This window comes from Anoplopoma fimbria, chromosome 8, assembly GCF_027596085.1.
Source record: "Anoplopoma fimbria isolate UVic2021 breed Golden Eagle Sablefish chromosome 8, Afim_UVic_2022, whole genome shotgun sequence".
Taxonomy (NCBI): Eukaryota; Metazoa; Chordata; class Actinopteri; order Perciformes; family Anoplopomatidae; genus Anoplopoma; species Anoplopoma fimbria.
Genome location: NC_072456.1, coordinates 8455995 through 8527485, shown reverse-complemented (window position 1 = coordinate 8527485; position 71491 = coordinate 8455995). Strand labels below are relative to the sequence as shown.

Here is a 71491-nt window from a genome sequence, read left to right as displayed (position 1 = left end):
CAACTGAGGACTTGATGCATAACTAACTTCACTTCTGTTAACTGTCCAAGCATTTGGCGTCTGTGTGGACTTTAGCCCTTTAGGCTAAATCTTGAAGTGATAATTATATGGGAAGCTGTCACACAAACAGACACATGCACACCATCTAATATGCGCCTGTCATTCATGTAGTAGTGCCGTTCAAAGGTTTTCATTGAGGAGTCATGTGAAGTCCCAATAAAGCAGCAGCATCAGCAGGTGATGTTACTGATTAGCTCCTTCTGTGGTTGAAGGTGTGCTAATCATTGAAATCACCTGTTGAAGTGTAACTATGTTAATCTCCCTCCATCTAAACACAGCCTACAAATGTTAGCAGCATATTTTTACACATAGTACTTATGTTTGATATTCTACTTTTTTCAAAAAAAAAGTTTATTTCAGATAAGAAAGTGTTATGTAACCAAAAGTTAAATGAATAATACAGAACTAAAAAAAACAATGTTTTAAGTTAATTAAATCCTTCCTTTGGCATAAATAAATTGCAGAGGGATATAAAGATGATAAGCAAAATGTTGACAAATATTTATTGGAAAAACCTCTTGATTTGTATTTTCTTTTGCTTATTTTCTGGAATTGAAGTTATATTTTGTGTTGCATTTGGACAGAAAATTCCCTCTAGACAAGGCTTACTAAGTCGGACAGCACCATTATTGACAATATTTGCTACAGCTGTGCAGCGAGAAAGGTCTGTTCTCATCTGAGTGAGTCTTAACGACAGTGAGGAGAAACTCTCAGGAGATAATCAAGCTTGATTATGCTCAGGCTAGGGCAGATTGAGGTCATACACACACACACACACACACACACACACACACACACACACACACACACACACACACACACACACACACACACACACACAAATAAAAACTTTTAAAAATGTCTGAGGATTGCAGCGTGTAAATTAATGTGAAACCTGACTAGGCCATTAGACCACCGTGTATTGAGTAAATAAACACATATTTGAACATGCTATTAGATAAGTCAATGTCATGGGACCTGTTGGAGAAGAGGAAGTGGTACTTGTGGACTCAAAAGGTTTAAATACGTGGAAAAACAGTTATTGTAAGAGCTTAATGGAAAACCACCTGAAAACAAGTCGATAAATGTTAAAAAACAATAAACAAATCACTTCTAAGCATTGTTACTTTTGTGAAAGGCAGATCTGTTTGGTTACCACCAACTCTGGGCTAAAATTGAGTCTACATTATTATGATGCTAAACAGGATACATTTCATAATTTTGTTGTATTACTGCTGTATTTGCCCTTTCTGAATTTCCGCATGGATGCCTTTCCCTCTTGTCACAGAGCTTTCTTTCCTAAACATCCTTCAAATTTATACATGAAAAATGCAACATGAGTGACAGTACTGTACATGTTGCCTGGGGCCAAACTGTGGTTACCATTGCTTCGCTGTGCTGCTGAATCAAAAAACTTGACTCTGGCTTGTAAACCTCAGTTTGTCCCCTGATAAGTACGTCAAGGAAGCTAAACTGATCTGAACTGATAACTGTAAAAGGTGCAGAACCTTAGGGATCAGTCGCCCTCCTGTGAAACATCTACACTACAATGTAAGACACAGGGCTTGCTTGATACAGAGAGATGGTGATCATAAATGATAAAAATGAGCACTGACAATTCTATTCTGCAAAATAGTGTTGTAGTAAACTGGAAAAGTTAAATACCTCCAGACCAAAGGGCAGTTGGTTTATGTGTTAGGACTCTTAAAATGGTCAATGTAAAAAAATATAGACATCACTGAGATAAATGACGGACATTATTAGTTCTTCCCTGGCTCGGTTTTCCGTTGAAGCATAAACAGACGTCTGTTTTTAAATGGGCAAACAATGACCACGATAACATCAGTGGTCAAATCAATGAAAACACAGTAAAAGATGGATCATAAAAAAAGACATTGTTATACGTGACACATTGTCCTCTGACTATCTGTTGATTGTTACACTCTCAAGGGACTTTGTCAAGAACTCATTGTAGCTGGGCCAGCAGGAAGCCTTCCTGCTTGTGTTTTCCATGGAAACTATAATGCCAGTGCACTTTTAACAGCCTCATTCACGCTGATTCACTGACTCAGACACATGAAGACTTGCTGCAAAAGTGAGAACAGTATTCGAGCGTTCATTATGTGAGCAAAAAGAGCAATCTTTTCTGTGTATTGTCGCATTTGCCGATCAGCTGTCCAGTTCGACAACTGTCACATATTTCGCACTATACATTGCATGCTTCTAATAAAGCAGATTGCACAACGGAAAACAAATGACATGAACAAAACATTGCAAAACATGGACTAGAATCATAGACTGTATAAGAAGTGGACATAGTCACCAAAACGTCACCAATTGGTTGATGCCGTTTTGAAGTCCAGCGTTTTGGACATTTTGTCTTTTCCGCAACCAGAAGTCACACGAGAGAGTAGAGCTTAGTACAACCGATTGCCTTTTTGAATGTGACCAAAAAGGTTACAATTACCTTTCATGAACTGAAAACACAAGGGTTCAAGGTCTAAAACGTGGAGAACTCCCAGACCAGACAAGGCTGTGGGAGCGTACCGTCAATCTCAAGGTAGACTGGCTAAAGTTTACCTTCCCTTATTGTCTATTTAACTCTAAATAGGCCCATCAATTACAAAATGGATATCGTGCTGTATTGAAGAAGACTTGAAACTTGCAATCAAGAATATAAACTCATGTTCACAATGTTTACTGAGGGAGTAATTCAAGTTAAAAGTAGGGTAATTGTCACATAGACTTCTATACAATCTAACTTCTTTTTGCAACCAGAGGAGTTGCCATCTGATTGCCATTGGAAAGAAGGCAAGTTTAAGGCACTTCCACATTGGCTGAAGTGAAACTGTAACTTCCAGGTTCTGTGCAAGAAGTAGGAAAATGTAATTCAAGGTTTTGAGTTTCTGGCTGTGTTTAAAATGGCTACTGTAAGTCCTCATGTTATGTCCCAGTAGAATCCTCCTGTACTGTGTAAGTCCTTCCTCCACTCTTTCTGCCATTTCCCTGCGGCTGCTTATATCAAATTTCAAAAGCCTGATGCTAATGGAAGTGTAACCTTGTATTGTCCAGGTTCCAGCCAAGCCTTACACACCAGCACTCTTCCCTCTGTCATAACTGGCAGCTCTACCTTTCCCACTGTGGCCTGGACATCACTCCACCCAGGCTCCAAACCTGTTCTACCTTGCCCATGGTTGATGACTTTCCTTCTGCAAGCAAGACTGCAAAGTCACTCCCTGTTTTCCATAATATGAACAAAGGGACGCTGCATTTAAGAAAACCGCTCTATGTTGACTAATCTAATTAAGACAAGGTACATAAGCCTGATCTGAGCACTGTCATGGCAGGAAAATACCTCCTTTGTCAGTAAATTATATAAGTAAATTCATTCAAATTCATCAAAGGTGATGACGGACTGCTGCATGCAAAGTATGTGGAACACACAACATTGGATCATTCCGTAACCGTGTTAATGCTATCCTTTATCATCAAGCATCACAGACTATCACCTCACATAATTTCTGGGTAATGAGGATGAAAATTTCTTAACAGCTTCTTCTTTCTACAGCTATTTTGCAATGCAAATTGCCCCGGTTAATCTATTGAGTGCTGGCGGAATGAATCCTAAAATGTGCAAATGAGTTAACATTTTTTAACTTTGGGTTCCCTCGTTTCAAAGTCAATGGGTTTCCTTGAATAGGTTTTTGTTACAATGCCTGAATTGAGGTCTGTAGTTAACACAAGCTTGGGAGATTTGAACGTTTTGTTGTACAATATAAAATATGTCAGTAAACATCCTCTCGTGACTTTGAAAGCATTTACACGCCTTAAAAAGGGCAGTAGCTAAGGAGTGGCTAAATGAGATTACCAAACATCATCATGCCAAACACTAGTCCTCCTTTAGTGGTGTGAAGTTAAGTCATGCCATTGTGGTGTACCTGGTTTATCGCCAAACATATTTTTTTTACCTTAGGCAATTGCATTCAAAAGTCATTAAAGTGGTGTTCATTTGTGAAGATTATCTTACTGAATAAAATGTGTAAGAGTCATAAACTTATGTCTGCCACAGAGGTTATTTTCTGCAATATAATTTTTTTGGGGGGGGGAAATCCCATTCGTTTTTTGTCGGGAGAATCAGTACAATGCTAACTTCCGGGGATGTCCTGCAAAAAATACGTCATCCCTGTAGTACTCTATGAGCTACAGCTATGGTGATGAAGAGTGATGGTGGGCTATCCTAATCAATATAGAACGGGGGTTATAGCAGTTCAAAAGATGACAAGTCTTTGTTAGATGTGTGATCCTGAAAAGAAAAATATTACCAAGACCTTTTTCTTTACTTTCTTAAGGGACACTACGCCCTTTTTTCAAAATAAATACATGTTATTCCTATGGTCTTAGACAGTTCAAAAATATCAGTAAACATCCAACCGACCCTTTTCCACATCCAAAAGAATGCCAAGACACACATTTATGAAGTGAAGCCTGGAGCTGCCACATAGACAATGAATTGGGATGTTCTAGATGACACTGATAACAGTGAAAGCACCCAGGGGAGTATATGGGTACATGTTCTGTCTCAGAACTGAGAACACAACAATAGGATTAACGCTTGTTTGGAAAAACATTCTGTGGGTCCACAAAATTTTGCATTCTTTATTTATGTGCAGCTCCAGATTTTATACTTTTCCAGGCCATGGGAAATTCTTAATTTAGGTTCTATTCCCCTTCAACTCTGTCCTCTCAATTTTCTCCTGTCATCAGAAACTAATTGGAGAAAACAAGCTGACCAATCACAGTTCTAGCAGTTTGGACTTGGTGTATCCATAGCAATATTTAATGCATTATAGCTATGGCGGCTATGTGCATGGGATCTAAATCCCCCCTATAACTTTAAATCCTCCTTCACATGGAGTCGAGGCAATTGACTGCTGATGGTTTGATGTTGTAGCTTTAGGACAGTGATGAAATATTGAAATCATTTATCAAGCAACAATACCCAACCATGCTCTGGTTAAGGCTACAGAAATGTGTTATTTTCTTTGTTTTATGTTTTCAATTGTAAATAAAATATCCTTCAATGTTTGGAGTTGGGACATTTTGGCATTTGAAGACCTTGAGACAAACATTTCTTTTACATTTTATAGACTAATGGTCAATAAGTTATCACAAAATGGGAGCTAACTGTGCATCTATCTGTTTGAACCCTACAAAACTTTTCTTAAAAGTCTTATGTAGCACTCCCTATTATTGAAAAATTGTGAAGAAAAGCAATATAAAAAAAATCCATTTATACCTTTAACTGTTCTCCTGCAGAGAATGCCATTAAGCTATTAATTTGCTCATTTAGATAAACATTGTTTGTTGTGAAGGCAATGTCTTTTGTCTACTACTGTGGGTAATGGAGCTGCATCATAATTATAGGCTAACCTTCACTACGCACACTACGCACAAGAGAAAGATATTAATGCATGTATCAGTTATTAGATTTGCTCAATGCATTGAGTGAAAAAGAGTCTGATGGTAGAGAGGTTTCAAGACCGAGTGATGTATCCTGGGTTGATTGTGACTGTTGTTGTAAGTAGAATAAAGGGACTATAGCATGTCATACAACCCTGTGTGGTAGAATGATGTCTTGTACCTTAAAATCAATGCATTCTAGCTGGTATATTTTACCCATTGGCGGTTTTAGGTATACAGAATTCCTTATAATCTAGTTCTACAGCTTTGATTAACTTGTCACATATTATGTTCCCATACGTCAAGAAGAAACTTCCTGAGTCAAAGAATTTAACCTTTTTTAACTGTCTAAACTACACTATACACTGCACAGCACTACCTCTTATAATATCAACTTGGTGTCCATTGAAGCTCTGGATACATTTTAATCTATATCCGCAACCTTTTGAGTCCTGTTATCTTGGCACCAGTGGAGAGAGCTGCAGTGCTTAAACACACAATCACTTATACCTTGGATTTTCTAATGAGGTCGAAAAGCATTAGGAAAAATGCTTTTCGATTTCGTTTTGTCCATTTGAGCTGTTTTCTAATATGAATTTAAGTGCAGTATTTGTCACCCTTGGAGACATGTTGAAAAGCTTTGCCATATTAAGATTTGTAGGAATAAAATATTTCTAGTGTTTGGGTAAACAGACTCAACGCTTTGTGTTCATCGGCTGAGCGTTTTGAAAGATTTTGATGTGAAGCAGAACAGCCTGTTAAACCTCCAAAGACTCTTTATTCAGTACATACTTCACTGGCTGTCCATCCACGGTAACATTTTATGAAGTGCAACTGCAGCTGCTGCTGCTACACCAAAGGCACAACTTTCAGAAGCAATGCAGGAATTCAAGCTTGGCTGATTCCTGGTCTCGGCGATATTACCTCTGGAGGAAGGGGGCATCAATCCTGCTTGTCTGGAGGAACAAAAGCCTGTGTCTGCAGCCGGGGAGTTATTTGGGGGTTTTCTTTTATTTATTTATTTCATCCCACTTTTCCTTTCTTTCCCCAAACCTTCTCCTCTGACTTTCTTTATGAACTCAGTGGGGTTCTGCCAGGTTCCAGATTGCATAAAAAACATCAAACGCAAAACGGAACAATATCTCCTTTTGTGTTTTGACATGTTAGTTGTATTTTTTATATATTTTGGGAGGAGGTTGTGGGACTTTCATTCCTCCCATTTCAGCTCTCTGTTGGACACAAATTCTTAAAAAATGCAGCAGATGATGAATAAATTATCCCTGAGCCACAGGCATCAAGAAGAGAATTAATGTGATTTTAATCTCTGATGTATCTACCAGCAAGATGCTCCACTCAGTTCATTTTTCTCAAATTAAGTTAATTGCCCCAAAGATTTTGAAACATTTTGCAGAGTCATGCTTCGGATTTTGCCATTTAATTTCACTCACAGCTTCCAACTTTGTTTTAAGTCACATCACTTCCTGGTGTTACTTTGTATTTGGCTGCTATTTCTTGGACTGTTCTTCTTCCTCCTCTGACATCCTTCTGACCGCTCGATGACCACCTTCCTCCGGCGCTCCCTGCAATTACAAAACATGATTAATTTACTTGGAACCCTGGCTAGCGTGGTACATCCTGGGGCCTGATGAATATGATGCAGTCAGTCTCTGCCAGCCCCCTTTCCCTCTCACCGTACACTTATTCTCATTACCATGCACAGCAACCTTTCCTTCACAAGGTTAAGTTTTGCATGTCATGTACAACAGTAGCTACAGTTCACCATTCCCACTCTGGAGAGATAATAAAGTCAACTGTTTGCGAAATGGGGCGCCATCATTCTTGGTTTATTCTAATTATCCAGTCTGTCTTCCTATAAATACGCCGGATCAGTAATCGCTGGAGAAGTTGAAAGGGGGAACAGAAAAGAAAATCAAGGTGCTGGGAAGGACAGAAAGAGAACTGGAGAAGGGTAAAGACATGCAGGAAGTGACAAAGCAAGCAGACAAGTGGGAGGGTAGAGATAAGTGAAGGTGTGAAATCTGGAGGAAGACATGGCAAGGGGAGGAGAGCGAGTTGAGAGACGGGATGAAAGAGACAGAAAGGATGACGAAAAACACTGAATACTTTGAGAATCAAATTTCTCCTTAACCGCATCAGTTCTGCTGAAAAATGTATTATATTCTGATCAAAACAACCTGGCTACACAAAGGGTTTGGCTGATTATCAGCTCTGTACCTCTAAGCTGTTCAACCTAAACTCTACACACTGAAAGAAGCACTAACGGAGGGCAAAAAGCTGTTTTATGATGACAGGCTCCTCCACTGTGCAGCTTCTTTTATTCAAGCCTTCCCAACATTTTGGAGATATTTCAATAAATAGCCTTCACACAAAGTGTCTTTAACTAGAAAGATACAACACACGCCTGACAGCGTGCTGTGTGTATTTTCCGTGCCCTTTGAATTTGGTCATTATTCTGCACAGAGCTGAGAGGAAGCCAAGTGTGGCAGGTGAGAGCATCTCGACTAGACAGCTGTCAAAGCCACTCTGGATGCAAGGGCAGTGCAGGACAGCGGCGTCACCAGCGGAGGCCTCTTCGCTCCGACTGGTGACGAGCAGGTACAGTCAGCGTGCAGCAAACATGCAAACATAGACGCGCCCGGAAGAGTCACGCCAATGCATACACCTGCATGGTGGTTTCATTGCCATGGCAACCGGTGATTGATCCCTTGAGTTATGCAGCGAGAGCGAGAGAGAGAGAACATTAATGACAGCGGGGGGAAAAAAGCAGCGGCAGAGGATTGGAAAGTGACGGCGTAGTGGGTGAGAAAACAGCTAATATACACACAGGGGCTCACACAAATATGCCGAGGAAAGGATCAAAGGAAACAACATGTAGAAAGATTTGTGCTCGGCCATGTCTGCGAGGCAACGCTGTCACACTGCAAGCTTTCATGGTTGATTTCAAACTGCTGCTCACTGCTGATTGTGTGGATGACTGTTGGTACAATATGAACTGTTGGTTGTAACCCGCATGGTGGTGACTGTAAAAAAAACAAAAAACTACAACTTAAATCCCTTGTTTGATTATTAAAGGGGCACTACAATGATTTTACAATGACGAGTAGCCTTTGTGATCGGTGCATGAAAACAGTTACATGCATAATGCCTCCAGCTGCTCTGGAGGACCTTTCTCTAATCTGAAATTATTAATTTAGCCATGTGTACTGTTATGCAAGGGAAAGACTATGGAGTGGCTAAGCTAGCAGCCTCACTAAACAGAGGCTTTCCACTGTGTCGGGAGTGCCAGTTCTAGCCTCTTCTGTTTATCGCGGTTAACGTTACTTTGCGTCAGCCCTGAATACCTTATGAATCTCTGAACATAGCACAGTAATAGGCAGGCCCATGAGTTGTGTTTACGGCCACAGAGGAGTAATAAATCTGTCTTTCAAGCCAGAAGAGGGCGACTCCTCTGGTTGCAATAAGAAGTGTGATTTTATAGAAGTCTATTAGAAAATTAGAAAAGAAAATTACCCCACTTCTCAGTTGAGTCATTGTCTCATCAAACATTGTAAACCTAAGTTTATGGTCTCATTTTCTAATTTCAAGTCTTGTTCAATACAGCATGAATTATTAAGTCTGGTCCCATTTAGAATAAAATGGACGATAAAACAGGATATGCTTTACGGTTTGTCTCCCTTGTGATTGACAGGTTGCTACCACATCGTTGTCCGGTCTGGGCGCTGTCCATGTTTTTGTCTTACAACTTCAACCGTTTCCCATTGTGTTTGTGAGTCAATGTAACGTCCTTGTGTAACTTCTGTTTGCAAAAAAAAACCAAAGATGGCTAAAATGTTGAACTTCTGACTTCTAAACTGCAGTCCACAACCCAATGGGTAACATCACTGTGACTAAGTCCACTTTTTATTTACAGTCTATGAACTAGGCCAATTTAAAAAAACATTACATTTTTAAAGAAAGGTGGCACAAAATCAAAGAGGTACACCTCCGGCCATAGAGGGTTCTTACAGTAATGATTAGTAATGACACTGAGCCTGCATGGAACAATGCAATTATCCGGCTAGGTTAGTGACGTCACGGATGGTTGTTTTAGAATCATTACTTCATTTCTGACTATTCCATCAAGTACAGTACATTGTAATATTGATTAACATGCCTAAAATCATAATTGGATCATTTCGTCCCACACACTGTATGGAGAAACTTGAGATAACACATACACTTTTGTTCAAGAAATCTCTTTTCCTACTTGTTTCCACCACGAGCACTCTGTGTGGTTTTAGTTTCAAGCATTATTGATGCCTGCAACCAACTATTGATTAATTAATATGGCAATCATGTACCTGGGTTAACACAAATGACGGCTGCCCATACATGCATTACCAGAGCCAAAACTGAATAACTAACCAGACAGAGGCTGAGTCCATCCCAGCTCAAATTGGGCCAATAGTGGAGTAGTTGATGGGCAGCTCTCCAGCCCATCACATATACAGCTTTTTAACATTTGTGGGAGGACCTGGGTGAAAACCAGAAATGGAAAACATTTAAACTCTGTTAACCTCTAGCCTGCATTTCTTTAAACTGTGGGACGGAGATTATATAAAGTCCACACAGAGAGCTCCTGTACAGCCTATCTTTCATTAATCGAAGCATGTTAACGATTAGTTGGAACTTGTAAATGACTCAAAGAATGAGAACAGCAGTGCTCCTGCTGATGTCCCCTACACCCACAGATGCTCTTGGCTGGAAAAAGGGAAGTCATTTAAAAAAAAAAAAAAAAAAGAAGAAGAAGAAGATGAAGGCACATTTTTCTCATTTTGACAATTGATTGTTTTTCTCTTTCAGGATAATCAATTAATTGACTGATTGTTTCAGCAGTAGTCTCCAATATTTGTCCTTCCACATTGCATCTTCCAGGCAAATGCTGCACATCAAGTCATTGCTTCTCTTTTCCATTTATGCAGCACATTCTGTTCTCTCGTATCATCTCATGGGTGCCACCTATGAAGGTAAAAACAGGGTTGAAACACCTTAAGATGCAGTGAGAATGTTGTCAACAAAATGGTGTCGCAGAACAACAAGAAACAGAGCTTGCAGATGAGAGAAGTATCAGCCATGAAGAGGATGATGATGAGTAGATTCCTATGAGAGGAATCGTCTCAGAGATGCATCAGGGAAGGGCTTATTATCAGAGAGGAAATTATTTTGGGGGAAACTGGGAATAAAAAAGAAATCTGTCAATCATCAGTCTAGGAACAGACACTGCAGACCATTCATTCTGATCAAACACTTGTAATCCTGTTGAAGAAAATCAGCCTGTCGCAACACCACATGTAAAAATAACACAGGCACACAATACTGTGGCAACATGAAAGGATTCACTGTCACACTTGCTTTTCAAAAGGAATAAATAATATGCATAATAATGACAGAACACTTTCTTACATATGGAAGACATTAATTATTAATGTGTTTATTCCTCTGAAGCAATTATGGATTGATAAAAAGACAATGAGGCTCAGTGTGCTGAAACCTCGCTGTCTCTGTCTTCAAGCCGGCAGCACTGTAACCCCACAGCGACAACCTGGACACCCGCTGGCCCGCATATCGTTTATTTTAATTTTTTTCTGCTGATTCTGTTTCCCCGCGAAGAAGATTATTGTGCTTGTGATAAAGTTTTTAAATCGCCGCAAGGTCAACGTAATTCCTGCTCCAGATAAAGCAACACACAGAGACCTGGCGCTCTGCTCCTGGGCTCTGAAGCCTGCTGATAATACTGCACTGTGGGAAGGATTCTTAAAAAAGATAAGAGAGAGAGAAAAGGCAAAAAGAAGAAAGGGGAGTTTCGGGGAAGATGGATCGCCAGGTCCCATAGCCAACAGGAAGTCATCTGTGATTGCTGCAGGCCACCCACACAGGAACAGTGGCAGCGACAGGCTGTTTACTTATCTACTTTGGCCTACCGAGCCTCAGGGGTCGAGGATTTTTAGAGATAAATACTACATTTTTTCCCCTGATGTGTGGTACTACTGTGCACTACATAACGATATCAATTATTGTCCCGTTTATGCCCACTTTACACATCCAAATCTGGTGTTGAATTTGAAAAATGCATGTGACAGGTAATTAAACCAAAGGAAATCCCTGTTGACTGCAAGAACAAACAGCATAATAACATCATAGTGACAGTTGTTTCTGCTTCAAACAAAGTTTTTCCACTTCTCAATTGATTAGGTCCTTTCTTGAGTATTCACTGTCTAGCTCAGTCACGGTATTGTGGCCGTTGAGCAATACAACAAAGCTACTCTGCCCTCTTCAGTTTAAAACCAGAATTACATGAACATGACTTCTCAGAATAAAAGGAAGAATTGGTTCCCCCGCCTGAAATTAAAGTCAGTTCTTCTCACATATTTTCATGTCGAATTAAAGTGTGTATGACTTTTTAAAAAGATTTAATTAATCTGTCAAAGATTTATCAGAGCCATTTGCATGTGTATAATACATTCATACCTTCTCTGTACATTTTTGCTGTTAAAATATCAAGTGTTGGAAAGGCAAAAAAAAAGCAATGCTTTGAAACATTTTAATGGCTTGACTCTCCGTCTTTGAAATACTATTAATGAATAGTATGTTTTTGATACCCAGCGTTGCCTCCGATTTAAATGTCAATCAAATATAAACGCAAAAAGATTTCTCACAAGATGTGCTGCACATCAGGCACAATTTAACATTTAATGAATGCATTCATGCATTAGCATTCTAATGTGCAGCTTGAATGAGTGTGGAATAAAACAAATGAATTATTCAATCAATTCAGAAGAAATAACACGGTATTGCAAGGTCTTGTTGACCTTATTTGTAGGGGACAAGAGCACGTCACGCGATACAGATCAGTGGGAGTAGGGTTCAGTAAGTGTTTCAGCATCGTTCAGGGGGCCGTTTTATTTGCCATCTTGTATCAAGAGCTCCAGGATTACTGTGCTCAAGGAGCTGTGAAATCTCTTCCGACACCTTGAGCCACTGAAACAACTGGTGTCCGCCTCTCCTATCACAGAAACACACACTGGCCAGCGTCCATCCTGAATAACAAGGAGGGAACACACACAGACACACAGCCAAAAGAATTGGTACCTGTCCCTTTTAGACTTCTAAACACTAAACTGACATGCCACCAATCCAATTTGTGTCAACAGCGGTCCCTCCACCCGTCCCCTCGACAACAACAACAAAAACAGAAATTCGTGTTGACAGCAGTCAAGAGAATACTTACTTGACACTTTGTCGTAACCTTGCCTAAAACAAATGTCACCGTCAATAGTACGGCCCGTCCCAGCTGACACAAGCCATGTCCAATCTTTCAACAGAGACATTTAAAAACCTAATATGACACATGAGCCGGAGAGGAGCACAAAATTCATTAAAACCCTACAAATAGAAATGTAGTCTCATGTTTGTGATTTCCTTCAATGTAATCCTTCAACTTAATGACAACTTGGTGGATTTCTATAAAAATAAGTCAAACTTTTTTGTTCTTATTGAATTTTGTGGTGTTATATCATAGACATTATTATTTATTTTTTAGCCCTGTGCTATCTCCACATTTTGGTCTATAATTGTAACAAAAATGAAGGGTTCAAGGGTACTTATAATGTATAATTGCAAAAAATAAACAGCCTGTGCCCGGCTCCAGAAAATCTTCCATTCATAAATAAAGAAAACATTCTGCCACAAAGTGTTGCCTCTGATTGAATTTCTTAATCAAGGAACACAAGGGTCATTGAGGTCCACTGAGCCCCTCCCAATACTCACACATGAAGACACACTTCACACCAGCAATACACACATATACCATTTATAAGGAAGCACTGGGATGATGCAAGCATTTGGACAAAAATCAAATAGTTATAAGGTCATGTAGTGCTTTTCACAAGTAATTTGACAAATATGTTCTTGGAGCAGAAGAACACTTCCATATATCCTGATGTTTATATATAGCTTGGAAGTGACTAAATTGTGATTCTTCTTAATCTGATAACAGTGAAGGAAATATTGCAGATTTCACTTAAAATGGCAGCATTAACTTGAAATAAATTCACACTTAGCAAACGTTCAGCAGGTTTTATGCTTTGCTTACATTTTTGGAGGGATATTTACACACTGAAAGTGAATGCTTTGTCAAAAGCATCAAAACCTTAACTTTTGTAACCGCGCCTTAAACAAAGTACAAACACATTTTCTGCTGTCTGATTAAAATTCTGCCACAGACCTCTTGCAAAACACTACACACTGTTGCTTACATTAGACACACGTTAGAATTAAATGTCTTTATTAAAAACACACATGAAAACCCTTACACACTAATTGAACACCAATCAGTTTGAGCCTTAGCATTACAAACAGACATCAGGTAAACTCACCTCTTGTGGGAGAGCTTTTCAAACATTAAGGCAGTGAGAGGAAGAAGAGGAGGAGGAAGAGGGAGAGAGAGAGAGAGAGGAGGACCAGGGCGAGAACAAAGAAAAGGACCAGATATGACATTGCTTATGATGCGGCCAGACCCTCGAAAACAGGGTCCATAAACCATCCACCAACATTTACAATACAAATTTGTTTTTGTTAACCATTGAACTGCGTTGCTTTTTTACTATATAAAAAAATGTCAGTGAGTTTACAGAAACATATTGTATTGAAGGGTGGAATTCTACTTTTTTGTTTCCCCACAGTGGGACAAAAATAGTCGAAATATATATATTTTTTGAAGCCCTTCTATTTGGGTGTTTGTTTAAATGGGAGTAGAAGCATTGTACTGGAACAATCTTTCACAGAAGCCTGTGTGAGAAAATAGACATGGTATACAAAAGACAGCGGTGCTTTATAAAAAGTACATCAGTGTGTTGTTGCTGCTTTGAAAAGAGTAATTTAAAAGATGCATGAGTGTTTTGTAGCAGAAATGCCATTTTGAAAAGTATCGTAAGGTTTTGTTTGCAGAGTTTTGTATTGACATAGAAGTGAGATGTTCATCCCCAAGAATGGTGTCTTATATAGCTTATGTGTAGAGTTTTGATGCGATGAGCCTAATTCCAGTGTGTAAGTGTAGTGTATTTTATCATATTCTGCTATACCTTGTTGTAAAGAGGCCATGAAGTTGTTGCATGCTGTGTGATGTTGACCAGTTAGGGTTCTTAGGAGTTGACCTAATAATGATCTCATGACCAACGTATGGCATGACAGCCTTGTTTATGGTGATGTTTACGCAGACGAAGAGACTGGGTATTCAGGTACTGCCCTAAGAATGACCTCATGACCTACATAAGACATGACAACCTTGTGTATAGTGATGTTCACACAGATGGAAGATTTTGGGTTCTCAGGAACGTATTTCAAAAAGTGTATGTTTCAAGGTGTCTGAATGATGTATTTACTGCTCAACATGTGTTTTGCCTTTGTGCACATTGAAGGGGTGCACAACACAGATATAAGTTCAGACTGAAGGCTGAGAGCCTCAGTCCATGCTGAATCTCTGTATTGGCTCCATTCTGCGCAGGATGATTTCTGATGCGTTGATTCAATAAAGAAATTGTTGAAACTGCATCAGCGGACCTGGACATCTTCCTTCATCCTTTGACATCAAGTTATTTACTACATAAGCAATTGTAAAAAAGAAAAGAAAAAGAAACTGTCATAGATTTAGGGAACGAAATATCCTTCCTCCACCCACACAGGTGTTTTACTGTGCCTGATTGGTTCTCTTCTCAGGACTGTGTGGGTGTTTACAAACTTGAATGATGCGCAATTCCTCCCAATGTCAACCTGAGTAGAGGTCTAAAAGGGACAGACAGACTGGTTGAAAACACCTGAGTGGGTTGGTAAAGTTTTTAACTTGGGTTAAGATTGTCACAATGTTGTCCCAAGCACAATCCATGGTTCTGATCCCATGGCATTCTTGCAGGTGTCACTAAACTAAAATCATCAGCTTCATCTTATTCACCTGTGTGCATAAGCTCTCTCTCCAGACTGCTTAGTCTTTAGATATATTTCTTTGCTTAAGAGACAGTGGCAGATAATCTAAGATATGCTCTAAGTTAATTTATCTTTTATTATTATATTATTTAGGACCACAGAAACATTATTTTCTTCATCATTAAAATAACCTGAATGATAATTTTGTCAAGTAATTGTCAATAAACATTTTTTGAAAAATGTCCATCACAATGTACCAGAGCTCTATAGGTGTCATCTTCATGTGTGGTTGTTTTTTTCTGACCAACAGTCCAAAACCCATAGCTGCTTTAAAAAAATCTGTCTATGATTATTTTCTTATTAAATAAGCTGCCAATAATATTCTTAAAAAGGACTAATGTGTGGATGTGTGGAATTCTGAATGCCCGGCTATTTACCAAAGACTTTAAAAAACTCTAGCTTCTGTAACTCTGCACTCATAAACAGTGAGGCACACGTTATACCATTGAAGGTGAGTTCAGGTAAAGAATTATAAAAACAATCTGAAAATAAATATTTAATTACAGGTATTATCATGAGTGAGGAGGTGACGGCAGGTTGTCAAGAGATAAATCGCCCATTCACAGTCAACACCGTTCCATGTGAATAGAACCTTGAAAAATCATGACTCAAAGACTCAAAGGCCTAGTGGTTGGACATGGGGAAGTTAAGAAAGGCTCAACTTTATCCAAATTATGTGATAGGAACAATAGCAACAAATAACTGTGCTCCTTTGAATCCCTCAAATATCAGCATGTGGAGCAGTTTTGTGTTCTGCTCCAACTTAACTATGTAAAATAACTTCAAACAAAAAAGGCTAATGATGTGATCAACAGGCTCCTAATTCTTTATTAAAATATAACTTCATCAGGCAACCTTGACTTGGATAAAAAAATTGACACATGGAAACGCGTCGCATGGGAAATTTAGTCGTTCCAACTATGTAAATTTCATGCTCAACACAAACATGCAAGTTTCATGCTTGTGAGAGCCAAGACAGATCCTGCAACTCTAAATATATGTTGGACCACAAAATCTAGATGATATTAGTTTAAAACTACAGCCTATTCCCAATGCTTTCTCCTGCTTTGCAATACTTTTCTACTTGTATTTACTCCCAATTTTTTGTATAGTACATGCATTTGCATTACAATACATTGCTCACAATTTTTGAACAAATGTCCAAAGACAATGCTGCACCAAAGAAAACAAATGTGTATGCGTGATTGCATCCTGACAGCCAATCGACAACCTGAGTCATAAGTGTAATCAGGAATAGCTGCTGGATCTGCCATGTCCTGCTGGCGAGCTGGTGATTGTCCACTGGAGGAGAAGGGGTTGGAGAGGAGGGGGAAGCAGTAGAGCCGACGAGATTCATGACAGCCTCGTGCAGGAACCTTGTGGACTGATTACATGTCCAGAAAAATGCATGCCGCAAACAAATATTAAATCAACACAGCTTATTGCCATGCCAGTGTCGGACCGAGCCCGAGCATGGGCAAAATGCATCTGTAGCTCACCCATATAAGTACTTTAGGCAGTGGGAGAATTACATTTCTATGGGGGCTCTGGATGAGTTAGGCAATCCTCCTTTCCACGGCAATGATTAATAGTGATGGTCCCATAAATTGTTCTGTCTAAGAAATACATTGCTGCCATAGTATCTGTTGTTTTGCACTGGGAGGCCACTCTGCCTTTGAGGGCAGTGGTTGGATAAGCAGTCAACAACAGAGAGCAGATCCAGAAAGAAATGCACTTTTCCTGCGGCAGAGCTAGGCCTGATCCATCTAAACTGATTGTCATTTGCCATGCACAGATTTGTTAAGCCCTTTGATGCAGAATTAAGCTCCCAGAGACCAAACAAATCAGAAAGAAATCTGGCAGCATTATCTCATTTTATCCGGCTGACCCCAAATGCTCGCTGTCATTTCAACAGAGGAGTCTGTATTTCTAGCTGAGTGGAGGGCTGTACTTGTTTTAGAGTCTGGTCCCCAGACCATTTCCAGACATTTTTCTCTTGTCACGCACTTGCCCATAACTTGCAGTCTAGAATGCTCAAAGTTGGGTCAAATATTTATTTTTTCTTACTTGCAGACAGTATTTCCCCTGTGCACTACAGTACTTGAGTAAAGGTACTTATTTCATATATCACTAGCAGCAGCAAATTAATAAATGAATAAAAAAAAGCCATCATGTATTAATAACACAGCACAGAAACCGCCCTACTGAAAATCACAAATGACATACTTCTCTCTGCTGACTCCGGCTTCCTCACCATCCTCATCCTCCTTGAACTCAGCGCCGCCTTCGACAAATCACCCGTCGTCATGGTCTCCATTTCCACTGCTACGCTGACGACACCCAACTCTACTTCTCCTCCAAGACCATCACCTCAGTCACCCACTCCACTCTCACCACCTGTCTCACTGATATAAAATCATGGATGCAACAGAACTTTCTCAAACTCAACTGCAATAAATCTGAAATACTCATCATCGGCCCTAACTCCCCCACCCGCTCAGCCCAGACCTTCTCTCTCAACATTGATGGCTCCATCGTCACCCCCTCCACCCAGGTCCGCAACCTCGGAATCATCCTTGACCCCACCCTCTCTTTCCTACCCCACGCCAACCACATCACCAAAACTGCCTTCTTTCACCTCAGGAACATTGCACGCCTCCGGCCCTCCCTGTCCTCTGCCACCACCGAAATTTTCATCCATGCCCTCATAACCTCCAGACTCGACTACTGCAACAGCATCCTCTATGGCTCTCCCAACAAAATCCTCAATAAACTCCAATATGTTCAGAACTCTGCCGCTTCGACTGCTCACCTCCACCAGCCGCTATGAACACATCACCCCGGTCCTACGCAACCTCCACTGGCTCCCGGTCAATTACAGGATAGACTTTAAAATATTACTCACCACCTACAAAGCCCTAAACAACCTGGCCCCTCCCTACCTTTCAGACCTCCTCCCCCCCACGCCCCAACCCGTTGCCTCAGGTCCGCTGGCGCAAACACTCTGAAGACCATCAGGACCAAGCGCCGGACCTGGGGTGACAGGGCCTTCTCAGTTGCTGCACCCTCCCTCTGGAACGCCCTCCCCATCCACATCCTGTCAGGCTCCCACCCTATCATCATTCAAACAAGCCCTCAAAACCCACCTCTTCAAACTCGCCTTCACCTGCTAACCCCTGCTCCCTTTCCCTCCCTACCCTCCACTACTTGACTCATTCCGCACAGCTTCTCCAGCCCTCCCCATTTTCTTTTTTACTAAAATGTTCTGTTTGTTTGTTTTGTTTGCTCCTTTGTGTTCTCTTTTGTTTTGTTTGTCTTTGCCCTATGTAAAGCGTCTTTGAATTTAATAATTATTATTATTATTATTATTATTATTATTATTATTATTATTATTATTATTATTATTATTATTATTATTATTATTATTATTATTATAATAAAAGAGAAAGTCTTGTACCCCTGAAATATTTTATTCAGAATGAAGGGTTTGGTCAAAAAAAACAAAGTAAGGAAACTTTAATCATTCAGCATTTGGGTGAATTTTAGCTGTGTTACGGCGTCCCTTATCTTCTGTTCAAGTTAAAAATGCTCTGTGGATTTTCTATCAAAATTTTGGATTAATGCAGAGCTGAATATTATTTTTACATTTGGATAAATAAATAATGCAGTACAGTTTTATTGTAGATCTAGACGTTAAATAGGTCCAATTTTCTCTGGACATTGTGTTGGCTCAGTGTTGACCCCTTTGGACCTGGTATTAAGCAGATTTGGAATCAACCCAGGCCTTCCTGACTGCAGCCAGCTCTGACTGACAGTTTTCTTAAGACATAAATAATTGTCAAGTCTGGCTGAAGCTCAGCTCCATTCCTGACTGAAACTCACATGGAGTGAAAAATCACAGTGACACACACTTTACTTATTCGCATGATAAGTGCTATAGATTTTAGTGTTAGCTTATTGATGAACTGACTAAAAATGAGTTATTATGCACTTTGCCAATTGCCTGTTAAGCAGAAACTTCACAGCACTCAATCAAGCTATGGCCAAGAGAGCTATGCTTTAATCAATAGAGACTACAATTGAACATTTTCTTTAGTATCAGGCTGCTTGGCGTACAGAAACTGTTAACTGTAGAGAAAATATATTCATGTGCAGAGAGACTGAGAAAGAAAGCAATTTAAGATGTACCACTTTCTGTCCTCAAAAGTTGAGATGGCAGAAATAAAATTAATTAAAATTTGACAACTACCTATTTTCACCATATATTTTAAAGCAAAGTTGACACACTGACATCAAAATACCACCCACAAAAGTAAATCATAATAGCCCAGTTAATCATAAGGCTTATCTGTAGAAGACCCACGAGTGTTCAGAACAAACCAGAACTAAACATGTGTCATTAAGATATGGCCTTCTGGCTTGTGATTTATCCCCTATGTCAATTTTTTTTACTTTCATTTTTTTCTCCACAGGAATGAGGAGGAGGAGCACAATGTGTCAGTGAGGGGGGGGAATTCTGACTCATCCGTCTCTCATTTCACACATAAAAGGTGTTTCCACGTTCCTTAAAGCTTCCAGTATACTTCTTCAGAAGTGCTTGTGAGATGCTTCTGAAACTCCCCCCCCCCACACACACACACACACACACCTTTCTGATGTTAGATTGGGTAGCCATGTCTGACTATATCTTTCTGAAACTGACAATCCAGCATTCACACCCACTTCACGCTGTGATGAGCTAGAGAAAGTCTTCCAGGAGAGCCTGTTATACCCATATTTAAACAATATTGTATCTCCCCCTTCTCTACATGTATCAGGTGTTTGTGTACTTTTCCATCAACAATCCAAAGATACATATCAGAAGGATTTGAGCGTGAATTACTGGTACTGATGAATGTGACCGTCTATTTTTACTATCACTGTGATGGAAAGATTTCCTGCCCACGAACCAGGAAAAAGAAAAGACATAAATAAATGAAGTCAATGAAAGCATTGTGATTTGCATCCCAAACAAATGTTAAACCAGAAGAAGCAATGTCAACAACTCACCCTGTGCTGGCTCTAATTTGTCAAAGCGAAGCATCAGAGTCCTGATGCCAATGAGATGTGTAATATAGATCACACTAATGGCTGTGCAGTCTTTTGCAAAGACAAATTATCCACAGCAAAAGGCACTGGGTCCATTTTCTGAATAACATTAGAGTACCTAATATAGTCCTGACCTGATCCTCTAATCTATTCTTAATGTATGGCAGTCTATTTTGTCAAATTGTGTTATCTATATCACATATTCACAATTTACATGGAGATAGTCATATTAGATTTGCTTAGGTCATTCTGTAAACGTGGGTGCATATCAGGAGACTGTATAGATGTTATAGTGGCATTACAAATTAGATGGCTCTGTGGCACCCAATGGTGCGAATACGTCCACCAACAATTTGTCAATGAATTTTAGTCCCACATGTCAGAATGTCATTGCAGCTTGAAATGTTTTTCCATGCCTCATTACCAACCTGTTTTTCATCAGGGAGAGCACACACACTTTCCTAACTGTGCCTGAAATGTGACATAAAATGTGCTTTTTTAACAATTCTTGTGACTTTTTAAGAGTATTAACCAGTAATTATATATATATATATATATATAGTAATATATATATATATATATATATATATATTATAATTGTATGTGGCAGTCAAGGCTATTCAGTATATGTGCCTCATGTTTGTCTTTCTACTGCTGTTATAGAGAAATAATACAGGGCAGTTTCGCACAAACCAGAATGAACTAAATGTGCCTCTACAATGACAAGTAATGGAGGATCTCTCTCTTTTTCTATTCAGGAACACAGGATTTAATGATAAGACTCCATTCAGAGGTCAGGGAGGGGTTACCATTTCCCATGGCAACATTTGGCCAGCCAGTGGGACTCATTTTTACATAGGCTATATCAGTCACAGGAGACAATTCAGGGAGGGGAGAAAACAGAAAGGAAAAGCTCCGGAACAAGTTGGGAAAATACTACGTGAGGAATAAGAATGAACGAATGAATGAAAGGAAAAGACGTGGTGTGGTGAGGTTACACCATGAAACCCCCTTTTTAATGCGACTCTAATACAGTTCAATTCATTCTATTCTATTTGCCCACTGCAGCTGCTGTTGTGCTGCTTTATGGGATGAATGCAATTAAAGTGAGCGCAGCAAGTAAACCTCCAATGAAAGCCAGGACGTGGAGCAGATCTTTCCACCAACAGTTGGAGGAATCCTTCTTTGCAAGCTGAGCAGACAGCTCTGTGATGTTGGCCTGCAAAGACTGGACGATGGCACAACTGCATCCTCTAATGTTATCAGAGACTCCAGCAGCTTCTTACCGCAAAACTTCTTCTGCAGGTCTTTAAGTACGGCCTTGCACACTTTCTTGGTGCTCTTGAAATCAGAGCAGAAGCCTTGGGTGATAGTGAGTCCCTCCATGGTCTGGTTTACCAGTCTCTTTGCGTGGGGGACCCACTCCTCCTGGCTGCGGTTCTGGAGAGCATGACACTTGGTCATAACTCTTACTGTCACAGGAGGGAGACAAACAACCGGAGCTGGTCCTCACCTCCTGCCTCTGTGGTAGTTTCAGATGCGGTAGGATCGTCAGACTCCATGGGTGTTTGAGGTTGGTCCATGGTGACTTCTGAGATGTTTTTATTCTCTTGGAGCATCTCTGGATTATCTTTCTCAGATTGAATACTTGTTTGGTTCTTCTTTTGTTTTTTGCATGCGAAACCTACTTCAGTAATCTTCAGTCGTTCAGTGGTCTGTGCAGTGAGATCTGTTCCCAAATATACTAAATTCTATGTTTGTGTATGTTATATATTAAAGGCTCATAGAATAGTATAATCTGTGCCTTTTGATGCGTCATCATTGCAGAATTTTTGAATGTGATGTCACACACAACACACACACACACACACACACACACACACACACACACACACACACACACACACACACACACACACACACACACACACACACACACACACACAAACATTCGATTGTATGAAGATGATGGATGAAGCCTTCTTCCAAAAGGAAGCACTTTCCCTTTAGGTGAAGGAAAAGGTTTTACACCTTTAAATCAAGCCATGGAGGTGAAGACTCCAGTTTCATGTTGAAGCTCGGTACAGTCTGACTAAAATAACTGAGGTTGTAGAGATCAGCTGGACCAATCCTCCTTGTATTGTATCATGTTTATCAATTCTGTGAGCAGGTATTTGAACCCTATAGTTATTCTCCCCTGGCTTTCATAATATTTCAGGATTTGTGTCGGGTATTACCCTTTCCAGGGCAAACTGCATATCTATTTGATGGTGGAAATCCATTCTTAACCTGTGCAATTCTTGCTTGGCTTTGGAAAAAATATATATTTTAAGTGAAGCATATATATATATGTGTGTGTGTGTGTGTGTGTGTGGGTGCGTGTGTATTGTGGTGGAAGTTTTCCAATACAATTTACTATACTAATACCCAATTTGTACTAGTACTATCTATGTCCCGAGATGAGTCCCAATGAGCGTTGAAATAATGATCAAATGACAAATGAAATGTCCTTGCGGTATTTTATTTCTTTGCATGAAAGAGCCAGAAGTTTACAGAGTCACCGGGAGCCTGCAAAGTACTGAACTCCCAAGTAAGGCTGCTCACCCCTGTATATATGGGAGCCGGGGTGGCCAGGCTCAGTTCTGAGTTAGCATCTCCTGACAATGAATGTGTGATGGAGGGGAGGTATGAAGAACAAAAGGGGTGCATGAATATCAAAGAAGAAACAAAGGAGAGGAAAATGACCAAAAGGTGGGTATGAGTCTCAGGTGGGGAGGAAGGTCAAAGGTGGGAGAGGGCCAAAAGGTGGGGGCATGAATGACAAAGAGGTGAAGGGACATAAGGAGCAGGGGGGGGGTTAACATCTCCACACAGTGCAACTTAACATACAGAGAGACGAGGTTCTCGACCTTTAGAGTACACATCATAGTACATTTCATTCAAAACCTTTAGAGTAAAATCTTCACATCATAGTACATTTCATTCAAAACCTTTACACTATATACTTCCAACATACACTAATATAATTTTCCATTACAGTATGTATTTGAAAAAATAATAAAAACATATCCAATTGAATATACACACATTAATCTAATATGCTGTGTCATAAAAAAAAAAAAGTCTCATTTAACAATGTGTGTGAACAACAGTCACTTTTACACCAATGTTTCTTAGGTCAGGAAACTACCACACTCAGATTCTAATTAATCTGAACGTCCATTTCTGTTTTCCAGTTCTCCTTTTAACTTATTACTCTCATCAAAAGAATAGAATTGTGTTATACCTTATCCTCATATCATTACTCTCATCAAAATAATAGAATTGTGTTATACCTTATCCTCATCAAAAGGATAGCATTACTCTCATCAAAATAATAGAATTGTGTTATACCTTATCCTCATCAAAAGGATAGCATTACTCTCATCAAAATAATTGAAATTTGAAAAAATAATAAAAACATATCCAATTGAATATACACACATTAATCTAATATGCTGTGTCATAAAAAAAAAGTCTAATTTAAGTATGTATATTATTAAGCCAATAAAATGATAGAAATCTGAGCCGGGTGAAATTGTAATATTTAATTAGAAAGATTCAGAGTTGGGGGCTATGAATTTACAGAGACACGGCCAGGTCAAAGCTACATATGAATACACGATAGCTTCAGCATAGCGATCTTTTATTTTGTTGACGTGAGGGGCGTGTACAAACTTGCGTCAGTCGCTGTTTCCGGTGGTCACGTAAGGTAGGCTTCTACCATAAACATTGTAAATAAGGGGCGAAAGCAAGGGTACCGTAACAGCCAGGGTCGGTCTGTGGCTCCAGGACTGCTCCTGCACTAACCGCATGTTTCATCCAGGCCAACAGCGCGATTCTTTTTGGGCCATATTTTCTTTTTTCTCCATGTTTGCTCGAGTGGGATGTCTTCCCAGGGTGGCATGGACCGGCTGCCGAAGGTCATACTGGCTAGCTTGACTAAAACGACAGCTAACGTTAGCTAGCTTCAGTTGTAATAACTCACATAACAGAAAACAATCAGCAGAGTTGACTTAAAAAAGCTAATCCATTCACTGCCGGCTGTTTAACGGGGGCGACACCTTAACCGGGCTGAACGGAAACGTGTCATAATAACCTCGCAGTAATCTAAATGCAACATTTAAACGTGCCAAACGCAACTATCTTTAAACTATTACAATTATTACAATAATCATTATTGCAGTCAACATTGATCATTTGCACGCCTGTTGTTGTTGTTGTTGTTAGCTAACGCCATGCTGTCTCTGTTACCCTGCACTTACATGAGACATGACATACTTTACATTTAACTGGAACAAGTAGTGGGAGGCAAATGAATGAAGTGTAAAGAATTTACAATTAGGTGGTCAAGTGTCATAAATCATTTATAACCACGTTTTAGGAAGCTATGATGTGATATTGCTAGTTTTTTAATGGGGTTTGACCAGACTCTTGTCAACATCAGATCTTAATTACGGGTGTCAGTGTTAATCCTGGATTACCCAGCACATCAACCCTGCTGCCGGACTTTGCCACGCGTTAAAAAAAAGAGTAAAACAGCCACATTTGAGACGTGATTACGTCAGTAACGTTATCTACGACTATAACAATGGAGACGGGTATTTTCAGACCAGCAGTTCTCCTCCAGTTAGATATTATGTCGATGCTCATTATTAGCCTTCAGCTTGTCTCTTCATGTGGTAGCTTCACGTTTCGGAGGTTACTGCACAAACGCACTTTGTAGTGTCAGTCCCTGTAGTGTGTATCAGTTAGATTCAAGTACAATCAGATGTACAAAAAAACCTTGAAATACTGTATGCTCTTCAATATTGTGATTTGTCTTTTTCAGAATGGGGAATTTTACATCCTCCCCATCCCTGTCCAGCACATCCTGTTCACAGTATGTTCAGGTAAGTGGATGCCTACATATCTGTTACCTTGTGCTGTGAATCTCTCTACAATCTATTTAGAAAATGTTTGTGTCTGATACATGAGGCATTGCAATCAGTAACCACCAGCATTCCTTAGCTTTGTAGTCAACTGTGTTTCTTGGCTTCATCTGTCAGTTTATTCCAGTATATTACCTCCTGTATTGATATTTCTCTGTATATTTTTGAGTCAAAACTCTGTTATGAACTGGACCCACAGCTCTCTCACTCACTAAACATTAACCATGGGAATACTACTAAACAGTTGAGGTTCCTTTCACCTTTGCTTAGCAACTCACTTGATGCCTGGTACGTGCAGTCTATTTCCTAGGTCTGCCAATATTTAATGAAATCTAATTTTTGCCTGACCTTTCAGGAGATGGTGTCACAGAACTGTGTTGTGATATTTTCCAAGACCACCTGTCCTTATTGCAAAATGGCCAAGAATGTGTTCAATGAAATTGGTGCGACCTACAAAGTGATCGAACTGGATGAGCACAACGACGGGAGGAGAGTGCAAGAGGCCTTAGCTCAGATGACCGGTGCCAGAACGGTGAGAGCCTCCTGTTGTGATTTGGGTTTTCTGAATTTGAAGTTACTTAGCAGCCTGTTATTTCAGCATCTATTTAAAAAGGAATCAAAACATGCAGCTTGTTTGTTCTGGCAGCTCTGCATTTAAGTTAAATTAAGATGACTTGACTGGTGTTTTGTTTGGCCTGTAGCAAAGACTCTGGAATTAATCCTGACTCAAAATAGCTGAATCTCAGTCAAGATAAGACCAGAAAAAGCTGCATCTTTGTCAGTCTATAGTCTTTAATGATAGCAAATCTATTCATTTCATGGAAATAACATTTTGATTTGAATGATTATTTGAATATTTTGTATAAGACTTAAAATATAAAAGTACAATTTTATGTTAAGTGAATTGTACATGAAATCTGTATAATATACACTGACAAAACTAAAAAGGATTTGAAAGTTGCAAGATGTAGATTGTTTTAAGATCAAAATGAGATTGAAGGGGAAAAAAATGGACTTAAATTTATCCGGACAGTATGTATCAAAATCATGCAAGACCCCTTTACATATCTTATTTTTAGCTTTTATTTTATTTCAGTGCTAACTCACTGTATTCTTCCTCATTACCTCGACGGCTGTGAAAGTTGTTAATAAGTTAAAATAGGCACAGCTTAACTCTGATTCTAGATTTTTCTTTTTATTAATAAATTGCTTGATTCTAAAACACATTATTTGTCATTAAGTAAAATAATTAAGTGATGAGTAAAACAGATAAAAAAAAAGTCCAATCCGACATTTAAATTTACCTAAATGTTGATTACATATGTAATGTTATTTCAAAGTCTGACACATTGAAATAACAGTTGTACACTACCAATTCGACAGGCCCTATTTTTCCACAAGCCACTTGATCCAAATACTGGAAATCTTGAATTAAGATTGTTAAATTGAATAACAAAAAAAAACGTATGATATTAATCAAAGTTTAACTGGGAAAATGTGACCAGTGACACAGACATGATGCGATCATGCTGCACAGTAGAGCCTGGCTGTCTTAAAGGAGAGCAGCACTGCAACAAAAGCAGACTGAGGTTGACAAAACACGTGAGCGTTCAGTAAAGAAAAGGTTTTCATCCGCTTTATTTTTGTCAATAGTGATCCTTTAAAATATGCTTAGCCCCAAGCTCAGGACATCTCCGTTTTGGAAACATGGTGATGAAAGTTAACACGAGTCGAAACAATTAGAACAGATATTAGTTATGGCAGCACCAACCAATGACAAACAAGAAAGTATGTCTAACTGCACTAAACCTCATTTGTTTTTCTAAGAACTAATGTTATGACCCGATTGGTGTGTTCAGGTGCCGAGAGTCTTCATTAACGGAAACTGCATCGGGGGTGGCTCTGATACCAAACAACTCCATCAGCAGGGGAAGTTGCGGCCCCTGATCGAACAGTGTGCTCCCTGCTGTGCTGCCACAAGCTCTGATGGCTCGGGCAGCGGACAGTTTGAGTGCGCTAAATGACTAACCGTTCTTGTAGTTTTTTTCAATCCTGTATTTATTAAATGTTTGCTCGATCTCATGCTACAAGTTGAACACTGCTTGAGCATGTTATTTATTTATCAAAGTGCATTTGATAATTGATGTTAAGCGACATACATTTTCATGCAGGGATGTACAGTATTCTTATTAAAGCTGCCATCTTTAAAACAAAACCTGTGGAACTACTCGTCATCTGCATGGTTGTTTTATTGAAAGATATTACATTCATGAAAAAAATATGATTATGACTCTCACCATCAAGCATCATCAAATTGTGAACATCTTTGGGTTGTGAAGTATTGCCAGTGTGATTCAATACTCATTCTCTGAGTTTATTTGAGGTCATTATTTGTATGTTGTAAGATTAAAAGAACTACAGATTTTTTTATGATTTTCACATTTTAATGTTCACATTCATTTGAACATTACACAGTATTAGGAAATGTTCATTGTTTGCAAAGATTTTAGCAATTCTATATTTGTTTGTGATATTAGGTACATTGTTGGTTTACTGGAATGTATGAGTAACCTAATACGTCTTGATGCTCGTTAGTGTTATGAAGGTAAAGGTTAATGGGGTGTGTAAAACTACCTCTCTAAAATGTTTTCATTATGCCAAGAATGTGTTTTTATGAATAAATATGAATGAAAGTCCACCGTCAGCCTACCATGTCTCATGCATTTTTAACAAGGGTGCTGCAATTGTTGTCCTCCGCCGTCGTAGGCGGGCGGGTATAGTGTTTCTAGTTCATAAAATGGCCATTTTTAGATCATAATAGGGCATTCATTTTGTGTTAACTATTTCCAAATGTTGAAACGTGCATATTTTTTTTAAAATGGTGCTCGTCTCCAATGATTTTAAGTCATGTATGTCAAATAATTGTTATCCTCCAACGGCACACGCTGTGCCATAAAACGCGTGCACCCAGATTGCGCACATTGCACGGCATCACGCTGAGGTCACTCCAGTGCTTCATTGAAATTAGCTTGACTAGCGGGTACTGCTAAGCTAGGATATTAGCATCTCGTATATGTGCACCGTAGCTTGAACAAACACCGTTCGTAACAATGGCTGGCAGCGCAGGAGAGTGGTGTCTGATGGAAAGCGACCCTGGCGTGTTCACAGAGCTGATCAAGGGTTTCGGTGAGTGACTGGTTCGCTAGCTGCCCATTCAGTGTGCTGCTGCTACCAGACAGCGCTAGCTACATAGCGCATTTCAAGCTAACGGCGACTTCTAAATGAGCTACTGCTGATTTCTTACGCTTGAATCAATTAATCGCTATGACGATTAAACGCAAATACTTGAGAGGCGATCTGTTCCGTACAGCCACCCCCCAAAACGTTGCATTTTCTAACAAAAAGTCGCATGTGATAATTGGTCAGCCTCGGCTAACTCAATTAGACAAGCTAACCAGCTAGCATTACTCAGCGTTCAAAACAACGGCGCGTAGAAACAAACCCTCACTCGTGAATGACGCGTGTTGTGGTTCGCTCTGCTGACTGTTAACCCGGGTTAACGGTTAGATTGCCCCGACTAAAGCATGCGCTATACAAGTGTGAATAAGTATTTGATGCTTTACTTTGTGCTTGTCAGGTTGCAAAGGCTCCCAGGTTGAAGAAATCTGGAGCATGGAGCCAGAGAACTTTGACAACTTGAAGTATGTTAACACCTGCAGCTTCTTTATATTGGATGCTCCCTCTCAAGACAGGCCCCCCTTTTTTTAAATGTATCTACTCTGTTCCAGACCAGTTCATGGGTTGATTTTCCTGTTCAAGTGGCAGCCAGGTGAGGAGCCAGCAGGATCAATCGTTCAGGATTCAAGGCTCGACCACATCTTCTTTGCCAAACAGGTAGATTTAGCTCTGTGATTTTGTTTTTATATACATTGAGTCTTTTAGTATTAGAAAGACTGTTATTTTGCAGCTGTAGTATAAATAACATTCTGCCAATTTAGGGATCATCATATGGTAACTGTGGAATTGCAAGACATGATCTATGGTGCATAGTTGTTCCTAATAATGAGTCGCTGTGCTTCTTGAGTGAATTGGCCAATAACACACATCCTTGCACGACAAAGTGCAAGGATGCCTCTCTTCAATCTGACATGTTTTCTTCCATTATAAAGGAAGATCCTATTTTATATGCATATAAGTATTAACAAATTGTTCTCAGATTTTAAAACAAAAAACACAGATTTGCAGAAAATTATTGATTCATAAATTTGCTATCTGTTGCACTCAAGTATTGAGTATTCAAATAACTATAGGTGTAATGTTGGCTTTAAAAAATTATATTTGCATCTTTTAAGGGGATATTCTATTTGTCCAACTCATTGCTGTGTATTTTTTCCGTGTGTTTTCAGGTCATAAACAACGCCTGTGCCACCCAGGCAATAGTCAGCGTCCTGCTCAACTGCTCCCATTCTGACATGTTGCTTGGAGACACACTGACAGAGTTCAGAGAGTTTTCACAGAGTTTTGACGCCGCTGTACGTTCATGGTATTTTCTCTTGAATCCAAAACAGAGTAAACTTTTCTTTCTATTGAATACTATGAATCTTCCCTTTTAACTTAAGTGACAGCAGTATTTTGACTTGTAACTCAAGTAATGTAAGTAAGTCATGATTTATTCATGTATTCAAAAAAAGTTAACACAGCTTTCCTTTTTGGAGCAGTAATGTCTTACACAACTCGCTGTTATTCCTCTTCCATTTGAAACACTGACAGTTTTATCCTCTTAACTTCAAAACGAAGATGACTAAGTTGTCCGTCCCACAAATGTTAAAAAATATCCAGGCTTACGTTATTTTTTTATGCTCAACTTCTCCTTTGATTTAGAAAAGTTCCAAGTAGAGACACTTATTCTGCCTTGACTCAGATAGTTTGTGTTCTTTTTATATATTTATTTTAGTCTAAACCAGTTTTGAAATGGCAACATTTATTTACTATTATTTTCTAGGCATGATATAGAAGCAACAAAAAAGCAATTTATTTGAATAAGTACCTTTTTAAAAAAAAAAAAAAATAATTATATATATATATATTATTGACATTGAAATGCATTGAAAACAAATTGGATGCATGACTTGTACTAGAAACAGGAAAGGTATAATGTGTTCCATACAGCCTTTCATAATTCTGCTGCATCTTTAAGGCAAGAGTTGTACAGTCAGCATTATAATCCTGCACCTCCCGCTCTCCTCAGATGAAAGGTTTGGCTCTCAGCAACTCCGAAGTGATCCGACAAGTTCACAACAGCTTTGCCAGGTAAGCTCCTGCTCATGTCATATCCAGCTGGAGGAAGTCTGTCTGATTTACCTCATGTTATTTTTAGCTCCTCATTCTAACTCTGTAAAAAAATGATTGGCCCATTTGTGTCTAATGCATCTGTCTGCTTTTTTTGAAACAAGCCAATGTTAGTCTGGCTCATTTGTTGGTCACCCCAAAACTTGTCAGTGCGGATGCTCTTATGTTATAAATAGAAAATAAAAACATTTTGTTTTGTCATGCATAGCACTTTCACTACCTGCTTAGGGATAACATTTTAATGGAACATTCTTTACATCACATTGACTTATTGATTGGAGTTATGATTTTCTTGGAACAGCGTGCATTCCTACATCTCTACGTGTCTGATAGACAAAACAAAAGCATCTACAATTGTTTGAGTGATGCATGATAATTTCCTTTGATATTGATCTTATAATTGTGCATCTTTTCGTATTTACAGACAGCAAATGTTTGAGTTTGATGCAAAGACAACAGCAAAGGACGAGGACGCATTTCACTTTGTGAGCTATGTTCCTGTAAACGGTAGACTATACGAGCTGGATGGGCTTCGAGAGGGACCAATTGACCTGGGTAAGCAGAAAATAAGTAATTTGTTATTTTTCCTTTTTATTGTTTTATGGTTTCAGTCCCTCGGTGTGAGGTCCTGCTATGCACAGCTCAATTTTGTCCTGTTGGCCCATTCCCCTAAAATTGTCTCTTTTTAGAATGATGCACTGTGAAGTTACTGTGTATATACGGACACCGGCAGTATTCATTTTCCCTGTCTGTGTTTTTCACCAGGTGCATGCAACCAGGATGACTGGATCAGCGCAGTTCGCCCCGTGATCGAGAAAAGAATACAGAAGTGAATGTCTTTACATAATATTAATTTAAGAATAATCTTAATTTTAAATTAACCAAATCCCTTTCACTTTCTTTTAAGACAATAAGTGGTGAGACAATTAATAGAGATAATTAATGTAAATCAGTGATGCAGAAATTATTTTAAAGACAACTTCTTTCCTCCATGTCATCTGATTTATTTGCATTTTTATAGTTTACAGTCTTATGAAGCAAAGATAGTATTTTCTCTGTATATACAGATGCTAGATATCTGTATAATACTGTACTGCCTTGATTGTTTTTGACAGTGTATCCTTCTTTACTTGGTGAAAATGTACTATTTTCCTCTTCAGGTACAGTGAAGGAGAGATCCGATTCAATCTAATGGCCATTGTGTCAGACAGAAAGATGATATACGAGAGAAAAATCGCAGAGCTCCAGACCCAGCTTACCGAGGTGAGTAGAAGATCTGAATCCAGTGCATAATTATAAATTGCATAAATGCAAAAGACAATTTAGAGAGGGGTCAAACAGTATTTCACCACAAGATAAAAATGAAGTTTTACTGACCTGTTTCTGGTTGTAAGGTGTAGTTGCCACACCCAGCGTCATTATTGGGTGTTGTCGGATATGTGCTCTGTTGCACCTGTAACCAACCACACCTAACGGTGATGTCAAAGTATACTGATTGCACCCTGATGACACATCAGCATTACTGCAGCAAGGTGAAGCATTCAACCACTAGAGGTCAGCAAACACAAGGTGTAACTTTAAACCGTGAAACCCTCATGCAAACATGTCAAAGGAGTGGAATATTTTTGCTACTTTGTATTCACTATTGCCTTATTTAGTTTTTACTTATGAAACTACATATATACTACAAATAATTGAGTTTGCCATCACAGTATGCACAAGTCCTTACATGGCTTTTAGCTAACCTTGCACAAGTGTAACAAACCCAACAGCCATCCGTGTTGGAATAATGTCAATTGCTCTTTTTTCCCTTGTGTTTCTTAGGATGAACCGATGGACACAGACCAGAGCAGCACGTTTCTTAGCTCCATCCAGTCTGAGATCGCCAAGTACCAGCTCCTTATTGAAGAGGAAAATCAGAAACTTAAAAGATATAAGGTGGGTTTCTCAAACTCCACATTCCCTACTACTACATGCTCTATTAAATGTGACATTCACTGTGATACAAATGCAGGGAAAGGCCCATAAGGCTACAGTTTATTTTTCCTGTTGAAAAATTCCGTTCGAATAACCATGAGCACACTATGAATGTAGAGGCTGTTTACTGCATTAACCTCAGAATGTAAGAGGTCCTTTTTAATTTCAGTTGCGCCAAGTTTTCCTCACTTTTTTTTCCCTCATAGATTGAAAACATTCGGCGAAAGCACAACTACCTTCCTTTCATCATGGAGCTACTGAAGACACTGGCAGAGTACCAACAGTTAATACCTTTGGTGGAGAAGGTATTTGCTTTTCTTCAATGGCTGTCTTTCTTTCTGACTACTTTCCTTCTATGAATGCGTCAGACTTAAGTCGCTTGCCATTTTGAAACATCGTTGGGTATTCCTCGTCCTTATTTTTAATGAGGTATCTTACAGTTTTTAGGAACTCTCATGGATAAATAATGGATGACTTTGGTCAATATCCAGGGTCTCAGGGAGGAAAAATAATCGACAAATACAATGAAATTGCCAAAGCATTTCAGCTTCAGTGTTTATTCTGTCCACTAGAGGGCAGAAGTAAATCTCTCACAAGCATGCCATGCCTAGTTTGTGAAAAAGACATTGCAATTATTTTGTTTTTACAATGCTTTAGGTATGTTTTTAATCAACTACAGTAATTAAAGTGAAATGCAAATGTTTTTTTCTTTTTCTCACCAGGCAAAGGAGAAACAGAGTGCCAAAAAAGCACAGGAGGCCAAGTGATCAACAACAGCAATCTTCCAAAGGAGAAGCCTCTAATCACACATCCAGAGCGACCGTCACCTTTTCACCACTGAGCCACATACAGATACTGTTCATCATTGGTCATATTCATGTAACTGACCATGGATGGTCTGCAGCACTTCCTCACCATGGTGAACCATCCAGACATTCAGAACTGCACTGCAGCTGTAGCAGAGAGACTGTACGGCAAAATACTCTCTCCATGTGTGTCCATCAGCTCTAATGCATGATAGAAGGAATGATGTGCTCAAATTATGTTCTGTCTTATTTTCATAATAAAATGTCTTGATGTTTGTGAATTTGTGTTTTAATGTACTGATTTCCAAGACAGATTTCTTTCAACTTTTTAATTATTCACTCATTTTGGAGAGTTTCTTTTCTAATCTTAATGCTCCAAACAGATGAATCCATTCTGCAATCAGACTTAGCGGCAGAGCTTTGCCACCACCTACTGGTAATACAGAGGAAAAATGAAGCTTGCATTTACAGTACATCACAAATCCAGTGTTAATTTATTAGTTCATGTATTTGACAACAAATATCAAACCTTTTTAAAAACAATGTTGTCAAATCTGTGCTCAACCTTTTGACCTGATGAGAGCGCACCAACAAGCTGCCAAGTACTTATAAGTGCATCCTTGAGAAACGACGGGTACAAATTTAGTGACTCGTGTTTTTTATGGAGAGCTTCCAGTAGGAGCATGTCGATGTTTTGAACACGGGAGTCTGTACTGCGCGAAGAAATCCTTCTCAGCTGACTTACGGGTGCTTGAACACAACGTTCCACTAAAGGCCTGTGTAGTCTGACGTATCTGCAGTCTGATGACCAAAGTAGAACGTGGTCCTTTTCTATTTTTGGCTTCTCTGTTTACACACACACCTTAAGTACTTATTGGATCTGGTCCCAGTAGTCTGTTGCCAAGATCCTTCATAGCAACTACTGGTAACCCACAGGTTTTACTACCATCTCAGAGAGAGAGAGAAAGAACAGTATGTGTCTGTTTGATAAGCCTGTCTGAGCTCAGGCCACATGGATGAGCAAACAAAAAGCATTCAGGGTGACAGTTCCAGTTCTGCAGGATGTTTATGAATACCGTCACTGCCTCACTGTATGTGCTGTCATCTGACATAGCAATCATCCCATTGTCTTTTTATCGCTATTTTTTCCTTTATACTTGGATGAGGTCACACAACATGGGATGTATGTTGTGTCAGACTGACATAGATGCAAATGCTACAAAAAGAATTAAGTCTTAAAAATAGCCAGATTGCTGCATAGTGGAATGTGTACTGCATGGGCCTATTTTGAAGGCCATGGGAAGTTTATTTGTACAGCTCATTATCACATACAGTGTCTCAAAGGGCTTTATGGGCCCATAAAGCAGCGGTTCCACACCAGACAAGCAAAAGTCCTTGAGAGATAACATTAAGGCTGAAAATAAAAGGTGTTTTTGCTGTTTTCTTGTTAGTCGTTTAGTAGTCTAATAAAATGTCTGGAAAGTAAAATGGAAATGCTTGGTGTTTTCTTTTTGACCAACAATCCAAAACCCCAAAGTATTCAAATTTACAATGATTTGAGAACAATCAGACGTACAATCAGTGTGGAAAAAGACATTAACAGAAATAAAAAGTTAAAACTGGTCATATAAAATCAGCTAATGATGGGTTTATAAGACAAATAAAACCAAGTGTCTTCAGCTGTGAGGCTCTATAGACTGTCTCAGCACAGCCGGGCTTTGACCTAAATGCTAATATCAACATATTCAATTCAATTCAATTCAATTCAGTTTATTTTGTATAGCCCAGAATCACAAATTACAAATTTGCCTCAGAGGGCTTTACAATCTGTGCACATGCGACATCCTCTGTCCCTCCCTCACATCGGCACAGGAAAAACTCCCCTAAAAAAACCCTTTAACAGGGAGAAAAAAGGAAGAAACCTATGGGAGAACGACAGAGGAGGGATCCTTCTCCCAGGATGGACAGAATGCAATAGATGTCATGTGTACAGAATGAGCAGCATAACAGTTCTTAGATACAACACATTCAATGTATATGACATAAATGATTCATATAATAAGACTACTTATAATAACAGCAGCAATTATTACAGTAGAATTATAGCCATGAAAATAGGGATAGTAATGTGACTAATAATAATAATCGAAGTAGCAGTGGGTGTCAGTCGGCTCACAGCAGGAGGCACGACTACGGTCCAGGTACCACAACGATTCATGGAAACCTGCAGAACGAGAAAGCAAAAGGGCTTCAGGGTGGAAGTAAAGCTAAAATGCTTAATGGTACAGGTAATAGTAATGTAATGTGACAGGTAATGGTGGTAGCAGTCGGTGTCAGCAGGGCCGTAGCAGGATGCACATCCACGGTCCAGGTACAGCCACGATTTATAGAAGCCTGCGAAGCGAGAAAGCACAAAGACTCCAGGGTAGAAGCAAGTCAATAAGCGTAATAGTACAGGCAATAATAATAGTAATGTGACTAATAATGATAGTGGTAGTAGTAGTGGGTGTCAGCAGGGCCTCAGTAGGTGGCACGATGACAGTCCAAATATAACCCCGATTCCTGGGAACCTGCGAGGCGAGAAAGCACAAGAACTCCGGGGAAGAAGCAAAATCAGTAATGTGCATAAATAGGAGATTAATACATAAAGAAGGAGGGAGAGAAGAGGAGAGAGGAGCTCAGCGTATCCTAGGTAGTCCCCGGCTGTCTAGGCATATAGCAGCATATCTAGGGGCTGGACCAAGGCGAACCTGAACCAGCCCTAACTATAAGCGCTATGAAAAAGGAAGGTCTTAAGCCTGCTCTTGAAAGTGGTGAGTGTGTCTGCCCCCCGGACTGAAACTGGAACCTGGTTCCACAGAAGAGGAGCCTGATAACTGAAGGCTCTGGCTCCCATCCTACTTTTATATACTCTAGGAACCACAAGTAACCCTGCATTGATTGAGCGCAGCTCTCTAGTTGGGTAATATGGAACTATAAGTTCCTTAAGATAAGACGGTGCCTGACCAGTTAGAGCTTTGTAGGTAAGTAAAAGAATTTTAAATTCTATTCTTGATTTAACAGGGAGCCAGTGCAGAGAAGCTAATACTGGAGTAATATGATCTCTTTTCTTAGTTTTTGTTAGAACACGTGCTGCAGCATTCTGCATCAACTGTAAAGATCTAAGAGACCGTAATCTAGTCTAGAGGTAACAAATGCATGAACTAGTTTTTCTGCATCGCTTTGAGACAGGATTTGCCTGATTTTCGCAATGTTACATAAATGAAAAAAGGCTGTCCTTGAGATCTGTTTTATATAAGAGTTAAAAGACAGATCCTGGTCAAAGATAACTCCAAGGTTCTTAACATATGCCAACATACTGATGTTAAGTAACTATAATGATTACCATGGTCGTCGCCATCATGCAAATTTCCCCGCTGCGGGACTAATAAAGGATTATCTTATCTTATCTTATCTTATCATGCTTTAGCAAGTTAGCATGCTAACATATGCTTATTAGCAACGAACACAAAGAACAGCTGAGGTTGACGGTATTGTCATTTACAGGTATATGTTCATAAACCAAAGTAAGACGATGTGATAGTGGCAATATATGTGAAGTTGTAAGGTCACATAAGTTAATGCAGTTTATCCTGAGGAGAATGTGGATGTCTGGAGATTTAATGGCAATCCATGCTGCCAACCAGGCTGTTGAGACATTTCACTTAAAACCACAAATGTCAACCCCATGGTGATGCTTGTAGAAAAGTCAGGGAATCACCAAGGTCAGTAATCTTAATCCTATGGGGATCACGACTCATCATGTCTGTGCAAAATTGAATGGTAGTCCATATAATGCATTTTTCAGTCTGCACCAAATAGCCGAGGGGCCATCCCTAGAGCCCTGCCGGTAGCATATTGGGGTTAATATCATTCAGACACTAAAGAAAATAACTCTTTATTTATACAGTTACAAACACATCTGTCTGAGTTTAAGATCACACATCCACTCCTTTAACCTGAAGGCAAGTGGAGGATACGGTTCTGGAGAGCTGCTGGTGTAAAAGATGACCTGTTACACCTCGACAGAAGGCCACAGGTCCGAGGAGGGAGCCGGAGCTGTCAGCCTGTCAGGAGCAACGTCTGGGTGTCTGGCCACTGTCAGCCTCTACTACGGGTTCAGGTCTGGAAACAGCCTCTTTATCAGAGAGCAAACACACAGCAGGCGGCGGGGGGGGGGGGGTTCTCTCTGCTGTCTGTCAAGGTGCTCTTTACACAAAGTTACAGTAAGGGAACTAAGCTGCCATGACGTGGGCCCCATCAGCTGCACCAAGAGAAATGAAATGTTTCCAAAAGATGAGGAATGTTGTTTTTGTTGCGTAACTGAACATCCAGCACATTGTCTCTGAAAAGATGTCAGTGTACGGTATGTGGATGTGTCTGACTTTCGTTAAACCAAACACCCCGAGTACATGACGTGCACATTAAACTATTTTAAGTTTTTGTATTCAAGATATATGGTAACTTTTTTTACGTTGCAAAATATTGCATCACTTTTCTTCAAAAATAATTAAGATCATTTAGGACTGTTTGAGCCACATATAAGTCATTAATCAGGAATTAGGCATTTTATTGGTATATATTCAATCATTATTTTTTTATATTAATGGATCAAATAACTAAGTACCGTATATCATAAAAATTCAGACCTCCTGATTTTTTCTACATTTTTATGTTGCAGCATATAATAAAATTGTCAAACTTTCAGCAAAAACATTCTGATAAACCCTCTGTTTAGCATACATGACAGACATACAAAGATATTGACTAGTTGGTGAACACAGTGAAGCATTTATCAGACATTTTTCTTTCATTGTATTATTGGTGGAGAGCATAGAGTTTAAAAGAGTGAATTTTGGATTTAGGTTTGCAAGTGTACTAGAAACATGACTACACATGAGTGGTAATATTGTTCCATATCTGCTGGATGTGTAAATAAGCACCTGTTTATAACTCCTAACATATTAGCCATATCAACATTAAAGATGACTATATGCTAATTTCGTGTTTAAACTGGTTTTCGCTTTAACCAAGTTGCCAAAAAATCTGTTTCTGCAGGTTTTTAAGTAAATAAACAATGTAGTCATTTGACCAGTGAATTAGGAGTAAACTAGACCATGAGATGTGGGTGAAACTTTCTAAATCTATTAAAGTCTCTGACCCTAAATTACTTTGGTTACACACACAAATGTTCCCAAATGTCAGAAATTCACTTCCATGCTTAAAAAAGTTTGACATTTTTGCATTGAATTCAGAATCAAACGCTACAAAGGCATTTCAGTAGTGAAGAAAATATTTTATTTCTTGAGCAGTCCAGCTGCCTGCTAACTTAAATTCACATTCAGTATGTGCAATATTTACAATACATAACATTGTCACAGTATTTTCAGGCCATATACAATCTTTGGTGGAACATGTGCACATTATTATATAAGTTAGAATTCCACTTTTTGTGCAAACAGATCCAAGCAAATCCAGTAGAGCAACATGGCAGTTAAAACTAGGGTCACACAGAGGGTCCTGTTTATATGACAGCTGTGCAAAGTCTTCAAGTGGATATCAACACAGAAATACATTCTAACCATATTGTCGGTGAGAGAGAGTTAAGTGTAAAGTGTTTTTACAGTCATCTCAGCTTTGAATGCAGTTGCACTTAACAGCATTTTCTTGAACGCATCATTGCCCAAAATTCTAATAGCGTGATTTAAAGAAAGGTGATGGCCCAGTGAGGAAAATGTAACAATAATCCCTTCTGGTAGAAGTGCTCTGTGCACTGCCTAGAGCAGCATGTCGCATCCTAATCAGCTCTCAGCAGGACGGAGTAAAAAATGGCTTCACTTTTGCATTTCCCGCACTTAACGTTATTGTTAATGCTATGGATTTGCGTCTGGGTCCATTATTCCGAGGCGTTGCCCGGAATGAACATCATCAGCGGTCTATTCACACTGTCACAGCGGTAAACAAATGACTTCAGGAGTGGGTGTCTAGTTTGACTAGGACTTAATGTGCTTTCCCTCTCCGCTGGCAGCAGCACACAGTTCTTTGTAGAGGTCGGAGTAGATAAATCTCGGGTAGGAGTTGTTCTCCATCAGGCTGTAGACTTTCTTCTGAGCTGCCAGGAAGCTGGTCACAGTTGGCTCATGGAGAGTCTGGACGATGGCATTTTTTGTGTGGAAATCCAGGTTTATCTGTGACCAAAGAAACAGCCATTATGAGCCTTTGACCTCCATTTTTAATAAAGACTATATTGTGTATTAATAAAACTTGAAGTACATGAATTCAGATTTGGAACATTTGATTAAATCAATCCAACGACTCATTTATTTTGATTAACAGGAAATGCTATAATGGCAGCTGTTACCTCTTTGGGAGCTTCACTTTTAATGAACTCCTCGTAAATACTGTTGGCCTTGGACGCCAGCTCTTTGTGCGATGTGATGTTCCTGAAATCCTCACAGGCTGTCCAAAACTCAAGATTCTCTTCGCAGAACTCAGACTTCAGAAAAATACAGAACACAGTTTTCCCGTCTGTGGGAGGGGGAAAGAGGAGAAGAAGTGTTAAAGAAAAGGCAGGTAATAGAAGCAGAAGGAAGTTGTTTGCTCATTAATGTAAGGTAAAGTAAGTAAAAAGCCATTACAGCTTTCTTTTATTGAGGCCAATAAAGGGCCTCCATTTAGCACACAGTAATCGTATGACCTTTGAGACCCTTCTATGTAATCATGGACCAATAGTGCGGTGAATGATGCTTACATTTATGGCTGATTAGCTTGTCAAGTGACTGCGCCCATTGGTGCACGTCATCAGCAGTTGGCCTGAGGGGAGAGGATAAGGAACTTATTAGAAAATTACAAAAGAGGAAAACATCTTTAAATTGATGAAATCAATACACCTTTGCAAACCCTCCTAAAAAAGACATCAATTATAAATTAATCTGTAAAGTAACTTTTAATTTACTATACAGTGTATCCATGCTGCAATGGGCGTTTCATTAAGAATTAAATAATTGATTTAAGACATAAAAACTGGTGACCTTGTTTGGTTTTATAATATACTAAATTAATTAATTCAATAGAGAGTTTTTAATGGGTAGGTTATGCCAAGGACACAAAATAAATAAGGTTAATTAGATTAAATTAAACAATTATTTAAAAAAGAAATATACAATTTCATTATAGATTTAAAACTAAATAAACTATAACTAGCATGAAGCATGAACAAGATGTTTTGCAGAATTATGACATAATCCTCAAAATAAAGAGGTCTTACCTGTAAGATCTGTTTTTCATTAGATCTAATAACGACTGGGAAGTGTTTGTCTTCAAGAGGAATCCTATTCTGTTCCTCCAGTTTTTCCTCCTGGAAAAAGGAAATCAATCATCAGTATTTTATTGCAGTGTAATTCTGAGTAACATCTTTTTACGAGGTCATCATAACCTGCATAATTCATATGAAACAACAACTTACTTTATCCCCTTCTTCTCTGTGGGCAGGTCAGTGGGTTTCATACAGTCAGTGAACGCCATGCTTTGGAATGACACACTAGCGAGGTTCTCTCTCATGGTTCAATCTCCTCTCCTTCTCCCTTTTGACTTCTCAGGCAACTTTATAGTTTCTCCCTCCAGCCACGATCCAGAGTGTGACAGGCGAGGGGCGGGCCTCAACATGATTGGCTCTTGCTCTGTAAACAGTGACTTGCCCCGGTATGACTCTCTGGGCCTGAGGCATTGGTAGGCTGTCACTGCAAAATCATTCCCTCCCTGAGTAGCCTGTGGGCTTCCGTTTTTTAAGTGAAAGGTCAAGATGTGACGTACATTGCAGACTTGATGCCCTTATTCCTAAATATAAAGCAATGGCAGGGGCTAATGGAACTTTTTTTCTCTTCAATGCCTTAATACCTTTACTCTCCATCTATTGTACAATTTGAAAACAAAGAATACTCTGAAATAAATGATCAAGAAAAACACAGCACCTATCACTGTTCAACCTTGAATGTGCCTTTCCTGTTTCCAGAAACTCAACGTCACATGTCGCCATCTCGGATGTATAATTGATTCATTGTCACTTTGCAACACTACCTAAAGTGTTCATATTCAATGAATTACTCACACAGGGTGTGGATGTTAAGATGGCATGTCGAAATCTGTCAGGTTGGCATAAAGATGATGAGGCAATATCCTCTTGCCTCTATGGGTGTTTGGGGAAAAAATAATGTGGGTACTGTTGAATGCATTGTTTTACAATCCTCTCATTATAACTACAGTTTATAAAAACTTTCCTTGGATAACTGTCCTTCATTGGTATTTAAGACAAAATATGTTTACATTCTGGGGTAAGAGGGTTGAATTGGTTGAAAAGTTAATAGAAATGTAGGTTAAGCATTTTCAACAAAATTTAATAACTGTATTTCAGAGTATAAGCTAAAACCTGAAACCTTGAAATGCTGTTCAGAAAGTCAGCAATGCGTCAGTCGAGGAATTTACCATTTATAGCAAAGAGTTATAGCCTACAGTCAGATTTGGTGAAATAAGCTTTGCTGTTTGAGGGGGCTCAGAGATCGGTGCTAGGAGAACTGATCCCCCATCAACAAACTCATGCATGAACATGAGATATTATTAATGTCAATAATATCAAAAGCTTCAACACCATAGGAGGAGGTTAGAGGGAGCTGTGTTGGCACGGGTGTACCAGCACACACAGTGATAAGGTTATCTAAGTACACCTGCATGAATGTGACTCAGATTGTAAAGAATGACACAGCTGATGCTCATCATGTGACGTAAGCGCAAGTTTCAGTCGGAAATATTCTTGCTGACAGGCTGTTGTTAGGCAGCATTTTCTAACCTAGACATCTAAGAAATGTGACTGTCAACCAGTACTAACTTTGTTTCAATCATGACATGTTAACATCTTTCATCTGTATTGTTAGAGCAGCATGTTTCGGCCACCTGGAGGCTGGAGAACTTCATTAACAAGCTGAAAATCTGCATACAATGGAGACACAAAGCAACATTTGAGTTTAGCTTTTTTGTCAAAGTGAGGAATGTAAGTACAATAATCACTCTCATTTGGTTGTTGGGTCTCTTAAGCTGCTAGCTGTTCGACTATCTCCACCAGCTAGTTTTATTACCTGACGTGGCTACATTGTGCATAGTTAGTTAGTAAACTACAACTAGCATTGAAGACACTGTTATGTCATCCACATTGCAGGTGTAGAGAGGTTAAACAAAGGGCTTCCTGCCTTGCCCCAGGAAGGAAAATAGTTCTCTGACGCACTGAGGACACTACTGTTGAGCTACAGATCAATGCCTCACAAGGTGACTGAATGGGGAAAGACTTGTCAGAGCTCATGATTTAAAGAACCACCCTTCCACACTTCAAGGCTGCCAAACCACCTGATGACGCCAAGCTAGCGAAATATATAAAGGAAAAAGAAACAACAGAAGGCTTAAATAAAGACCAAGAACAGAAGAAAGCACATCTAGGAGGATCCCTCCCTGCAATTTGGAGACTGTGCGACTGCTTAGAGGACACTTGTTGAAGTCCAGTTTGTCTGGTACTTATAGGATTACATGGCAGATACACCTTCCAGCTTTACAATGGAACATTCTGGGACTCAAAAAGACTTTTGAATACCAACAAGCCCAATGAAGAGGAAATGGGCGCTGAGGTGTTCCACAACTGACCACTATCCAGGTCAACAACAAAGACCAGAAGTTGCTAGACTGGTTGACTTGACTTAGGGTCAAGTTAGAGAACGGGGGAAATGTAGGACCTGATTTGACTACATAGTATCAAAAGACCACAACTACCATTGTTCATTTACATAAGTGATGTAATTTGTTGTTGGTAAGGTAAACATCCAGGACTGAGATGGATAGGCTAGCTAATTGTAGTATAGCTAACAGTTAACAGAGCTGTAACATGTAATTTCCTCTCTTCATTAAAACTTGTTAAACGGCACTTCAAGTTGTGTGTAGTCATTATGTCAGTCGTTACAGTTAAGACATTTTCTGCTGATTGATTTAGTAGTAATGTTTGCTTGCAAATCTAAGCTCTCCTTCTGTTGTTTTTGTTATTAGTTTTTGCTAAAAATAGCTGCCAAATGCTGGTGGAAATGGAATCTTTGCAGAACTCAATTTGCAGGCAGAAAAACAAAACAATGAGAACAGATTTGGTTGATTCTTCGTCATCTTCATCACTACATGACTCCGGTCACTTTACATTTATTACATTTCTAATATAATGTATATATTATGTATAATGAATGCTGTGTTATTAGGACACTATAAATACATTACTAAAACCAATCTTTGGCTGCACATTTTTTTTTTTCAGGGGCAAACTAAATAACTGTCTGTTTAAAATATATTCTCTCATAGATCATTAACCAGTTCACATTGATTAAAGCACAGTTGATCAGTTTCATTACTTAAACATGTCAGATGTCATGTACAGACCTTATAGACATAATACACAAGCACGCGGATGCTTTCCATTGGTTAAACATGTAGCAGGGTGTCAAATTAATGCGTAATTGTGATTAAGCTGAGACCTGCATGTTCGTTTTTTGTGCCAAGTAGATGAGTAACCCACATCATCTTCCATTTGCACCAGTTTTTTTCACTTTGTTACGGGTACACTTTGTCTACATGGGGATAAGAATAAATAAATAAAGTATTTTTTATGATGTGCAAGTTGCTGCATTTCAGTAACAAGATTTTTTTTAAATACTGCTGAATGCTGAATGTATGCTCTGGTTAGTTGAGCAATCTGCATATCACCTAAACACTGTTTTTAAAGTAATTTCCTATCAGTCTCTGCTTGAGAAACTTACCATTTAAGCACAGTCCTTATTCCAGTAACAATGTGGTTTCCTATCGACATCATATCCCAGAATCACTAAAAGGGCGTTTCTATCGGGGAACAGGACAAACGTATGTAAAGCATAATCACAATTTGTTCTTGATTATCTGTGCCATAACACATATGCATCACCTATTGTGTTGTGTTGTGATTATCACCGGCCTCCCTCTCTCTCTGTCGCACCAGTACGGAGCTCTGCTGGGTGAAAACACGGTGTTCACCCTGTGTGTTTATTATGATGTGCAGACTGTGTGTAAGCAGTCATCTGTTTAGAAGTGGATGAAGAGCAGAGCCAAGTTTCCACTGAGGCACTGAGGTCTGACCAGAGGGCCTTACGCAGAAGGTGATTCCCAGCACAGGCTTGTAGAGTTTGGGAGTTGTGGATCAGAATGTCCGGCTGCACTCCTTAGCAGCTAATAGCAGTAGAAAAAAATAACAATATGAACCACCATGGCTGCTGCACATACACTCAGTCCAAAACAATTAGGGGTTGAAAACACATTAAAGAAAAGCCATGGATGGTAACTGAAAATTGACTTTCTAATTTGGCTGCCATGTCTGTAACTCATGATTACAGTTCAACTAATAAACATGAGATAAATCCCCAACAGGGGAGCTGCGCCTGATCTCTGCTCTGGTTGCTTGGAGGGTTTCTCTGAAAAACCTTGTTAAACATCTATTATTTGTAAGGATTTGACTGAGGGGATTTTTACTGAATTGTTGTTAAATAGCCTTTGGAATTTATTTTTATAATGAATTGATTAAGCCTACATGTTTCCTATGATAAGAAGGCATTCAGTGAAAACTAAGTCAAACTAATTATAGAGGGAGACAGCTCCAGGAAGACCACAGGCCTATGTCATTCTAAAGTTGTTTGGAAGTTATTCAACTGATTTTTTTCAGCCATATTTTCTTACTATACAATGTTAACAAAACTAATTTATGCTATTATAATGTAATTGAATTCTTAGTATGTATGTACCTTGCGTCCTTCAGCCACATTAAAGGAAGCGTATATATTTCATTGAAAGATCAGTAGAGCATTCTGCACAGCACCTGCGTCCTCATTGACCAGTGGAGTTTGTCACCTTCTGACCAGACTGCGAGGGTCAGTCTTCATGATGGTAACAGGAATATTGATACCTTGGCGACCTATTTCCTCCTGGCCTGCTTTCACTATCTGCAGGCCAGATATCTTACAATGTTGGCCAGGTTTAGACAAGAGCTGTGGATGCCTTCTTCTGGTAAGGCTAGTTCCTGGGATGGCAACACATCACCATAGTGACTTATATTATGTTGGGATGTTTTGGTGTTACAGCAGGCAAAGGATATGGTCACAGTACAGAAAAAACTAAATGTCATTATTTCCTCATTTGGTTAAACATTCAATCATTGATCTTCTTAGATTGCTGAAAACAAAACAAAAAAACCATGATGCTACTGACAGTAGTAAAACTACAATTTGATTGATCCACAGGGGGATACCGAGTCCCACATACGTTAACAACATAGGACACATAACACCTATACAGGAAACAAAATACAAGAGGATATTATATTGCTCTGGGACCAGCCAAAGTCAGTAAAAGTGACATCAATAAAATGCAATTCCAATAAATACAGAAACATCCCCTAAGTTAATACAACATAAGCCAATAGTCAGTCCAGAAATGTAAAAAAACCCACATACTGACATTCAAGTCCGCAAAGGGGACAATGGACTTACTTGTTCTGTGCAGCATCTATAACTGTTCAGCCAGTCCTATTTTTATCATTAAGTGTAATGTGGTTAAGGAGATAGCTTGACATTTTGGGAAATCCATTTACCCGCTTTGCTGCAGAGAGTTACAGAAGGACCTCAAACAGGACCTCAAACAGAATGTGCACAAGCCTCTAATATTAGATTCAATGGCGTAAGTAGGCTACAATTATTAGAACAATATGAACATTACGGATCCCGGATGTGACTCAAGGTGCTGCACATATAAATGTTAAATAAAAGACTATGGACAATATTCTGCATATTTAGTTACTGCCCCCCAAAAAATATCCTGTGACTGACCGGTGGGTCCCGACCCAGTACTTGTAAATTACTTGTATAGATGATATAGCCGTGTATGAAGGCAACGTATCAGAGAGACAGCAGGGCCAGGAGGACAAGAAGACACAAAAATTCACACACAACATATCTAATTTATTTGCTTTCTCGCCTCGCAGGTTTCCATGAATCGTTGTGGTACCTGGACCGTGGTCGGGCCTCCTGCTGTGACCCGGCTGACACCCACTGTTACTGTTATTATTATTAGTCACATTACTAATACTATTCCCTATATCATTATTTTAATTCTGCTATAGTCAATGCTGCTTTTATTATATGTAGTCTTAATTTTCTCCTTCGTTACTTTGCTTACTACTGTGATTATATGAATAATTTATGTCATATTCATTGAATGTGTTGTAACTCTGTTATGTTGTTCATTCTGTACACATGACATCTATTGCATTCTGTCCATCCTGGGAGAAGGATCCCTCCTCTGTCGTTCTCCCGTAGGTTTTTTCCTTTTTTCTCTCTGTTAAAGGTTTTTTTTAGGGGAGTTTTTCCTGTGCCGATGTGAGGGAAGGACAGAGGATGTTGCATATGTACAGATTGTAAAGCCCTCTTGGGGTTTACAAAATTGAATTGAATTAATGATTGATGTTATACATTTCTTCTGGCTTCATGTAGGCATTTCAAATGGATCTGTTTTTTGTCGATATCAGAAATGATATACAAGTACTGCAGGCTGTCAGTCATTATGTGGATTATAATTAAGCACGTCTAAGTAAGGGCATGAAGTAGCAGGCATTTCTTTCCACAAGGCATTCATTATGTGCTGATGACAGTTGCTCATCTAGCTGAAGTGTCCCTCAGTGCCACAAAGTTATTTCGTGGCCTTGTCTTTGGCTTCCCTTCTGGTGGCTCGAGCCAGTTGGAATATCAACTGGCAAAGCCTCTAATTCAAAACCATCAGGTGCTACAGTTACTGTAAATTGGATATGGGTACATTTTGAAAATAAGTGAAAACACGTTTGATTGATAGTTCAAATTTTCCTGTCCTCTCTCAAATGGCCGACAATATGGCCGGAAATGTGCATTTGCCAGCCAAGCTGTGGAGCTTTCCAGGAAATCCTGAAAACGGATAGGGAACTATGTGCTAACTAAATTATGAAATTAACCAGCAAATGTCTTGTATAATGGCATGTTTATTAAACTATATGATGTAAGGTTTCACAGGTTTAGCAGCTTCAATACAAAATGGCTTTAAATTTGATGGAAGAAATGTGTGTAACTGACATGGATCAAGACAAGCAAGGCTGAGGGGGTGTGCAAAGGGAGACGGTAAACATCACTGTAAAGGCAATTAACACATGGATGCTCCAGCTCGGTAAATGATGATGCAATTTTTAAATGTATTTATGCGCAGATTATGAAATGTAAGCAACTAGCAATGAATCATTGTAAGTGAGGGAAGTACACGGACTTGCTGTTGTCACTTAGTTTTTAAAGTAGGTGTTCAGATTGCATTGAACTTGTGGCTACGTGTTATTATGGAGAACTGCAGACATCTGCCTGTACTAGTTTTGGCATGAAATGATTGGTTCGGCCAAAATTGCACAATAATGAATTCCAACCCTGTAAAGGTGTTTGTTTGTGTGAACAAGAATGTATGTGTTTGTTGTGTGTGTGTGTGTGTGTGTGTGTGTGTGTGTGTGTGTGTGTGTGTGTGTGTGTGTTAACCACTGCATTATGTGCAACCCACTCAGTAAAGGGTCATGACACTGCAGCCCAAGCATGACCAAGAATGTGACGAGTTGGGAGCATTAGTATGTGACAACTTTGGGATGTGTTTGTTGTCTCTATTTTATCCGACTTTGCCTACAGAGCCTGGCCAACAGTATGCTCATAAAACAAGTCCATAATTAAGTTGACACCATGTGTAATCAATCACAGATTGCACCTGCTCTACAGTAAATTATCTGCAGCAGTGTTGACTGCTGGCAGCATGTGTTTGCGCAAACAGACACGCTGAGAAAACAATTGTTGCTGTGATAGTGATGAGTGTACCTGTTTCTTACCTCTCTGCTCTGGTATTTTACCTCAGCAGTACATTGGCTGACATGGGATGGTCACAACCTGATCTCACAAAAATATGTGAAATGGCTAAGACTTCTGTACAGTGCATTACGTGGTGGTGGCAAGTAATTTGTTAAAATGAATGTGTTTATGTATTTTACTTAGTTTACGTACTTGCATGTTTCATTGCTGACATGGCTGATCTACACATTCAATTGTTCCTTTCTGTTAATCCTAGTTTCAATGAATTACGAATGTTTTCATGTATTACATTACATTACATTACATTGCAGTCATTTAGCAGACGCTTTTATCCAAAGCGACTTACAGTCAGTAGTATATTACATATCATTCATCCATTCACACACTGATGACAGGCTACCATGCAAGGTGCCACCATCAGACTCTAACTAACATTCATGCCTCACATCCAGTCCACACCGATGGCAAGCCTTCGGGAGCAACTTGGGGTTAAGTGTCTTGCCCAAGGACACATCGACTGCCGAAGCCGGTTTCGAACCGGGTATAACCCTGTGTGAACTACCTCCTTGTCACATTACATGAACCAGTTTTCAGGAAAAAGCAATGCTAACTTCTCTTGCTGCTAGCTTAATTTGCATGTTGCTGCTTCACCTTAATTATTTTCTTCTTGGTGGTGTGGATAACTGAAATAGGTAACTGATATAACACATGTTACACAGTTTCTATAACAGATGGTGAACTTTAAATTTGTAAGAGAAGTCTCAGCAGACATTTTCTATAAAAAACATTGGGGGTTGTGGAGAACACATGGTATAGCCCAAATCTTACCTTAACTTAAACCTTTTCCACCCAAATTAGCAGGTATATACAACTCTAGAAATAGGCCATAGACTGCTTTCCCATTGCCATTAAACAAGTATGCCTTGCTGTTTTAAATCATTTTTATACAAAGAGTTTTCTTTTCTTTTTGTAGAGTGATTTTCAAAGAGGAGTGAGGTAAAAATTCTGTTGTCTGAACAAAGTCTTGTAGTTTTGAGGAGGGAATATTAATTGTATGTTTATACGTCAATAAATTATAATAATTGTCCAAATCCTTGTTGATTTTGTTTGATGTCAATGGTTGATTTGAATATCTGCCCTCAACTGCTGTTGAATAGTATTGTGTTTAATAGTTATGTTATGTGGCTACATTTCAGAGAAAATCTCATTGCTCACAATGACTGATAAAGAAACTGGAAGTCTAGGCCTTCCTGTTTCTGAAATAGCACATACCACTTATGCACTTCATTTTCGAGCCAACAGATGCTTTTCTGTGATAACAAAAAGGATAACAGGAAACTGCAAGCACCCAATATTCATTGTCAGATATCACAGGATTCATTTCAACTTTTTTTGCCATAAAAGAAAACAGCAATTGAAATTCAAAGCAAGTTTATGCTGGGTTTTCCTTTCAATATTTTGTTACTAGTATTTTACTAGTATCATCATATATATCTGCACTCTTTTTAAGGTCCATCTTCTGTTAAAGTAAAATGCTGAAAATATTTGAATATGAGATACCAGGAGCACTATTTATAAATAACTGTGCTGTATACATACTTTGTTACTCCGTAGGATAGAGTGTTAAATCTTGTCACCAACTGAACTGTTGTTGCTTCTCTACAACAGTGAAAATAAGTATCGGCCCAACATAACTTGGCACAGCCTGTATGTTTCCATGCTTATGCGGTTGAGTATTGCTTTAAACATATAACAGATAATCATTATGCAAACATGCCATATATTTTGTTATGCAATGTTTTAAGATCTATTTCACTGGAAGTGTGTTGTTCTCTTCTTTAAACAACCCATTTGAATACATTGTAAAGCACAAAGCGCAAAAAGCTGTAATGTGACAAATGAGTGATGAGAATGTGTGTGTGTATGTTTTTGTGTGTGACTAAAAGAAATTCACTTTGTTACAATAAGGCAATTTAAATAATTTAATGTCGTTCAAATGACAAACATTTTAACAATCACTTCAACACTGCAAAACACTTTGTACTAAAATGGTGATAATTAACAATAAATAATACACTGTTAAGTTAACTAAACATTTCACCCTTAAGAATACATTCAAACAACATGATTTGGAAAGCAAGAATAAGGCATATTCTCAGGGTTTAACATCCTATCATGCAAGATGAAACATCCTATCTCTATAATAATTCCACAAATAGGTTATTAAATGAAATCACAACTCTTGACACTTGTGCAAGTTGGTTTAGACTAAGATAACGGCCAGCAGCCGTGTGCTGAGGAATTGAATCAGTCGCCACCGGCCGTAATAAAGGGAACTTCTTAGTTGCTGTAGAGCAGAATTTGCTTTAGGTTCCACACAAGAAAATGTGCCTGATTATGTTTTGTAATCATAAAATAAATACATATTTTCTGGATTCTTTTTTAAAACACCAGCTTCTTTTTATAATTTATTTGAAAATTACAAATATTCAATATTGACACAAATATCACCAACAGGCAGCTTAAATCTAAAGAAATATCAGTATCATTTTTTAAAACCCCATATCGGTCCAATCTAAAAAAAAAAGAAAAATTTAAAAGAAGAAAAATCTCCCTTTCAAGTGTCCCAGAATGCCTCTTGCAGAACTAAGTGGCCTTCTGACATAGCACTATTGAGTCCTCTATCTGCTATGGATTAGTTGTCGTCCCTAGTGCTGTCATTAGCTAATAGGCCAACTCTTTTTGCAACATCTTACTCTCTGTCAGTGGCAAATAAAAGCTTCAACTAAATACTCCCTTTCACCCTCTCACACACACACACACACACACACACACACACACACACACACACACACACACACACACACACACACACACACACACACACACACACACACACACACCACACTAGCACATAACTAAACAAGTGTGACCGTTGCCTCTTACATCCTCTATCTTAATCTGCACAGGAAGCACCTCTGCAAAAAAGGCCAAAGGAGGTCCGGTGGAATGGTTTGCTGACACAGCACCTCAGCCAGAGCAGGCGTCAGTCCCCTCGCTGATTCATTCATTGTCAAAAGTGGTCAATTGGCCTGCATACACAGACTTATCCTCCAGTGCAAACACACACTACAGGGTCATAATCATTAAGGTTCTCCCTGTTACACAGTCCTCAGGTGCTCAGTGTTTCGATCCTCCTGTGACCGGACTGAGGCACGGTTTGCGGCTGGATCTAATGAACAACGCAGAGGTGAGAGGCCTCTGTAGGTGTCCATGTGGCGCGCGGCAGACCCTCCTTTCCTTCTTTGTTGTCGGCCCTTCCTCCGGAAGGAGCTCGAACATTCCAGTTTTGGGTTTTATGTCCTTTCTTTCTTTCTTTCTTTCTCTCTCTCTCTTTCTCTCTCTCTCTCTCTCTCTCTCTCTCTCCCGCTGACTGAGCTTTCATCCCTTGGTGGCGTCTGCTGCGAGGTTTTCCAAAAGAGTTCTATAAATGTCTGAGCGGAGGAACCGCGGGTACGAGTCTCTTTCCATCAGCCCGTAAACTATCTTCTGAGCGTCGTCAAAGCAGTGCATGGTGGGAGTCTTGATGTTCCTTTTGATCTGCTCTCGGGTGTGATAGTCAATGTTGATCTGGAATGAGGCAGAGAGATAGGAATGAGGGGATTTCAGCCAAGAGCAAGACATTTTAAGCTCAGCATGTGAGCAGGCACTTTTCTGATATAATCTGGTTTAACAGTATAAAGTAAGTGCATGTAAGGGTGTCTGCGCATGAATCTAAGTTAGGATAAGTCGGATTTACCTCTTTAGGAGATTCTGCTTTGATAAACTGCTCATAAATCTTCTTTGCTCTTGAGGACATTCTGAATGAAGACTTGATCTTCTTGTAGTCCTCACAGGTTAGCCAGAATTCAATATTCTCATCGCTGTATTCAGATTTCAGAAAGTTGCGAAAAGTGGCCAACCCATCTGAGGAAAGCACAGAAAACGCAGCCAGGGTGAGGCACAGATAACACCCATGGTCAGCTTTATTTAAAAAAAGATGTTTTTCTCTTTAACTCTCATTCTCACTAACATCATTTACTGTACTAGTGGTATTTTCATCCTCAGGGGAAAAGCAACCTACATTTAGAGTCGAGAAGCCTTTCCAGTGACTGTGACCATTGTTGGGTATCTTCTAAACTTAGCCTGCTGGGAGAGAATGCAAGTTAGATTACTCAACCAAAATCAAATTTGGGTAAAATAACACGTGGGTGAACCGTGAGGGCTGCAAGGACACAGAAGCAGTAGTCTAATCAAGAAAGCATAGCAGACGTGCTTATCAAATTCGTACAGAAATGTCAAACCATGAAATATGTTTGCTTGCGTGTGTGCTTTGCCAAAGCAAACATGGAGTCTCTAAGTTCATTTGAATCCTTTCATGATGCCATAGATGGAAATGATAGGAGCAGGCTGGCTATTTTAAAACTGAAATGTATGCAAAACACTCCATAAGTCCCCTTACCTCTCAGAGCTTGACGAGTGTGAGAACATGCACTGGAGTCGGCACATGAAGTTCTTTCCGCTGTGTAGAGATAAGAAAAACATCAATACATCATAATTGGATTTACTGCTGTTAAATTAGTTTCCAGTGGATCTGTCAAAGCATGTTGGGCATGTTAGTAATTAGAATAGAGCATGTGGTGTAATAAAGTTAGATGACCTGAAGTGTTTGGCGTGAGAACCCAAAACAAACAAGTATCACTTTTCAAATACAATTAATAGTATATAAGGACAAAAAAGATTTTGCTCTTAGCCCAAAGTCAGCGTATTTACTGGAAACCCCCAGCTCGGAGTTAAAATAAAGGTATCACTCACATGTTCTTGTTCCTCGACCTGTCATCTCTGTCCATGATGAACTGTTGTGTGTTGGGTGGTTCGATGATTAGGCTGGACATTGTCTTGTTAAGTCCACACTCTCAGGCTCTCGGTCCTGGTCATGCTGCGGCTGAGAGACACTTAGGAGGGTTCCCCCTCAGACGCGGCTCTTTATACCAAGGTTTCCTGTTGTCACGGACCGGGGCTGCTAGGATACAGCTCGGCCCAGGCTGAAGAGGAAGCACCCCTTTTTCCTCCTCCTCTTCCTCCACCTCCTGTTCCTCCTCTCCTCCTACCTCACTATTAGAAACGACACATACTAGCAGTGCACTTCATGTTTACCTCCCCCCTCTTGTCTTACTGCCTATTATGTCTCTCTGCTTCCTTTCCATGCAGATCCTTCCCTCCTACTGACTGGACGAGCCAAACAGACAGAGCATGCTGTGTTCACATTATTTTTAGTCCGGCAGAACAGATGCAAATGACAGTTACATTGTACTGTGATAGGCAAATTGTGACCTTCGCACAGTGTGTGTTTTGGTAGCCCTCTGCAACGGGACTGAAAAACGAAGCCTATTGAAAAGAAATGAAAGGATTGCCTTTTCTCTCTCGAACATGGATTTGATGTCTATTTTGATAAAACATCAACTTTAACATTTGTTGATCCCTCGAAACAGAAATTCAAAAATGTGGCGTAAATTCATGCAACTTGGGGCCACAGTCATATGCAAAAAAGAGGAAATTGCAAATTGATTGCAAAAGAGAGACTCGATGAGGCGACAGGAAGTCCCAAAAAGTTGTCAGAACGTCATATCATGACCACACTCTTGTTTCAGCCACAAAGTTAACGTCAAAACCTTCCTACATGGTCAAAGCTACACTAAAATCCATATATGGAGGGCAGAAAAAGAAAATCTGTGTGTATTTTTTTCTAATATATTTATAATATACAAACATTGTCATATTTATAAGAGATACATAAAAAGGCTCTTAAAAACCTCAAAAGGGAGGGCATGTTGCCAACCCTCACATCTTCTAAGAGTAAGGTTTTTGTATTTACAACACTGGAGTTAATAAGTTAGAAATTTAGACTAATTTCATTAAGGCTTATTCACCTCAATTTGAGATAAGGTGAAATAAGGGAGGGATGGCCAACAAGGTCGACTACTACAATAAACAACATGGATCCAAATGCCATTGGCAACACTGACTCATACACATTTGACAGACCAAAGCATTTTACATCTGAGTCTGTTAGTTCTCCAAGGGACTGGGAATGAGCAGGAGTGAAGACAAATAACCGGCCTCGGCCAGAAATCGAGTTGTGGTGTGAGAACTTGTAGTGAACTGGACAGTTTCTTGGCGATTGACTAGCTTAAGCTGAAATTAACATTCGTAGCACCGACCCTTGACCTTATATGTTTCCTTCAATTCAGTGCTGCTCTTTGACATATTTTGTTTGGCGTTGGAAGTAGAGGCTGCTGCAGATTGAAACTGAAGAACGAGTTGTGGGAATTTATTTAACGTATATATTACGTTCAAGGCAAGGGAATGCTTGAACCAAACTAGTTTGTACAAAGTGCTGTCCAGCCATGTCTATATGGCATTTCCGAATGGCCAAACTCACACTGCTCTGTGAAAAGCGGTGAGACGTCTTAATGGTCCACATTTTTTAAAAACGATACACTTTCTGAAGGTCTCTCCTTGCAGACATTCAAAGTGTTGCACTTGGTTTCATACACAACAAGTAATGGAAGTAGATGTGTTCAAACTCAGCCAACTTTCACACCTCCTTACTCCTCACTCGTAGGGAAATGCCATTCGGGTGTGAATGTCAAATAGTCAGTTTCAGAAAATCGAAGAAATTCTTCGAAAATCAAATAAATTGATTGTAACTTACTGACTTCTAAAGCTGGAAACACAGTTCTTTTGCATTAAATGATCATGATGAGGATTAAAGTGAGGGCTTTGAGTTAGGTGATGGATATAGGCAGCACAGATTGTTGTAATAGAACTACCATTGAGACAACATGGTGCCCAGTAGTGATGTGTGGGCCGACTCACAACCAACACCTTTGTTTGGTTCGGATAAGTTTAGCGGCGCACACACACACACACACACACACACACACTTGTTGTGCTTACTTTTGTGTCTGTCCTTGGCATAGTCCAGACCATTGTGCCACTAATGCTTGAAGATAAAGGTAAAAATCGTATTTCTTAGGGTTGGGCTGATGCGGATATACTCTCATAACGGGTCAAGTGAGTGCAGGTTTTAAAAAATCCTGATGTGTAACACTAGCGTCCACCAAAAAAAGCTGTTTTAGTCCAATTGCAATTATGTTAGAAATCAAAACGGAAGTGTTTTTGTCAATATATCTTGATAGATTTGTTGGCCTGACTAGAGGCATGAGAATCTAAAGCTGTGCTGTTAGCTTCTTGTTTCTTTCTACTCAAGAGCACCACATAATATTTCTCCAGAGGTCAAGTCTCTTGGTGCAAAAATCAGGTATAAAGCTGCTCGGGTAAGTTGAGTGTTTTAGACTTGCAAATGTTACAATGTCTCCTTGCTCCACTCTGAGCTTTGGCTAGAAGTGGGAAAGGACAGTGTCTCACAATCTTCCTTTGCTTTCACATTGGACAAATTGATACTTTCATGTGAGATGCAATATTCTTCTCATCCTTAATACAGCAATTTATCTTGATTTTTCCAAGTTGTAATTCTCACGCAAAGAGCTACTTAACTTGACAAACCAAGAAGAGTAAATGCACTTTCGGATTATCAGCCTCAGTTCTGTTTTGTTTCATTTCCCTATGAATACAAGTTATAATAGGGAGCAGATTATCAAAGGAAAAGGAAAGAAATAGGACTCAGACGGTAATTAAAAATACTTTAGAGGAGTTCTGTCATATCATAAACTTGACTGAATGCGTCTGTTTTTTTTTGCCTATTGCCAGCTGCTCCTGTTCACCATCTGATGCCCCAAGCTATTCTGTTACAATCTGCCCTTTGGCTTGGCTTCCCTGATGCTGCTCTCCCTCTTTTGCCCAAACACGGTTCTAAGTACTGAGGCGTTACAAAGAATCAACAAACACTGTGAACAGAGAGCTTTCTATTTCATCGTGTGTCTACAGTTACAGGTATAATGAGGAACAGAGCAGTTAACGTTGTTAGCCTGTGGCATCCAGATCTGGTAGTGAAGTTCCCCAAGTGTGACTGTCTTGACAATGTGCCATCGCCAGTAGTCACTTCCTTTTTCGCTACCATGGTAACTGTGCTATGAGAAAACAGTGACAGATCGTGTGTGAAGAATAGCGCGCAATGTGATGCAGAAGATGTGAGACCTTTGTCAGTTATCAGGAACAACCCCTGACATCCCAGTGAATCAGAGTTACTGACATTTGACATCAACAACAATAACTCATAAAGCTGTTTATGTGATACCTACAAATAGTTTTTGCCGGCAGCCCCCAAAAAACTGCTTATATACAACAGCAATTACATGTTAGGGCGTCCAGATTATCTTCTTCATCAACATAATGAAGACATTTTGGTTAAAATGTATCTGCCACATCACAATAATGAATCTATCAGCAAAATTTTACATTGCCCGCTCTTGCAATGCTATTTCCGCTCATAGCAATTATAGCATTATTAAACTTTTTCTTTATGCATAGGCACTCGAAGCACTTAGCAAGATTGGAAAGATGTTTTAAAGTTTTATACATACAATTTTACTTAAACTCCTTCCAATGCTTCCTCTTCCTCCACACTTTTAAACTTTGGAATAACAGCATGCAAGGCTTTCTATTGCTCAAAATATCACTATATTTTCTACTTCTTAAAAGTTTGGAGTCATGCAGCGACGGTTATGTGGGCACAAGATGAGAATGCCAACAATTTGAGCTCACCTCATATTTCATATTTTCTTTTTGCTCCATGCCATTTATTACACCTGGATAGACTACTTGGAGGAAACAAACCACGCTTCACCCATGAGACATCAATCTTGAATCTAAAATATATTCTCCCAAAGTACACTTCTTATTTCTCGAAGTAAAGCACTTGTGTATCTCTGCCATTATTGTCTGTGGGCGATGAGGTTATTCCCCTAACAAGGCAGCACATTCAGTCTGATCTGTTACGCATCAGGTTGTCTGATGACTCCAGTGTTGTCGTTTAAGCCCCCCGAGTTATTATTAGCTGCTTCAGTACTCCTTTTTAAGGCACAATTTTGAAGAATAAGGCCGTTTACAGAACAGAGGGAGATCAAGGGGTTACCGCAGGGTTACTTTTTTCCAGTTTGGTAACCCTTTTGCTGGTGTGTGGAGTCATCTCTGCACCTAATTAAAGGATATATCGTACATGTGACCAAAGACAGAATCTCCTTGCCGGGTGAGCAGTGGAAACTGTTCTGTTTTTTTTTTTTCTTTGACTCATACCCATCCCCAGTCCAGTTAGACTGAAGTCAGATACATATAAATCTTTGTCTCAAACTTTTGACTGCATAGGAAATAGTCATAATAGTAAGAATAGTTAAAGATGTTGAGTGAGAACTACTCATCTCATGGAATGTATCCAAAGATGGTCAAGAAGTCATGACTTTGTGAAATGCACATTAATGAAAAACCAGATCATTTTTATTGCGCACAGAAATCCTCTTTTTATCATTTGTCATACTGTTCTCTGCACCTTAACTTCTTAAGACTTTCCGTCAACACATACAGTATTTCAAACACGTCCAAACTCTGCAAAATCATCTAAAGTACTGTCACATACCAAATCATTTTTCCTCCCTACGAACACATACCTTCTTTCCCCTCTCACATTACTTTTATCTTTTCTTACTTTATTATTTTCCATAACATTTCATCAAAACATCATCTTACCATCATATAAGAGATTGATGTTGCACATGGTTGACACCATTATTTTATATAAAGAGATTCTCTGCCCTAAAATAATGGTTTTGATCAAAGCTTCTCACACAGTGTGAAATAACTTTTCCATTCAGCCAAATAGGAAAAAAAAGACAAAATGTGAGAAGTAGAAAAGCTGTGATACTGTGTTCTGAGCTAAATGTACCAAAGAGTCCTGGATTTGTACTTGAGACTCAGGTAGGCATCTGAGTGCAGGAATCTGGGGCAAGAGTCTCTTTCCATCAGCAGGTAAACATGTTTCTGGGCCTCATCGAAGCAGGAGAGGCTCGGCTTCTCCAAAGACTTCTTGATCTTCTCTTTAATGTGGTGATCAACATTAATCTAGAAAAGAAACAAAGGAAAACAAACTGTAAATCATGTTGAATACTGTAACATATGCACCTAATCTATCTCCCAGATTCCTGTGGTACAGTAGACAACTACAAAAAAAAAAATCCTCCAAACAAGTATTTCTTCAACAGGGGGCGTTCAGAGAACGCCGAGAGGCGCTGGACACAAAGTGAGGCCTTTAGGTGTTCTCTTGGGGGCGTTTTTGTGTGACAGTTTTTATACCTATTTAATCCTTCATTTGAAAGCACATTGAAAAAATTGTATCATTAGACTTGCTTTTGACACAATCATTTTAGCTTTTTTTCAACCAGGCTTTCCCTGCTGAAGACAAGGCTTTCTTCTGAATCATTTGCATGCAGCTTGCCTTCATTTTCTATGGTAACTCTGTGTTAAAATGTCCGCTTGTGAAAAGCTTTTGGAAACAGCTTTAAACCCTTTCTCTATTGGAGATGGTGAAGTTAAGATTTGCATGTACAATAAACCACACCGTGGTGAGATTTATGCCTGAACGAGTGTTTTCTGTTTGTTTCAGTTTTGCATCGCATATGAAGAGCTGTGCACAGCTGCTTTTCTAAAGTTTTTCTCATCCAGAGACCAGAGTCCCAAAATGGGCTGTGTGTTCTAAGACCAGCCCAGTATCATGGCATGTCTTAGAATAGTCACAAAATGCAATCTTTTTAATTTGTGTTGCCCAGGATGAAAACAATGTCAAAGAAAAATCAATTAGGATCCGTTTTCCTGGTGGATACAAATTAAAGGCGTCCATGTGACTTTGCAACTGTGAGAGCAAGTATAGAAGTAGTAAATATAGAGAAAGACCAGTTAGGGTTGGTGGGAGGGGAGGTGGACGGGTTCAACAAACACATGACTTTCATCCATGATGCCGGTGTTTCACACCACATGTCCCAAAGGGCTGTTGTGGTTTTGTTACATAAACCTAATGTTTGTGAGGGTTTTCATAAAACCTAAATAGGTGGTTTCGTTGCCTGAAGCTAACTTTCATTTTTTAACGTTCCCTGTTGATGAAACCAATAGATTGCATTTTGTGACTATTTTACGGACTGCCGTGTGACTGTGTTGAAGGGTGTTTGAAGGGATGCTACCATAGCATTAACGTATTGCACAGAAGACTATGTAGGGCAGGACATTTTCTTCTTAAAATATTATGACTTTATTATCATAATAATAAAAGCGGATAGAGGAGTAAACCATGCCTACACGAGTGGTCACAAAATATGAGAGCCTTAGTGCATTTATATTATATTTATTTTTTATATTTTTCGTTGTCACCTACTGCTGCAATTTTGTGTTTTTCTTAACATCTATAAAGACAATTGCACATACATAATGACATTTCCACTATATATTGTCTTTTCTTAACTTTCTTTTCTTTCAATTTCTAACTTTCAAACTCCACATCTACTTTTTTTTTGCTCTGGTGTTTTGTCAAAATTTGCTTTGCTTTCTGACTGTATGTGTAAAAATAACATCTACAAATTGTGCTTTTCCTTTTGGGTTTTTGTTTAACATATAAGAGTGCTAAAGGGGAAGAATAGTTTGGAGTTTATTTTTACTGTCTGCTGGTTATTCACCCAGCTCTGTCTCTTTAAACCATGAACCATCAATCCTGGTATCACTGAAAAACTGACCTCTCTAGAGGCCAGAGGCTGAATGAACTCCTGGTAGATCCCCTTTGCTTTCCAGTGAAGGTCTTCCGGTGAAGCAGTCGACTTAAAGTCTTCACATGCGAGCCAGAACTCAATGTTTTCTTCACTGAACTCAGACTGCAGGAAGCTGCGGAATGCAGCTAAATATTCTGTAAAGAGGAAGATATTTAAATTATTCACTGTTTAAATATCATTCGAAAGTTAATGAGGGTATATTTGTTGCATACAAATTTTAAATATGATTTCCAACATAGGTTAATGTAATGATTATTTTTGTGATATTTTATTATCTCAAAATAAGCATAATATTTTGGGAAATGTATTACTTTTATCATGAAGCATTTTTTCCAGAGTCGGTTTATTTTCAGTTTGCCAACTGTAATAAAGAGATAATTGAGAATTATTTTCATCTTAATGAACAGCAGAAACATTAAGATATCTATAATAGAGCCACGTACGCTACCTGAATTTTGATGGATTTGCCTCATTATTTATTCTTTGTCCCATGAGGCACTGGATGTCCTTCTTACGGCCTCTTCGATTAAGAACAATATCAATTCTGCAAAACAAATTAAGTTTAACTTTGACACAATTTAGCAGTGTATAAAAAAGTAGGCCTATCCAGCTTGAACAAACCATTACTCACTATCATAAGTCTGTCTGTCTTACCTTCTAGGCTGCTTCACATTTTGCATCCGATCCTTAATTTCATAGAAACGAATCTTTGAAAACAGAAATTTTGGCATTTTAACATCCCTGGAAATGTCCTGTGAGGAGTAACAGTAATATGGTGTGCTGTCTGTATACAGCACTGTTCCCTACTTGCCTTTAACCTTGCAGGGAAGGTGTGATACCTGTGACGCTGAGGGCCTGCTGGTACACGTATCTTAATTCCTTTCCTGTAAGCATACAGATGTCTGCAGCTGCCTCAGTTACTGTTGTCACTGACTCACAGCTGTAAAATTCCGGGTTGTGATCGTACCATGTACATGATATGTGTAGAAGCACTGAGACACACTGAGCCCAGAGGTGGACACTTTTTTTTTGCCATACCACTTCTACTGAGTTAGCTAATCTCTGAACATCTCCAGCTGTAGGTAACAATAAAGATTTTTGCATGAATTTGAAAATGTACCTAAGATTGTCAGGTATTTAATTCACTGAACAGATATTCATCTTATAACATTTGTAGACATATATCAGCACCTTCCCACTAATTGACACTGATTTGAAATGTTTTGTGTGTTTTAGGTTCTGATTTGAGGCAGGTGTGTCTTAGTGTTCCTCCGCTTTGCTGTTTACACTCTCATTCTTCTGTATTTCTCTGTTTGCAGGCCAAGGTCAGCTCTAGGTGGCACAGTCCTAAATCAGAGCGAGGTTTCCTAAATGCTAAAGTGTGTTGCCAACCAAAAGGCTCCGAGAGGACTGCCATCAGAAGACATTTAAAGTTTTCAATGGTAGGGCATAAAGAAAAGGAAATTTCTGTGGATAGAGCATTCATAATATTGTGAAATTTATTAATTAATGCAATTGACAAATAACTAATAATTATACAATGCCAAATTTTGCTAAACGATATCTTGAAAGGTCCAAATGATGGAAAAATGCATGATCCACTCACCCTTTACTCAGTCGAAAACGTATGTAGTCTGGCTATTGTATCCAAGTCTAAGCACATCTTTCAAAGTCAGAAAGAAAATCCAATACGCCTATCTTTCAGACTTGTCAACACTCGCCCCTCCATTGGTCTCTAAACAACGTGTGTTCAAACGATTGCCAAAATATTTTGAAAGATTGTCACAATGATATGAAAACAAAACCAAAAGCCTTGCAGTGCTTTAAGTAATGTGATCATATGATAATACAATCATGTTGAATACTGTAACATATGCACCTCATCTATCTCCCAGATTCCTGTGGTACAGTAGACAACTACAAAACAAAATCCTCCAAACAAGTATTTCTTCAACAGGGGGCGTTCAGAGAACGCCGAGAGGCGCTGGACACAAAGTGAGGCCTTTAGGTGTTCTCTTGGAGGCGTTTTTGTGTGACAGTTTTTATACCTATTTAATCCTTCATTTGAAAGCACATTGAAAAGATGTATCATTAAACTTGCTTTTGACACAATCATTTTAGCTTTTTTTCAACAAGGCTTTCTTCTGAATCATTTGCATGCAGCTTGCCTTCATTTTCTATGGTAACTCTGTGTTAAAATGTCCGCTTGTGAAAAGCTTTTGGAAACAGCTTTAAACCCTTTCTCTATTGGAGATGGTGAAGTTAAGATTTGCATGTACAATAAACCACACCGTGGTGAGATTTATGCCTGAACGAGTGTTTTCTGTTTGTTTCAGTTTTGCATCGCATATGAAGAGCTGTGCACAGCTGCTTTTCTAAAGTTTTTCTCATCCAGAGACCAGAGTCCCAAAATGGGCTGTGTGTTCTAAGACCAGCCCAGTATCATGGCATGTCTTAGAATAGTCACAAAATGCAATCTTTTTAATTTGTGTTGCCCAGGATGAAAACAATGTCAAAGAAAAATCAATTAGGATCCGTTTTCCTGGTGGATACAAATTAAAGGCGTCCATGTGACTTTGCAACTGTGAGAGCAAGTATAGAAGTAGTAAATATAGAGAAAGACCAGTTAGGGTTGGTGGGAGGGGAGGTGGACGGGTTCAACAAACACATGACTTTCATCCATGATGCCGGTGTTTCACACCACATGTCCCAAAGGGCTGTTGTGGTTTTGTTACATAAACCTAATGTTTGTGAGGGTTTTCATAAAACCTAAATAGGTGGTTTCGTTGCCTGAAGCTAACTTTCATTTTTTAACGTTCCCTGTTGATGAAACCAATAGATTGCATTTTGTGACTATTTTACGGACTGCCGTGTGACTGTGTTGAAGGGTGTTTGAAGGGATGCTACCATAGCAGCAGAGTGCAGAGCATTAACGTATTGCACAGAAGACTATGTAGGGCAGGACATTTTCTTCTTAAAATATCATGACTTTATTATCATAATATTACAACAATTTCCCACAAAATATTATTCATAATTTTATTCTTAGCTTCTCAGAGAACACAGATGTTTTTAATATGCAGAAGGGCACACATACACACAGATGATCTATTAAAGTCCAGGGGTTTGTAAATTAATTAATTTATCATTGAGGTGAATAGGTGCCACATGCACATTTAAATAGGTTACTTCCTCAAATCAAAGAAATAAAAGATATGCATTATTGAGCTGACACTTCGCTACTTCAATTTTTTTAAATATGCTTCATTATGTGTGTACATGTATATATATATATATATATATATATATATATATATATATATATATATATAATAGATATATAATTATCTACTTTTGAATCTTGAAAAGCCCCACTCTGAGCTCAGCAAGCTGCGGAAGTTTGGAATAGTGTATCTTTTCGTGGCAAATTGCGGTCAGAAACTTCCAGAGCCCAATCAGTTAACATAGTCCTGTGACATGTTGACCTATGTTGCAAATAATTAATGTCATTAACATTAACAAACCTCCTGACCGCAGAAAAATGTAATCATTGTGGTGACCAACACTTTGCCAATGTTTGCTGTGTTTCCGCAAGCCCTACAATGAAATGAGAGGAAACAAACAACCTGTTGATCAGCTGATCATCTGCCTTCACAAGTTACTCCTTCCTGTTTTGATATTCAGGAAGTCAGAGTATCTCCATTAGGTCAGACATTTTCTCTTTGATTTGAGCATATTTATTTGAAATAATAAATGTTTTCTGAGACTGGGTTACCTCAAATCAAGACAGACAGAATGGAGGTGCATGTTATATAGCTGTTATGTTTAAATGGAAACTAATATTCCCAATATGACAATATTCCAAATTTTATTTGGGTCATGTCAACAACTTAATCCATTTGGATATTCCATACAACAGAATGTAAACATCTTCTGATTAAGCATATGCTTAATTTTATTCAGGTTTTAGTAGCATTCTTTGGATATGTACACAGCGCATTCTGAAGATTTGTCTCAATTGGGGTTTTTACCATAGCAGTTGACACATGACATCTTGCTTGTTTACGTTCAGCTCTGTTAGTTGTACACAAACCAAACAGTGGTTGTGCACAAACAGCTTGAAAAAAAACTTTCAGAACAGTTACCATGAGGGTACACCACGGTAGGAACATGACTGCAGTTGTAAAAGGATGGAGGGAACTGTCGAGTACTAGAAGCCAAATAATAGACTGTAAGATTTGGATTGATTCAGTTTCAAAAAACGCCATGCCATTCAGCTTTAAAGATCAGAAACATAGCTCAAATGTTGGACAAGATTTGCAGAATCCCAACAATCTAAAAATCTGTAATAGGTTGGAAAATATGCAAAAAGAAATTGAAACATGCTTTGTCTAATGTCAGGATAGTGCATGCAATAGCATTACAGGACACAGGAAGTGGGTTAGGAAGTTTCCATATGTAACGATACCAAGTAAAGCCAGTGCTTGTGTGTGTGTTTGGGTGGGGGTGTCCATGTGGTTGTGTGGTGCTTTTCAGGATTCCCTCAGGGGTATGAGCATTTTGTTTGTGGTTAAGAGAATGCTGAAGTGGGTTTATTTCAAACTTTCCACACAAGAAGTACAGGAGCTTCAGTAGAGGCATTGTCAAGGTCAACGAGTTCTCAGCGAACAACGCCCTTAATATTGCATGCTTGGTCGACCGGTAGTTTCATCAGGAACATGAGAAAGTTCAGATAATGCAAAACAGCATCAGCATGCACAGTGTCATTATAATTAATCCATTGAGCTTGAGAATTGGCAGTGTTGTTTAATATTTATAAGTCCTACAAAAAAAATATATTTTTACAATTAAACAATATAATACAATGTGTCCAATAACAATGTGAAAGGACTCACTTGTAGTGACACACCTGCAAAATCTGCAGCTCCCCTCAGATTTAAATGGATAGACGATACTTTATTTATTCCCATGGGAAAAATGTTGTGGTTTCTGGCTAGTTTCAGTTTATCGTTCAGCTATCCAGCCCTCCAAACTTCACTGTTTTGGTTCACTCTCACTATTGAACATTAAAAACAACAACAGCAACACCAGGAGACTGCATTTAATGGAACTAGCATTAACTTACCTAGCTACAGCATGCTATCTTGGTCTGAAATCAGGGACTTATTGTTTCAAAAATGACTCTGAATTTTGAGTGGTTAATCTGCCACCGTAATCATTGTAAACTGCATACATTGGCTTTTTTGAAGAACTAAAACCTTTGTACCCTTTGCCTGTCACGGATTGTGGTGTGGACCCAAAAGCAGAACGACCAGGAGACAGATAAAGTTCTGGAGCTTTATTCAAAGCTGAGAACACAGCAGACAGACAGGCAGGATATGACTCACAGTGGGAAACAGGCAGGGGATCAGGCAGACGGAAACCAGAGGAAGCGGAGGCTAAACTCGTGGTCGGGGACAGAAGGCTGAGTCGTTGACCGGGGCACAGGCAAGGCAGGGAAGTCCAGACAGGCAGGCAGGGTCGGCAACGGGAAATCAGTCCACGGGAAATTGCTGGAAGGTCTGACATAAATGCAACGATCTGGCGGTGAGTGATTGAAGGCAGGTGTGTGGCTTGGAGCAGGTGAGTATGCTTGGCAGTAATCAGGGAGCTGGGGAGAGTGAGAGGAGTGACACGCCCACCTCAAAGACACACACACAGAGATAAACAAACAAGGGAGCACAGGAGACACAAGGGCAAGGGAAAACACATGAAACACAAGGAATAACCAGAGACATGGCCATGACAGTACCCCCCCCCCTCAATGAGAGCCTCCAGGCGAACCACCAGGTTTGTCAGGATGGGCACGATGGAAATCTCGGACGAGTGACGGGTCCAGGATGAGGTGGCATGGGATCCAGGTGCGCTCCTCCGGCCCGTATCCCTCCCCCGTATACCCCCGGCCTCGGCGGCGCACATCCCAGCTGCCGGACGGTGAACGCTGGGTGGTCATCGATGATCCGGGCGGGTGGGGGGGGACGGCTGGAGGGCATAAAGGACTGACTGATACCGGTTTCAACTGGGAGACATGGAGGTGGGGTGGATTCTCATGGACTTGGGTGGTTTCACAACAGAGGGGTTCATCACACTAACCAGAGGATTGCCAGAGATCCTGTAACCAAACCCCTAAAGAGATTATTTTCAGCAGAACATAGTTCCAGTGAATAATGTTTGGTATGAGGAGTGTATTATCCCTGAATGACTGTGAGACTGTTTCAAGAAAGACAAGTTGCTTTGAGGTTTTTAGGGGTTCTTCTGTTGCAACCCATTGTTTTACTGCACTGTATTTGTGGTGTGCCATTTTTCCTTACATGCATTGTGCAATTGGCCTGTTGCTAATTCTGCTAATTTTGAGCATGTTAGTTACTGAAGGATGACAATGTTAATGTGTCAATGGAAATGAAATGCAAATGGCAACAGAGACTGAAATGGAGAGCAGATAGAAGCAACAAGCAGTTTACCTCAGTGATCCACATCCGTTGAGTCAAACTGTGTTGTATTTGAAGTGTGAACAGGATGTTGTTTGCGTCATATGTTTTTCTCCGGTTTGAGTCTGTACACATTATTCAATCAACTTACTTTAGTAACCTGATTACCAGCCTTGTTTGACCATTGACCCTGTATGACCCAAATGTTGAAACCATTACTTCTGATGTCTTATGCTTCCTGGTATTTGACAAAACATTTTTAGTCTAGATGTCGACATATGAACATCCACCATTAAGAGAAATAACGTTCCATTCAAACGTGAAAAAGAACAAGCTGGTATTAGATACATTCCTAATGGTTTCTATGCAGATGACAGTTCTTGATCTTGAACTAAAAGTGATTACACATATAGGAATGAGAGTTAAAAGAATCTCCACCAACCAGTACAGAATGAACAAGCTGGACATTAAAAGAGGTCAGCCATCAACCATAGTTGCACTCATGGTTACAACTTGCCAAATATGACACTATCTTTGTCATCTTTTTTAGCCAGACCTAAACCTAAACTAGACTGACAGACTCTTGAATAAAATGAATGGCTGAGTCATCACCTTGCATCACTGTGTGGGTTGATTTCCTCTTGAACAATGGTTGACACGTAGGTGAAAAACATCACTGATAGCAAATTACTGAAAGTACAATAAGTATCCCTTAACGGCAAAGTGTGCTTCTACGAAATACTGCCCTTATCATTTGACACTCAGATGAACTTAACACGTTGTGAATGAAAACACTTGAATGGTCACTGATTAAATTGGAGAGCAAGCCTACATAGCACTTAACACTGACAGCAAACAGAATTGTATTTGAACTTTTTCTACTATATGTCCTTCATATTTACGATGCATTCCTTTTTGCACAACTCTTGTGACATCCAGTAGTTTATAAATGTAGTTACATTACAGAGTTATAACTACCAGTTCAATGATTGCTGACAATGATATCATGAGAACTTAATAAAAGTAGTATATACTGTATCTGTTTATACGTAGTTTACTAATGATCTAAATATTTACTAAATACGTGTGTATTTATGTTTCCTACTTTAATGTACCTTTAATTATATCTTGTATCTTAGAGGCATTTTGGAAATTGAAAGTGCAATAGGGTCAAAAGCTTAGCCCCCTTAAACGTTTGCTTCTGTATAATATGTATAAGAGGAAACCTCAGATCAGTCTTTCTAAAAAAATGTGAAGCATTCCATTGTTCCTCACAAAGTTTCTATAATTCAAAAGTTTTGTTTCCCATCCCACTTACAGTTTATTACAGATTATATAGAAAGAAATGTACCAACCACATTTACCAGCTTTTGTTTGTTTTGGTTGTCTAAAAGATGTAGTTCCAGTATGAAATTCCAATAACAATGCACCACCAGCTTCTGGTTGTAGGCCTGTGCAATGTCTGATGGGTTCTAACTTGTCCAGTGAGTTTTGTAGTGTCTACTATTTAGAATGTGTTAATAGTGGTGTTCTCATACAGTCACAATGAAAGCAGCTTTGGGTTTAGAAAATCTTTCCTCTTCTTCTTCTTCTTCTTCTTCTTCTTCTTCTTCTTCTTCTTCTTCTTCTTCTTCTTCTTCTTAGTAATAGTATCTTAAGACTTTGTATCAAGATATGACTTATAGCAAGATTTTTTTAAATCATCATTTCCTTCAATCTGTTTGATAAAACTAGTTGACCAAGGAGCACTCGGTTAACTACAGTGTTATTACCTTTAGCAAAAGGGCTAATAAATTATACTGTAAGTGAATACAAAAATACTCTTTGGCATCCTTACATTTCACATCTGTTTTCAGCATAATTTCTTAATTCTTAGCTAGGCTAAACACCTCAAACCTACCTTTGTACTGAAAGGTGTACCTTTGTACTGCAAAGTTAACATTAAACCTTCAATGTTAACTTTTTATTCAAGTTGTACTTGCTTTTGGCCATATCAAACTGTCTTCAATTGCAAATAAAGTTTGGTCACTAGTTTAAGAATTGAAGATGTTCAAACTCTTATTCTGAGCACTTTGCAACTCCATGTTGACTTTGTGTGCTGATGAAGACTGTGTGACTGGTTGAAAGAATCCAGGACAAGCAATAGAGTGGAACCCTCCTTTGGTCAACTGTCAAAGTCAAGAATGACCTGCCAGCAACTCAACAGGAGGACAAATGTTTTCAGTCTCATTTCGCCATGAGAACAAAGACTATATATGTCTGCCCTGTGATAGGCTGGCGACCTGTCCAGGGTGTACCCTGCCTTCGCCCATTGACAGCTGAGATCGGCTCCAGCACCCCCGCGACCCTTAACTGGATAAGCGGTTACGGAAGATGGATGGATGATTTAGCAGTGTGTTTACAACCCCAGAATTCCCCCTAGTTTTCAGTAATAACCTACTTTCATCATATAGCACCAATTTCTGAAAGTTTTCAGAGGCTCTGTTGTGACATTAGTGTTACAAAATAATGGAAAATCATGAACTATTTCATCAGACAAGGCCTGGTTGATTGACAGGAAGTGTGCTTTGTGAGAAATGAATGCTTGAAGCAGCAATAATATGGTGCAAGGCCACTGAAGACCATAGAGAAGCATGACACTTTCAATTTTGTGGGATTTGTTACTAGTGTACCTCTTAGCTCCACTGTACAAACACATTATAGGATAGCAAATAATAAACAAGCAGAGTGATCACATTCTGGCAGGCTTAATTAAGAAGAGTTTCCTACCAAGTACTGTACAGTGTATTGTGTGCTTGTCTGGGCAGTGAAGTTGTATATCTGATGTGACTGACCTTTATCAGTTATCTTTTATCAAACCAAGTGCAGACTTAAAGGAAATTGGCATTGCTGATTGCTGATCGAGTCTCTGCGATCTGAGTCATTGTACACACAAGAAGAGGCCACATAATACACTGTAGGTAGTAGTCTCTCTGAAGAGATGGCGTCAGGACACTTAACTCTTAAATTACAGAGTCTGTTTTTACTTATAAACATTGTTTCTGCAACCACACCATGAATGCAGATAAACCCAAAACAAATTTAGTCCCTGGAATAATTGAGCACTTGAACTCCCATCATGCTCATGTTCACGCATGAGAGTGCTGCCGTTGCAGTTAGAGGTGGAGGTAGAGCACACAGAGCAATAGCTGTTGATCTTGCTGATATTTCATGTGGATTACTAGCGTCAGTAATTAGTCTGTGTCTGTTTGACTCTGTGTGGTTATATTCCCTCTGGCCTCTGAAATTAGTTTTTTTCCATCACGCTGGGCATGTATGAGTGACGAGTGTAAGAGAGTGTGTAGCAGAAGGGGAGGGAGCGAGGACTCCCACTAGCAATTCTGTTGTGCTTTTATCTTTTTGTAGTATAGTTCCAAAACCCATCGTACACCCAAAAAGATGATAAGAAGAGTGATATACTGTAGTGCTGTAAAAAAAGTATCTGGTTGGAAAATGTGATATGGTCAGATGAATCATGTGCCAAAGGAAGTACTTGTTCCTCACAGATGAGAGGTCTGATGAGGGATGGCTGTGTTACAATATTAATTATGTTGTTGTCACATATGGTTTAGGTCCACTGAACCCTCTTGAAGTGTGAGGTAAATGCTTATAAATACACTTTGAAAGATCATTTTGTTTCAGGTTGACAATTCAGCAACAGAAAGGGGTTTTATGGGTAAAAAAGAAGTCCCAGTCCATTGCTATTAATCCAGTTAAGCATTGAATTGGTGGATTTCTACTGTTGATTGCTCCATTACAGTTTCAGAATCGAGTAGCTTAGACATTTATTAAAGCCTTTCTGGTGGCTTGAATCCACACTGAGATATTTTATTTTCGACTTTCCGTTGTTAGTGATTTTTACATGACAAGAGGAAGCAGCCAAAGCAAAACCAAAAAAATATGTAATCTCAGGCATGTAAGAACTGGAACCTGAAAGTGACATGAAAGCAGAAATGTTAAAAAAAATTGAACTATATGGACAGTATTAGCTGCTGTAGTATGCCAGCCTTCAAAATAGCACAGTCTCCTGAGATGCATTCTGTGCTTTCCAACAATGTATTTCTTTCTTTTACCTGAAGTGATGCTCTTGGTCATCTATTGTTAAAGTTACAGAAAACCAGCGCTGCCCGCATAGCCTGACAGGGCGAGGAATCAGTGTTGCAAGTGTTTCACCAGAAGACTGTGTGGAAGTGAAACAGCTTTTGGTATCCGAGGGACATAAGGTCAGGGGAAGTCAGGCTGACAGGTTCCTATTATGCCGTCCACTGTCCCCAGACAGAGGTCCCTGCTCCAGGTGTCATACTTCAATTCTTTCTCTGTTTGTCAGAAGGAATCTCTAAGACACTGCACTGACCACATTTTCCTGGTTTTATTATGTAGTATTATAAAGGAAGACTTGTATGAAAATGTGTCAACCAATCAGAAAACAGA

General features: G+C 39.2%; 5 protein-coding genes across 8 annotated transcripts; 2 read left to right on the top strand and 3 right to left on the bottom strand.

Annotated features, from left to right (window-relative positions):
* Window positions 1–24339: 24339 nt before the first annotated feature.
* Window positions 24340–28310, top strand: glrx2 (glutaredoxin 2). 4 transcript variants are annotated; one of them, XM_054603153.1, is made up of 4 exons: window positions 24340–24397; window positions 25517–25577; window positions 25972–26148; window positions 27476–28310. In XM_054603153.1, the coding sequence occupies exons 2-4, from the start codon at window positions 25518–25520 to the stop codon at window positions 27638–27640; spliced, it is 402 nt and encodes a 133-aa protein (XP_054459128.1). In that variant the 5' UTR covers window positions 24340–24397; window position 25517; the 3' UTR covers window positions 27641–28310. The 4 variants fall into 4 exon arrangements, with proteins under 4 accessions (XP_054459128.1, XP_054459125.1, XP_054459129.1 ...); XM_054603150.1 differs by lacking the exon at window positions 24340–24397 and adding an exon at window positions 24414–24608; XM_054603154.1 differs by lacking the exon at window positions 24340–24397 and adding an exon at window positions 25017–25248.
* Window positions 28311–28576: 266 nt separating this feature from the next.
* Window positions 28577–34029, top strand: uchl5 (ubiquitin carboxyl-terminal hydrolase L5). Its single transcript, XM_054602631.1, has 11 exons — window positions 28577–28802; window positions 29254–29317; window positions 29405–29510; window positions 30023–30148; window positions 30865–30926; window positions 31390–31520; window positions 31731–31794; window positions 32126–32228; window positions 32790–32903; window positions 33149–33247; window positions 33665–34029. The coding sequence occupies exons 1-11, from the start codon at window positions 28727–28729 to the stop codon at window positions 33707–33709; spliced, it is 990 nt and encodes a 329-aa protein (XP_054458606.1). The 5' UTR covers window positions 28577–28726; the 3' UTR covers window positions 33710–34029.
* Window positions 34030–39080: 5051 nt separating this feature from the next.
* LOC129094455 (regulator of G-protein signaling 2-like) lies at window positions 39081–41353 on the bottom strand. The gene is made up of 5 exons (XM_054602633.1): window positions 41253–41353; window positions 41055–41144; window positions 40539–40600; window positions 40149–40315; window positions 39081–39975 (listed from the first exon to the last, which is right to left on the bottom strand). The coding sequence occupies exons 1-5, from the start codon at window positions 41345–41347 to the stop codon at window positions 39781–39783; spliced, it is 609 nt and encodes a 202-aa protein (XP_054458608.1). The 5' UTR covers window positions 41348–41353; the 3' UTR covers window positions 39081–39780.
* A 9368-nt stretch (window positions 41354–50721) lies between these two features.
* Window positions 50722–53813, bottom strand: LOC129094226 (regulator of G-protein signaling 21-like). Its single transcript, XM_054602310.1, has 5 exons — window positions 53602–53813; window positions 53249–53308; window positions 52871–52935; window positions 52547–52713; window positions 50722–52377 (listed from the first exon to the last, which is right to left on the bottom strand). The coding sequence occupies exons 1-5, from the start codon at window positions 53679–53681 to the stop codon at window positions 52189–52191; spliced, it is 561 nt and encodes a 186-aa protein (XP_054458285.1). The 5' UTR covers window positions 53682–53813; the 3' UTR covers window positions 50722–52188.
* Window positions 53814–58222: 4409 nt separating this feature from the next.
* si:ch211-117l17.6 (regulator of G-protein signaling 21) lies at window positions 58223–61336 on the bottom strand. The gene is made up of 5 exons (XM_054603210.1): window positions 61209–61336; window positions 61003–61098; window positions 60866–60915; window positions 60522–60688; window positions 58223–58863 (listed from the first exon to the last, which is right to left on the bottom strand). Exons 1-5 carry the CDS (start codon window positions 61283–61285, stop codon window positions 58678–58680), a joined length of 576 nt encoding a protein of 191 aa, XP_054459185.1. The 5' UTR covers window positions 61286–61336; the 3' UTR covers window positions 58223–58677.
* Window positions 61337–71491: the final 10155 nt, after the last annotated feature.

Bases quoted from the DNA above. Each gene is read 5' to 3' on its own strand.
- glrx2 (XM_054603150.1), top strand. From the start codon at position 24,499: ATGTTTCATCCAGGCCAACAGCGCGATTCTTTTTGGGCCATATTTTCT. The intron at 25,578-25,971 runs GTAAGTGGATGC...CTGACCTTTCAG, and splicing joins CCTGTTCACAGTATGTTCAG to GAGATGGTGTCACAGAACTG. The intron at 26,149-27,475 runs GTGAGAGCCTCC...TGGTGTGTTCAG, and splicing joins AGATGACCGGTGCCAGAACG to GTGCCGAGAGTCTTCATTAA.
- si:ch211-117l17.6 (XM_054603210.1), bottom strand. From the start codon at position 61,285: ATGCCAAAATTTCTGTTTTCAAAGATTCGTTTCTATGAAATTAAGGAT. The intron at 61,099-61,208 runs GTAAGACAGACA...TTTGTTTTGCAG, and splicing joins AATGTGAAGCAGCCTAGAAG to AATTGATATTGTTCTTAATC. The intron at 60,916-61,002 runs GTAGCGTACGTG...TCTTTATTACAG, and splicing joins GCAAATCCATCAAAATTCAG to TTGGCAAACTGAAAATAAAC.
- LOC129094226 (XM_054602310.1), bottom strand. From the start codon at position 53,681: ATGTCCAGCCTAATCATCGAACCACCCAACACACAACAGTTCATCATG. The intron at 52,714-52,870 runs GTAGGTTGCTTT...TGCTTTCCTCAG, and splicing joins AAGGCTTCTCGACTCTAAAT to ATGGGTTGGCCACTTTTCGC. The intron at 52,378-52,546 runs GTAAATCCGACT...GCCTCATTCCAG, and splicing joins AAGCAGAATCTCCTAAAGAG to ATCAACATTGACTATCACAC.
- uchl5 (XM_054602631.1), top strand. From the start codon at position 28,727: ATGGCTGGCAGCGCAGGAGAGTGGTGTCTGATGGAAAGCGACCCTGGC. The intron at 29,511-30,022 runs GTAGATTTAGCT...GTGTGTTTTCAG, and splicing joins ACATCTTCTTTGCCAAACAG to GTCATAAACAACGCCTGTGC. The intron at 31,521-31,730 runs GTAAGCAGAAAA...GTTTTTCACCAG, and splicing joins AGAGGGACCAATTGACCTGG to GTGCATGCAACCAGGATGAC.
- LOC129094455 (XM_054602633.1), bottom strand. From the start codon at position 41,347: ATGAGAGAGAACCTCGCTAGTGTGTCATTCCAAAGCATGGCGTTCACT. The intron at 41,145-41,252 runs GTAAGTTGTTGT...TCCTTTTTCCAG, and splicing joins ACAGAGAAGAAGGGGATAAA to GAGGAAAAACTGGAGGAACA. The intron at 40,601-41,054 runs GTAAGACCTCTT...CTCTCCCCTCAG, and splicing joins ATGAAAAACAGATCTTACAG to GCCAACTGCTGATGACGTGC.